The sequence below is a fragment of the Malus sylvestris genome, chromosome 17 (assembly GCF_916048215.2).
Source record: "Malus sylvestris chromosome 17, drMalSylv7.2, whole genome shotgun sequence".
Lineage (NCBI taxonomy): Eukaryota > Viridiplantae > Streptophyta > Magnoliopsida > Rosales > Rosaceae > Malus > Malus sylvestris.
In genome coordinates, this window is record NC_062276.1 from 23,740,595 (window position 1) to 23,810,931 (window position 70,337).

At 37.0% G+C, this 70,337-nt stretch overlaps 5 protein-coding genes across 10 annotated transcripts; 2 read left to right on the plus strand and 3 right to left on the minus strand.

Annotated features, from left to right (window-relative positions):
• The first annotated feature begins 20,763 nt into the window (after positions 1-20,763).
• On the plus strand, positions 20,764-22,518 carry LOC126610196 (auxin-responsive protein IAA1-like). Its single transcript, XM_050278189.1, has 4 exons — positions 20,764-21,064; positions 21,485-21,666; positions 21,925-22,036; positions 22,191-22,518. The coding sequence occupies exons 1-4, from the start codon at positions 20,841-20,843 to the stop codon at positions 22,288-22,290; spliced, it is 618 nt and encodes a 205-aa protein (XP_050134146.1). The 5' UTR covers positions 20,764-20,840; the 3' UTR covers positions 22,291-22,518.
• A 1,030-nt stretch (positions 22,519-23,548) lies between these two features.
• On the minus strand, positions 23,549-28,236 carry LOC126610194 (D-glycerate 3-kinase, chloroplastic). Of its 2 annotated transcripts, none has more exons than XM_050278187.1 (12): positions 27,899-28,236; positions 25,718-26,103; positions 25,492-25,571; positions 25,357-25,408; positions 25,238-25,279; positions 25,048-25,126; positions 24,939-24,970; positions 24,776-24,844; positions 24,411-24,485; positions 24,170-24,286; positions 24,008-24,058; positions 23,549-23,902 (listed from the first exon to the last, which is right to left on the minus strand). In XM_050278187.1, exons 1-12 carry the CDS (start codon positions 28,128-28,130, stop codon positions 23,759-23,761), a joined length of 1,359 nt encoding a protein of 452 aa, XP_050134144.1. In that variant the 5' UTR covers positions 28,131-28,236; the 3' UTR covers positions 23,549-23,758. The 2 variants fall into 2 exon arrangements, with proteins under 2 accessions (XP_050134144.1, XP_050134145.1); XM_050278188.1 differs by having other exon boundaries at positions 25,718-26,152; positions 27,899-28,200.
• A 1,610-nt stretch (positions 28,237-29,846) lies between these two features.
• LOC126610236 (cyclin-A2-4-like) lies at positions 29,847-42,794 on the minus strand. 5 transcript variants are annotated; one of them, XM_050278236.1, is made up of 11 exons: positions 42,633-42,794; positions 40,908-41,262; positions 40,365-40,620; positions 39,508-39,644; positions 38,493-38,585; positions 37,503-37,636; positions 31,474-31,549; positions 30,937-31,047; positions 30,671-30,820; positions 30,447-30,581; positions 29,847-30,323 (listed from the first exon to the last, which is right to left on the minus strand). In XM_050278236.1, the coding sequence occupies exons 2-11, from the start codon at positions 41,202-41,204 to the stop codon at positions 30,270-30,272; spliced, it is 1,443 nt and encodes a 480-aa protein (XP_050134193.1). In that variant the 5' UTR covers positions 41,205-41,262; positions 42,633-42,794; the 3' UTR covers positions 29,847-30,269. The 5 variants fall into 5 exon arrangements, with proteins under 5 accessions (XP_050134193.1, XP_050134194.1, XP_050134196.1 ...); XM_050278237.1 differs by having other exon boundaries at positions 42,607-42,780; XM_050278239.1 differs by having other exon boundaries at positions 39,508-39,641; positions 42,579-42,780.
• LOC126610239 (uncharacterized) lies at positions 32,408-35,301 on the minus strand. The gene is made up of 2 exons (XM_050278242.1): positions 34,807-35,301; positions 32,408-33,890 (listed from the first exon to the last, which is right to left on the minus strand). Exon 2 carries the CDS (start codon positions 33,173-33,175, stop codon positions 32,501-32,503), a length of 675 nt encoding a protein of 224 aa, XP_050134199.1. The 5' UTR covers positions 33,176-33,890; positions 34,807-35,301; the 3' UTR covers positions 32,408-32,500.
• Positions 42,795-61,862: 19,068 nt separating the features above from the next.
• LOC126610238 (aromatic aminotransferase ISS1) lies at positions 61,863-67,666 on the plus strand. The gene is made up of 9 exons (XM_050278241.1): positions 61,863-62,275; positions 62,444-62,491; positions 63,328-63,456; positions 64,210-64,269; positions 64,654-64,810; positions 65,271-65,377; positions 65,484-65,542; positions 66,588-66,696; positions 66,993-67,666. Exons 1-9 carry the CDS (start codon positions 62,213-62,215, stop codon positions 67,443-67,445), a joined length of 1,185 nt encoding a protein of 394 aa, XP_050134198.1. The 5' UTR covers positions 61,863-62,212; the 3' UTR covers positions 67,446-67,666.
• Positions 67,667-70,337: the final 2,671 nt, after the last annotated feature.

Sequence of the window (70,337 nt, forward strand, 5' to 3'; positions counted from 1 at the left end):
CACCTCCCTTACTATCCAAGCCAGAAGCAGCGGAGGATTTATTCATTTATTTGGCAGTTTCCGAGGTAGCAGTGAGCTCTGCTCTCATACGAGAAGAACTGGGGGCCCAACTGCCGGTATTCTACACTCCTAAAGCTCTTCTCGATGCCGAAACGAGATATCCGAAGATCAAAAAATTAATTTTGGCGTTAGTTGTTGCGGCTCGGAAGCTCAGACCATACTTTCAAGCTCATACAGTCATTGTCATGACTCAATATCCCTTACAATCAATATTACATAGTCCAGACGCTTCTCAACGAGTGATGAAATGGGCATTGGAACTTGGCCAATATGGTTTAGTTTTCCGACCTCGCACAGCGATAAAGGCCCAAGCCTTGGCAGACTTCATAGCGGAATTCACGCCTAGCCTAGGCAATGCAACAGAGCGGCCCAACGACTCCCCAGAAGCAGTCGAGAGTACCTTAGCCACATTTGCTCTATCCAATAAAGATTTCTGGAACTTGCATGTTGACGGAGCATCCAACTATAAAGGCTCGGGAGCAAGTGTAGTTCTTATTACTCTGAATGGCTCAATGGTCGAGCAGGCAATCACTCTAGGTTTCAAAGCATCCAATAACGAAGCAGAGTACGAGGCTCTACTAGCAGGTCTCCGAATGGCAAAAGACTTGGCAGTGAAGAAACTTGCAATTCATTCTGATTCCCAACTAATCACCAGCCAGGCTACTGGGGAATACACGGCAAAACACCCAAGGATGGCACAATACCTAGAGAAAGTACGCCAGCAGCTTGAGGCATTTCAGACTTACACTCTGACTCAAGTTCCGCGAGTAGACAATGCCCATGCATATGCACTAGCTGGTTTAGGCTCTGCCCTTAACCACCAATTTAAACGCTCCATTCCGGTGGAATATCTAGACAAGCCAATCATAGAGATGGAGCCGATAGCCGAAGTGTCACAGGTTAGTGTAACTCCCACTTGGCAAAGTTCAATTATAGACTACTTGGTCAACGGCACATTACCCACAGAAAGATTGGAGTCAAGGAAGCTCCAAATTAAGTCGGCACGCTACTATATGTGGAATGGCATTCTCGTCCGAAGATCTTACACCGGACCACATCTTCGCTGCCTAGCACCTCCCGATGATTTGAAGGTTCTAACCTCAATCCACGAAGGCATTTGTGGGAATCACTCTGGAGGCCGATCCTTAGCCCAAAAGGTTCTTAACGCAGGCTATTACTGGCCTACCATGCACCAAGATGCTAAGGAGTTAGTACAAAAGTGCGACCGCTGCCAACGCTACAAACCAGTACCAGCACTACCCGTCAGTGAGCTACACCCGCAAACGAGTCCTTGGCCATTCATGCAATGGGCAATCGACCTGGTAGGGCCTATGCCGCCTGCTACGAGGGGCAGATGCATGATGATCGTGGCAACCGACTACTTCACCAAATGGGTAGAAGCAGAACCCATGACGACCACGACTCAGACGAACATAAAGTACTTCATATGGAGGAACATCATTTGCCGATTTGGTATCCCTCAGTCCATCGTCACTGACAACGGCCCTTAATTTGTAGGAAAAGATTTGGCGAAGTTCTTCCAAAAATATGGCATCAAACAACACATGTCCACACCAAGATATCCTCAAGGCAATGGGCAGGCCGAAGCATCCAACAAGACGATCCTCGACTACCTCAAGAAATCCCTCACCGACAAAAAGGGAAAATGGCCAGATGAGATCCCGAGATGTTTATGGGCATATCGCACCACCAAAAGACGAGCAACCGGTGAAACTCCTTTCTCTTTGGCGTTTGGTTCGGAAGCAATCATTCCTCCTAACATCATCATGCCAAGCATCAACACTCTATTGCCAAGCGTTGAGCAGAACAATAAAGAGATGGCCACAGATTTAGATCTGGCAGAAGAGAGGCGCAAACAAACCATCACCCGCATCGCAGCCTACCAGCAGCAGCTCATTTCCAGTTACAATAAAAGGGCCAAGATCCGGCAGTTCCAACCCGAAGACCTAGTCCTAAGAAAGGCTTTCATCACTGCCCGCAGAGAAGGCTCGAAAAAAATGGACCCCATCTGGGAAGGTCCTTACAAGATTTGCAGAGTAGGCGGCAAGGGTAGTTATACTCTTGCTACCATGAATGATAAAGAGATCGAGAAGCAATGGAACGCCTACAATTTGAGGAAATATCATATGTGACTTCACACTATATCAAGACCCAAAGACTCGAGCAGCTCAACGAGCACCACCTCGTAAACCGAGGACTATCCAATCATCATGCAGTTTTTGCAACCAAGTTATTTGTTCATTTTATTCATTTTTCAATAAAGAATTCAGAAGTAATTTGTAACTTCGCTTTATTATATGTCTACAACAACTTATCTTTTTATGCATTTCAAAAGAAGACTGTACCCCCCGAGGGACCAACTGTGCTCCCCAAGGCGGGAGGATAAACTCAACACTCCGAATATCCAGACATGGATGAGCTTGGCTGCCCTAGTATAACTAGGTGCATGATGGCTTGCGCCGAGATTCCTAGAAGTAGCCACAATGGTCTGTTTCAAGGCTTAGCTAGTTGAAGGATTATGAGTCTAGCAGGCTTAATCCGCAGGGAACCGGGCCCTAGAGACGGATGGGGAATATTATGCAGCACACCCAATGGGTGGCTGCCCTGGAAACCTAAAGCTGCTACCGAGTGCACTAAGGTAGCCTACGGATTTCCAGAAGACTACCTACGGCTTGCCCTTCGAGCAGTAGAATCACGCTAGACTTATGCAACTGCACATTCTTGTGAAAGGTTAAACAAGTTAGCGTGCACACGTGAAGATTTTATCCACTGCCGACATGCTACGTAGTCGATAAGCTTCACCTCTGCCAAACGCGGAACAACCTACACCAAGTCCTAAAGTGTTGTGATACTTGTTACACAACCTACGGAATTGGAAAGAGCCAAGGTTAACAGCATAGTGGTTACGCGGAATCATCTACTTCTGTAAGTAAGGCATCCGACTGCCAACCATATGGCTAACAACTTTGAAAAAAAAAAAAAAAAGTTCTACACCAGCACCTATGACTGCGTAGGCCATGCAGGTCTGTCCGCTTATAGAAAAGTAGCACGCATGCCATTGGTCTATAAGGTCTAAAGGTTAGGGCATGGACAAAAAGAAGCGGAGATAAATAAAAGTGAAGGAAGTAAGTTTATTAAATTTTCTAGCAAAAATTGATAAACAACTAGAAAATACAGAAGGAGTTCAAGCAAAAGCAACAAAGGAAAGCAAAGAAAATCCTAAATGCTCCCTAGAAGACTATTCTTCAATAGCTTGGACATCTCACGACTACTCGGTCGTCACACCTTCAGCAGCCTTGATGTTCTCAGCAGCGGCATCATCCGGAGCTTTACCCTCAGATGTCCCAGCCTGGGCACCAACTTCTCCAACTACTTCACCGATAGAAGACTCAAAAGTAAAAGCAAGCAAGTCTTCTGGAGAAATAAAGAAGGTCTCAAAATCTTTACCGGAGAATTCAAAGTCAGACGATCGCCCATAGAGATGATCCACATAACCCAGCTTGTAGAAAACGGCTTGACTCTGAGTAAGCGATGCCTCGAACCCAGCCTTCTCAACTTTCAACTGCTCATTCTCCTCAAGCAGGCAAGCACGGACCCGCTGCAACTCCTCAATTTCCTTCTTCAGATTGTCATTGATCTTCAAAGCACTTTGAAGTTCCAACACTTGAGGCTCAAGCCTATCGACAACCTTTTTAAAATTGATCACTTGGTTGTAAACAGCAATCAATTCTTCATCCTTCGCATAAGCAGCGGAGCGGAATTCAGAGATGGAACACTCAAGATCTTGAATTTGAGGTATGTAACTCTCGATTTCCTTCTTTGCACCTTCGTACTTTACTTGGATCGCATCAAGTCTAGTCTTCAAATCCCTGATCTCTTGGCGAGCGGCCTCAAGTTGCAGAGAAGGGGGGGCAGGAATGTTAGATCCCTTCAAAACAGCAAGCTCAGATTCCAATTCCTTGATTTTTTCGACCGAGGAGTAAGCTTCGGCAGCCATGGTTTTTGCCATCTCTTTAGCAGCCTTGGTATCCTCTTGGTCAAGGAGCATAGACTCAGCTGCCAGAAGTGTTGTTTTCTGCATCATAGATAGCAAAGCAGCCTTCCTATACTCGGAGGTGTGCTTCGCGAAAAGACTCGGACCAACAATTTCCCTGACGCCATCAACAAACTTGGCACATGTATCCATGTCTTCAAGTAGATATGGTTTCAAAAGCGCGCAAACCTCAGCAAATTCTCCAAAAACAGCCTTGGTGGATTCGCCAAGCTTGCCTGAACGAACAGTTTCCTTCTTATCAGCAGACGAGTTGGGTGCAGCAACGGAAGAAGCAGGTTTTGGCACCACTTTAGCAGGCAGAGACACCTTGTCACTCTTCATAATAGCAAGCCTCTCCAAAGGTGAGCCAGACTTAGCTCCAGACGAACGCTTTGGCACAAACTTCGGTACCGGAGGCAAGGAGGAACTTTTGCGTTGGGCAATTTTTTCAGCAATCAAGCTAGCAGCCTTCGAAGCAATAGGCGTCACCGGCACAAATCTAGCAGTTCGTTCTTTCTTTCCTTTATAGGAAGTCAAGTCAATCACGATCTTGGGAATAACCGGAGAATCCCCACGAGCAGTCTTCAGTTTCTTTTCAGCGGGGGTCTCTTCGCCAGGCGGGGAATGTTTCTTTTTCCCACCTTCATTGATAGTAGGCGCCGGAAAATCCCCACGAGCAGTCTTCAGTTTCTTTTCAGCAGACGTCTCTTGAGCAGACGAGGAATGTTTCTTTTTCCCACTTTCATTGATAGTAGGTTCCATCACAGCAATGGGACGAGCCATCACGTCTGCCTTGATCCGTTTTATCTCTTATTTTGGGGGCAGCCCACCTTTTTTCCTACGAAGATGACTAAGCAGCCAACACCACTCGTGATATTCGGAAGGGATACCCAGAGCAACGTGTACTTTCTTCATGTCCGGAAAAACCTTAGGAGTTGAGCCGAATTCCGAATCTACAAAAAACAGCGGAAGACAATCAGAAAGTTGAAGAGTAACTGGACACTAAAGTAAAGCAGCCGAGAAGATTAAGCAGCCTGCTTACCAGATATGAAGACCGTAGGAACACGCAGCTCAGAGGAAGAATCAGACTCCCATTCTCCACTTATCTCCAAAGTCTCTTTGGCCCAGTCGTGATCTCATTTGCTGGAGCTATCAAAAAGCTTATGACGAGATCGCAGTTGCCCAACTCCATCAATGTGACCTATGTCAAAGAAATACCAAAATTCGTTGGTGGTTAGTCCCAAGTCAAAGAATTGGTTCAAATTGTGGAACCCCACCATCACTCGGACCGCATTCGGGGAACATTGGGCAGGCGCACATTTCATGGAACATAGCACTTCTTGGAAGAAACGCGGCATAAGGAAAGTAAACCCTAACACAAAATAGTAAGGATGGAACTTGATAGCTCTCTGAGTTCCATTGCATGGTTCCCGGCTGCTACCATCCTTAACTCGCCTCACACGCACTCTCGACGGAATGGCATGCCAATACGCTTCAAGAAAATCTCTAAACAAATCGTCGGAGCTAATCTTGAGGTAAGCAGCTTTGAAGTAGCCAATCTTGCTCAAAGACCCGCCTTGATGATACAACGGGGGCACACCATCATCATTTTTGCGGCTCGAGGAAGACACGTTTGAAAATTCTGCAAAAGTACAAGGAAGATTTGTTAGAGAATTGTTTTCCAAAAAAAAAAAAAAAAGTGTTGAAAGCCGCAGGAACCCAGCCGAATTGCCAGGCCCCACGGCTTGGCTAATCATCCACTCAGCAGCGCCCAGCAAGAAAAAATATATATTTTTTTTTTTCACAGCGTTGCCATGCCATGGTTCACCAGATCAGCCCATCACAAGTCTCTGATTCCCATCAAGCCAAGAGTCAAGATCCAAAGATTCCAGAAAATCAAGAAGACAAGAAAAATAATTTTTTCTTACCTAGAAACAACGAGAAGACGAAGCAAGCAACGAGAGACGGTCCTTTGCACGGGCAAGATGTAGAAAATTGCTAGAGGAAGGGGAACAAATATCCTCTAAGCTCTTTCTCTCTTGTAAGGTAGAATAAATTTTTCTCTAAAAGTTGATTTCATAATCCACCTAAGGTGGATTTAAATAAACTTTGAGAGGAATTTATTTCCTTTTCCTAGAAGGATCTAAATTCCTATTAAAAGAGAGAATCAACATCAAAGAGGGAAACAAATTCAAAGTTTCCTAAAGCAAGAAAATTTCTACACCTGTTGCCCTTTTTTGCGAGCAGCCCAACAGGTGTGGGGGCATTTGTGCAGCCAAAAACGATCATAAAGTGACACATGGACTTTGGGACAAAAGAAGACAAAAATACCCTTGAGGTATAACGGGATTCCTACGCGCAAGTAGTGGGTAATCATCCTCAACCAATTCAGAAATGCTCCAAAAGAGGTAACCAATTCCAAACTATCTCATTTTAGGTAATTATTTCCAAAACTTAATTTCTCTAATATATTATTTAGTTAATTAATTATCTAAATAATATATTATTCCCATATCTCCTAAAATCATCCTTTAAAATCATAAATAATTGATTAATTAGGGGATAAACTCAATTAATCTCCTAATTGTCAATAAAGTGACCCAAATTAGTAGACAAAACCGGCCACCTCCCTTTGCTCCATACCTTTTCTGATTTTCTCCACCTTATTACCCAAATAAAGCTAGTCATTCAATTTGGTAACTTACCATTTATTTTTCTAATATTTAATTAAGCCAATAAATTGGCTAATTACATCACAAACTCACCAAAAAACATACAAAGTGGCCGGCCACTTTCTTGGAAAAGTGGACCAACCTAGTCCTATAAATAGTCACCCATTTTTACCAAACACTCATTCCAATCCTCTTGCAAAAATTCCAAAACACTCTAAACACTATTTCTCTCTAAAATTCTAACTTTGGCATCGGAGGTTCTTCGGCCAAAGCCCCCCCATTCATCGTGGGCGCGTGAGGCTTTTGGCCTTAACCTAAGGTGCTAGTTGTTTTGTAGGTGCAAAATCGTCCAAGATCGAAGAGGAGAAAATTTGCATCCAAACCAAGCTTTCTGTAGTTGTGGATAGGGGTGGATTTTTTTGCCAAATTGTCGTGCCAACCGTGCCATACCGATTTTGTGCCAAATTTTTTGTACCAATCGGTAATTGTACGGTATTATACCGTACCGAAATTTCATGGTACGGTATTAGTAATGGATACCATTACCACGGTATTACCGTACCATACCGAAAATACAATATAATTTATAATTTATATAATACATAATTATATAACACATATTTATAATATTCCAATAATTTGAAAATAAAACCCTACTTATATTAGCATTGTTGTTGGTGACTTTGATCTCTTAAAATTGTGGAAATCAAACACAAAAGAGTTCCTAATTCTTTCACAAATAGCCAAAATATCTTTGTAACCCCCACTTCTTCTATTGCTAGTGAAAATGCATTTAGTCTAGGGAGGAGGGTTGTGAACCCTTTTAGGGTATTCTTGACTCCTAAAATAATTGAGGCACTAGTGTGTACTAGTGGTTGGCTTAGGGCAGGTGAAGTAAACTTCTACAAGGACCAACGGAAGATATGCTTCAATTTTACAAGGAAATAGAAGAAGAGAAAACAAGAAAGATATGCTTTAATTTTTTTAGTAAATTTGTTATTAAATGGTTTTCAACTTTAATTCTTCTTGCTACTAATTAATATGTTTTCTTTGTTTGTAATGTAAGTTTGATACAAACTCAATCTTCTACAAGTTCAATGCCTCCTCCAAAAGCTTCGACTTCTCAAACTTGAATAACTGATCAATGAGGGTGCGTTTGGTACGCAGACGGAACGGAACGGAACGGGACGGGACGGGACGGAACGGGACGGGACGGAACGAAACGGAGGTTCGTGTTATGTTTGGTACGCGTAGGACGGAACGGTTTGGATTTCGTGTTAAATGACTAACTTAGCCTTGTTTGTACAATTGCTGAGTGCGAGTATGAACTCAAACAATCAGACCCCAGTTTTCGTTTTCCTTCGTTTTCTCGGCAACCAATCCAGTTTCAGATCTCGTCACCAGCAAACCCTCCAATCAATTTCAGATCTCGTCACCAGCAAACAATTACAAGAAGAAAAAAACAGAAAAATCCCAAAATCAAACACAGAAAAATCCCAAAATTCATTTCAATCAATTTCTGCAGCTTCGTCATTGTCCTCCATGCAGCGTCGTCATCGTCTTCCCTGTAACGTCGTCATCGTCTTCCTTGCAGCGTCGTCATCATCCTCCGTGCAGCGTCGTCGTCGTCGGCGGCCTGGCTATGGTGACAGCGCCGGAGAAGAAGAGGGGTTGCTGGTGACGGCTCCATGGTGACGGCGCCGGAGAAGAAGAGGGTTTGCTGGTGACGGTGGTGACGACGCCGGAGAAGAATAGGGGTTTGCTGGTGACGGTGGTGACGTCGTCGTCGTCAGATGGGTTTGCTGGGATTGGGTTACTGGGTTTGTGGTGGATGAAGAGGGAGGTTACGGGAAAGAAGGGATTGGGTTACTGGGTTTGTGGTAGAACAGAGGGAGGTTACGGGAGAGAAGGGAGGTAGACAATGTAATTAATGAAAAATAAAAGGGGTATTGTTGTCCAAAAAAAAAATTGTGTCCCACGGGATGGAAAAACCTGTTCCAGGGGGGGGAGGGGGAACCAAAATCTGACCCTTTTTCGTTCCGTGGGACGCGCGTTCCACACAATTTTAAGGCACCAAACGTGGGACGGAACGGTTCCGTCCCACTCTGTTCCGTCTCATCCCACGTACCAAACGCACCCTGAATTCTCCTTCTTGAAGTTTACTTCCAATTTTCATTTGGTTTGAAACTTTAATTTCTATTTAGATTGTTAACTTGTATTTGTTTTGGTTCGTAACTTCTATTTGGATTGTAAGCTTAATTTTCATGATGAATCTTGATGCTTCATTTGAATTATTATGTGTGTGAATTGTGAATGATGAATAATAGATTAATTTAATCTATAATGTATGAGATAAAGGTACAAAAAAAAAAGTTTTGCCCTTGAATTGGGTTAAAAAAACAAAAACATATTTTGTCCCAAAACAAAATGGCAATTACCATTGCCATACCATGCCAACCAAACTTTTGGCAATACCGAACTTCGGTATACCGAAAGTTTGGTACGGTAATGGTAATAGATTTTACCAAACCGAAAGTTTGGTACGGTAATTGGTACAAGGGTTTTGGTACGGTAACCGTACCGAACCCACCCCTAGTTGTGGATCCTAAATGAGTTCAAATATGTTTTATAAAAGTAGTATTTTTTTTTTATAAATAATTTGCGTTTTGAAATAGGTTAGTAGCTTGTATTAAACAAATTAAACGATATGCATGTCAAACAGTGGGTATTAATTTATATTTTCTTATAAACAGTGGGTATTAAACAAATTAAACGATATGCATGCCAAAAATTGGGACAATTCAAGAATTAATTGGATTGTAGTCATGCTTTCGCATCCATGTGCAAAATCCAACTAATTTTCAAATGGGAAACTAAGTTTTCATGAAAATAATGCACAAAGTTAATACTTATCTTCGTACAAAAATGTTTGCATACAAATAAATTGTATCACATAAATGCTAAAAAACAAATAAATAAAGGGAAGTGTTATTGACACTCCAAAAATCTCATTCTACACTTCTCACAAGTGTATTTTTCTTTCTAAATATAGAAAGTTTGGAGTGTAGAATAAGGAATTTGGAGTGCCAATAACAATTCCCTAAATAAACTACATTTAATGTTAATGAAATAGTCGAAGAATATATACCTCTTAATGCGTTCATCACCGATAGTCGTTAAAAAAACACCTACACACAACAAATTTAATTTTGTTAGTTTCTTTGTGTAATTTCAAAAAAAATATATATATTGAAAGTAAATTTACTTACCAAATGATATATAGGTGATGAAGAGCAGAAGCATGAGACCGAGTGATAGAGATAAGGGAGAGAAGAAATAGTGAGTTGAGGGAGAAGAGGCAGAGCTACAATAAATTTGCAGTTTCTGCCTCTCTGCGTCTGGGAAGCTGAATTAAATTTCACTCTTGTGCGACGAAGCAATCATTCCATAAAATCTGTGCATTAGAATATATGGCGCCAAATATGTTCTCCTTTACCACCTTTTTTTACACACCATGAGTGATGAAACATTCGTTGCATTAAACATATGCATTCCATGTTCTGCCGACAACTCATGGTCAGTCCCACATTTTCTAATAACCTTTGTGCGACAATAGTGTAGCATCGCACAATTCCACTTTGAGCAACAAAATTACTTTTTTGTCGCTATTTGTTTTTTTTTTTTTTTTGGCTTTAAAATACCCTTTTTTTTCATTTATTACTTTATTCATTTTAAATTACATACACACATAATAAACAAAGTATTAAATTACACCCCAACAAATCTACAAATTTTTAAATTAATTAAATATTCATGCATATTTAATAAATATAATCGTTTATTACAATAATATTTTATTCAACAAAAACTTTAAAATTGCATATTAAAAAGTAACGTTCATAAATACAAACTTAAAACCCAAATGTTATTATTTAATTAAACATGAATAAAATTCTATTACGCTGTTGGTGGTTTTGGTATTTGATTCAGTTCTGTCTCACGTTCAACATCGAACTTCCACTCCCAAAAAGATGATTTGAAAATGTTGTCGATGCACTTCATCAAATTTGGGTCACTTTGGTCAATGTCCCAATCAGGCTCTAACACATTGACCAAGTGCGTCTTTATCTCCTCGGGGACGGCTCTCCAAGACTCCCAATCCGCATTGCATTTGTCACGCAATAATACCCGCACATCGTGCATAAACTTGTTGCGTATATCCAACTTTTGAATTCCCATCAATTCTTCATAATTGAATAGTAGCAGCTCCCTCCAAAACTATATCGGACCACAAGCACAGCTCTTTTTTTTCTTGCCTACTAAAAAAAAATTATATTAAAGAAGTTAATTTAGTGGGTATTACCTTTTCCGGAACTCTCGCCCTCCATCTTCTTCGACGAACGAGCACCTGAGTCGGCAATCGTGCTTAAATTTGAATAACAATTGGAATTGTAATCCTGAAAAAAGATTTGAGAAATATGGAAATCGAAAATGGTTATTTATAGGAACCTTGGCCACCTTGCACGACGAAGCTTCGTCGCACAAAACCCCTCAGCAAATGCCACACTAATTCTCTAATTCAATAGCATTGAATCCTCTAACTCAGAAAATTGACCGTCTGGAGTAAAAATCTTGCACAACAAAAGCTTTGTCATGCAAAACTCCGGAGTCGTCGCCCTTTGATTTCACCCTTATTCGACGAATGTTTCGTCGCTCAAAACGTATAGATTTGAAATTTGGCGGTAAATTTAACCGCGTATTTTACGGCCTTTATGCAACAAACACTTCGTTGTGGTTGGATATGTGCAGGACGAATAAGTAATTCGTCTCACATACTTATTGTGTTGAATGTTTCGTTGCGCAAAATGTTTAGTGAAGAACAAATACGTAGTTCATTATAATTATGAAATTTACGTAAACATAGATCTTTATAACCTATATTTACGCAAATTTCATAATTAGAAAGACTTATTCAATTATAATATTTATTTTAAAAATAATAGAAATTTTAAATAAAGTAAATTAAAATTTTCAATTATTTAAACAAAAAACATGAATTAAAGGTTAATTAAGTTCAAATACATAACTTAAATTAAAACCTTAAAAATAAATATTGTCCTAAAAAATATAAATTTAAAACTACTCTGTTGGTCCTCCATTCCGCTCCACATCATAACACCTCTACTTATAACCCTTGTTCAACGCCTCCTCCATCAACTTCATCTACTCTTCATTCGTATCATCAAGAGTATAGTTACACTGTTACACATATATGCAAATAATTTACAACATATAAAAAAACAATTTCACAAAATTAATTATTTTCAACATTTGTCGCACTTACGAATAGTCGATCCATCATAGCCTTCTTCACATCCTCCGACACAAATTTCCAAGAGCGCCACTCAGCAGTAGGACAATTGTTCTGCATTGCTAAACGAATCAAATTCACAAACTCCACATATTACGTCATATCATGGGGCCTGGACGGTGTGCTGTTTCTTTCCACGATTGATCCTGGACCGCCGCCCTCCTACTATCCTTATTATCAGCCATCAAATGTACAAAAAAATGTGAAGAAAATTGCAAAACAGTTTGTGCTTATAAAGAACAAGTGACACTTTACCCGACGAAACCTTCGTCGCGCATAACCTTTGAGCGACGAAACCTTCGTCACGCAAAGTACGAAAAGAATAAGCAATAAATGCCACGACTTCAATGCCATTGACCATCGCTTTGCGTGACGAAGTCTCATCCCTCAACGTTATGCACGATCAAAATTTCATCACGTAATTAAGTGGTAATGCGCTGTAAATACAATGCCTTAAACGTTAACTGACTGTTTCACAGTGTTTTTGTCGCATAAAGCCTTGCCCGATTAATTGAAAATATTTATTTTATTTCATCTCGAAAACAATTTCTCAACAAAATAATGTCAATATTATAATATTTTGGAAATATGTTCTCAAAACGAAACAAAATAAATACAGTCTATATAAATTTATTCTTCCAAATTAATAATAATTCAGTGTCATTATTTAATAAACCATAAATAGACTAATAAAAAATTTAAAAAAAAACTATTCTGATCGTCCGCTGATCCAACCACTCCATGCCGCTCTGCATCACGTTCAACATCAAACTTCAACTCCCAACAAGGATACTTGAACACAACGTTGATGCACTTCATCAGATTTGTGTCACTTTTGTCAATGTCCCAATCAGGTTGATATGCAAAAATAAATAAATTATACATATCACTATTATTTTTTATCTAAAGAACTAAATTATTATTTAACTAATTAAAAATTTACACGTACTGCTAATGCATCAATCATGACCATCTTTATCTCCTTGGGGATGTCTCTCCAAGACTCCCAATTCACTTCGCATCTGTCACACACCAATACCCCAACGTCGTCCCTAAACTTTTTCACCATATCCGACTTCTGATATCCTACTAATTCTGCATAAGTGATTCGGTAGCGGTTCTTAGTTGAAGAAGTGTATCGAACGCATGTTGCAACTTTCTTCTTTTTCTTGTCTACCAACAAAATAAAAACTTATATTAGTCTACTTAAATATTTAATTAATTGAACAACTAACAAAATTTAGTATGTATTACCTTTCTCAGAACCTTTGCCCTGAACCCTCTTTGACGAAGTACCACTAGAGTCCGCCATCGTGTACGGAAAAACAAACAAAAATTGGAATAATAATTCGGTGAAAGTAAAGAGTTTTCGGATTGAATTGTGAAGAGAGAGAGCGAAACTGGCTATTTAAAAGAATTCAGACTACTTCGCGCAAAACCATGGAGTAAATATTGCATTCAACACTTTGACCAAACAACTGACAGAACCTTTGCACGACGAAAAATTTGTCATGCTTTTTTGGCGCCACAAATACAGGCATTCGCACGTTTTTCTGCGAACCTTTACGCAACGATGAGTTTTTTTTTTTTGTTGCTTAAGCTACTTTTGTGTGACGAAACGTGATGTCGCTTAACATGTTTGTCCCATTAAATTATTTCCGACCGGTTTGAGCGACGGAATGTTACCTTCGTCGCGCTAACCTATTTTACACAACGAGTTTTATGTCTTCGCATAAAGTTTTGTCGCACAAATGGTTTTTTCTACTAGTGATGGAAGCATAACCTCCACCAACTAATGGTCACCACCATTCCCCATCATGCCATCACCTCCTAACCCAACACAAAACCACCAACTCCACCCTATAACTCAAGCCATCAATGTCGAGAAGAAGGTCATGGAGGTTGCTGAAATAGTATGGACCATCATGATGCAGCCACCACCATATTCACTGCCCACAAAGAAGAATTGAAAGCTTTACAAGCCAAGAATCGGTGAATGAGGAAATCACATGAGCATAAACAGGCTCTTGAACCCCTAACTGAATTGTTAACCCTCTTCTCTGTTAGGAGATTGCCCTCCTAATGTAATTTCAATTTGTTTCCATTTTCGATTCAATCAATACCTATTTGATCATGGGGTGCCATATTATGTAAACTACGTTTGAAATTCAGATTTTGAGCCAACTAATATTCATGTTGACAATGATATTTCTAATTGGTGGGTTCTGAATATAATCTATGTTAAAAAATTAACTGGGGCGAAACGGATGTAGCATTTTCAATTGGTTTGTTACTTTGTTTGGAATGTTTAAAAATGTTGAGATCAATTTAAAATGACACTAAAAGATTACGGCATTTTAGGTACTTAATCCTAAATTTTTAATTAAGAAAGAATGAATCTCGTTCAAATAAAAAGATTTTGACATTTATTTAAAATTTCAATAGTAGTAAATCGGTAAATACATCAACGACTAGTAATCTTCGCAATTCATTCAAATTAAAGAGTAGTTTTCCGTTGTGTTAGTAATTGTATAAAACATTACTAAGAAACATCTATTATTAGAAAGTTCTCAGCTAAACTATATCACGAGGGACTTGAATCTAAAACCTAACATTAGCATTAACGAAATCAGCAAACTTTTGCCAGCTAAATCTACCGACACATGCCATATTTTTCTTTTGACTTTAAACAGAAAGATACTAAAAAGGTCGACAACTTCCAGCAAAAACGAGAAAACATCATGTTCTCATATTCTTTCCCTATACACATTAATTCTGTTTTTCTTGTGCACGTGATTAGTGCTTAATTAGCTTAAACTCCAGGTACACAATCTTTTTTGGTCTAATTATTTGCATTTTCATATATCGTGATAGTTAGTTGGCGAATAGAATCTCTTATTTATCATATAAAATGGAAATATAATAACGTAGCGGAATGGTCACAGCATCATATAAATTCTTGTTCAGATCAGTATTATATTATCAAAGAGATCGATAACATTGTCTTGGGTCACACTGCTAGGCACGGTTTCTTCACATTTTTAGTTAGGAATGGACTAGCTTAGGAGATTAAGTTGGACTGTCTTGAATTGGGCTAAGCAGTATAAGAATATTGAAGTGCCAAGTTGGATTGGCTTGACTTGAACTAAATAGTATTAGAATAGTATTTAGTGCAGTGCCGAATTAAGAAGCAGAATTGGGAAAATTTTATTTAACCCGTGATTATTGAATGCAATTTCTGCAGACATGCATGAATGTATTGTTGTTGTTATTTCAACCCTACAAATCTGACGTCCCCGAATTTAGCCTCGGATAACTGAAAACAAAGTGTGATTTGGTTTGGGTTCCGCAGTACATTGCATGAGGTCCAGTGTTTACTACTATTTAGTGTATTATATATAGTAGGTTTGTAACAATGCATTTGTTTAATTAATTTCTAAAGTATTCAAGCAAACTCTTGAAGCTTAAGATTAAGTGTTTAATTAATTTCATAAGTTCGATACCAATTTATTTTCTCCACTCTTTAGTGTAAATATATTATCGTATAAAAAAATACCAAGTGTACATTTAGCTATTGAGTTTCAGATGGAGCCCAAAACACTTGCCGGCTAAACCCTAGTGAAAAAAAAAATGGAAACAAACAATGACCTTAGTTGTACAAAATTAGGTGACCACTAAAAGGTTTTATCGGTAACTAGTGGGGTGATTAAAGGTATAACAGTGACTAAATGAGATGTATATTAGCCAGTTAGAGACCTTTTATAATTATTTCATTCTGTAAAACTAATGTTATTATCAAGTATTTACGAAGTCATACTCAATATGAAAATCCACGTCCCCTCCTTTTGTTCTCAACTATAACAAAAATTAAACTAAAACTCAAATCACATCTTATTTTAAAAAGGATAATATCATCAATCTCTACAAATCAAGGATTAACCAATGAAATTGAAACACCACCCGACTCATCTAGTTCCATTCTTTGAACGAAATGGTCATGGATGAGAAATGGTCAATCCTTTCTTATCAAAACTAAGAAGGTGTCCATTTCACAGACACAATTCGAGTACAGATAGGTTTCTCTTTCGAAAATTAAGTTGGATATAAAGGTGTCCACTATATATTTGTGCATGCATTTTTTTTTTTTTTTTTTTTTTGATAAGAAGTGGTGGGGGAGAAACGGAAATCAAAAGGTACTTGAAGTGTTTGTTTTTTCTTTAAAAAATGGGACAACTGGTAGTAATCTACGGTTATTCACTATGTTCGGGCCCGAAGAGGTTATAGGGACTTTCATCTTGCCCGTGGCCAAGGTCAAGCAGACTCACTAGCTCGGAGCATCGAACTCGGAACCTTTCACATTTTTTTGTTTATTAAGGAGCCGCAATCTGCACCCTTACCACTAAGTCACTTAAAGTGTTTAGGCTTAACCTACATTTTTTGTCCATACTTAATTTTCGTTAAAAATCCATTCTAGATAGCTGGATGGTGTTGTTCTTAGTGTGTAACTACAATTAAGTACGGACAAACCAACAAAATTAAAGCGTTTTAATTAATAACGTACTAGCCTTCATGCACACGCTTACGCACATGCAGAAGACATTTTTTGAATCATAGCGTACTACGCACGACTTACACGTTTTAAATGTATTTATATGAGCAAATTGACAAAAGGAAAGTCAAATATTTGAAGTACATGAATAATGTTAGATCATGCTAGAAGAAACCCCGTATAAACCAATTAAAACAGCTGAATTCACATAATAAAATCGGTCTCTATAGAATTTACATTAAGAATAGAGATAATAATATTTAATAAACAATTGATTGAATCACATTATTACTAGCCCATTGTGAGGCTAAGTCCACACCACTCCCCCTTAATGTAGATAATATCGTTTGTTTAATAAAAAACAATCATTTGACAATTAATTTAATCACATTATTATCCATGTACGAAAGACTTTTTTTATAATCGACATTACACGCCTCTTAAGATGTTTTGAACATGTTTAAAAATAGAGAAAATAATATTTAATAAACAATTGATTAAATCACATTATTGCTAGCCCATTGTGAGGTTAAGTCCACCCCATCCCCCTTAGTGTAGACAATACCATTTGTTAAAAAAAAAATTCATTTGACAACTTATTTAATCACATTATTATCCGCATACGAAATACCTTTTTTATAACCTGCATTACACCCCTCTTAAGATGTTTTGAACGTGTTTAAAAATAGATAAATTGAATCACATTATTGCTAGCCCATTGTAAGTCACTAATTAAAAAAAAACTAATGAAAAGGGCTTAAAAACTTTGAGCTTTAACAATAAAGACAAAATAAAGGGTAAAGTGAATAGTACCATGATTGACTTTTTAGTGTAAAAATGTGGTTTTTCGTTAAAGTGAACAGGATCATGAGCTTTTCGTTAAAGTTCCCTTAAAAAAATAATGTACCAAAAAATTAATTATTAAAAAAAACACTATTAAAATAATGAAAATGCCCCAGGCTTATTTGATGCATTATTTTGAGATGCCTTTGAAGTTTTTGTCTTGGGGGGCATTTTTGTCCAAATATTTTTGTTGAATCTTGGTGACACCAAAATCACTATTCACCTTTTGTGTTGGCTTTATATATAGAAGATATGATTTTTTTGAAGCAAAGATGACATTATATTATTGAAAACCCATTCAGATACAATGGATGTAAAATGGAAATCAAACAAAGGGGAAGAATGAAAGGTTTAGGCAAATCAAATTAGCAAAATTACAAATAAAATTTGATCTATGATATTTTAAATATTCTATATTTTAAAAATTTTAACTGTTAAATCTTAATTATTGTATCTTTGACCAACCAGTAAGTTACAAATGTTTGAAGATTTTCTTTTCAAAATAACTACCACTCCCACATGCCAAGCTTTCTGTAGTTGTGGATCCTAAATGAGTTCAAATATGTTTTATAAAAGTAGTATTATTTTTTTTTTTATAAATAATTTGCGTTTTGAAATAGGTTAGTAGCTTGTATTAAACAAATTAAACGATATGCATGTCAAACAGTGGGTATTAATTTATATTTTCTTATAAATAATTTGTGTATTTTGAAATAGGTTAGTAGTTTGTATTAAACAAATTAAACTATGTGCAAGTCAAACTGTGGGTATTAGTTTACTTTAAGTACATCATCTCAACAGTTACTTAATATTATGATCTAGTAGTATTCTTCTTCACTTGTAAGTGAGAGGTTTTAAATTCGATTGTCACTAAGGACGATTTGACCCACATTATTGCTAACCAATTGTGAGGCTTAGCCCACTCTCTCACCATTTAATATAGATAATATCATTTGTTCGAAAAAAAAAATGTACATCATCTCGATAGTCATAAAAAATTAGATTAAATACATACAATGTTCTAAAAGACGTTAGACGTTCGACGAGACCTAGGTGGGGGCCTAGGCGAATTTATGTAAATTTATTTTATATCGTATAAATAAGTTCTTATTTTTACTTTAAAAAGATACGTAATTCTATTGAGAGATAAAAATTGTAAAATAAAACGAACTATAAATTATAAAATATTAAAACATATTGAAAACATGAGGAAAAACCATATAACGAGTGGTCATTCGAGTAGTCAACAAGTCTCTTATATTTGATTAAAAAACTAAAATGCAAAATGAAAGTTATCAATTTTTTGTATAAATGAGAGTAGCGGGCGTCTGGGCAGGCTAGGCAGACGCCAAAGCAGGTTTAGACGTATTTTCTTAATTCTCAAACTCCTAATAGCTAATTGGAACGATAGACGTTAGACGGAGATTTTTATAATAGTGAATACATATGTTCAAACAAATTATATATAAGCGTTGGATAATATTAGGAATGAGTTGTCACTGACGAAGTAGATTACTGAAAATGGAATGGAAGGCAAAGACAAGAAGTCCGGAAATCCCGGTTAATGACGAAAGGGAGTAACTGATTAGCGACTGTAATCCGCGGGCGAAGGCGACAGAAACGGACAGACAAAGAGGGTCACATTTGAGAGGGAGGTGGGTCCCATCCCCCTGAAAGCTTTTGAGTTCGAGGAATTTGGTGGCACATGGAAAACTTGCACAAAGTTTACGTGTACTCCAATACTGGAGACAAGAACCATGACATGTGGGTCCCAGGCCCTTCTTTCTGAATAAGGATCTTTTCGTGATGGTTATGGGAATTTTATATATTCACCGTATATCGTACGATCAGTTTTCGTTATGTATTATTTGTATTTAATTTTAAATAAAAAAATTAAATGATTTATAACCGTATGATGTACGATGAATGGTTAACATATAAGGATCTCTAAGATCCCCATAATTTGGATACAAATGGGGTCCAAATCCCTAGTTTTCTTGGGAATTCGTTCTTCACCTCTCTCAAAGAAGAGATGTTTTAATTGAAATATTAACAAGCACAGTGCAAAACAAGACGTTTCTTTGCATGATTGTAAGTTATTTTATACTCTTTTATTATATCATTAGTTATTTCTTTTTTTTTCTTTTTTTTTTATAAAAACGAATTAGACGAGATTATCTCTTCCTCACTGTGTTATCTTTACTTTGTGTTTCTTGTTCCAGAATATTCATTTGAACATTATCATGGAGGTTCCTTAATTATTAGTGTTGGAGACAACTTGACTCAAGACTTTGAAGACAATTTGACGATATCATGGGCTGGACGTCCTTGTTATGAATGAAGTTAGCGGAATTGGTGATGGATTGTAAATTGGATTGGAAAAGCTGTTGATTCAAGTTGATTATACTTCAGGCTGGTTTGGTATTGATGTGCTTTAAAAAAAAAACTGTTTATGTTGTACTGTGTGAATAAGCTTATTTTTGCTGTTTCATGTTTTCAGCTTTGTTTACCCAAAACTGTAAAAATAAGCTATTTTTAAATGTTTACCAAACACCTTTTTAAGCTCAACTTTTTTTATACCAACTTTTTATAAAAACACCTCAATATCAAACCACTACTTCCTCTCAAGATATAAGTTGTATGTGTGCCGCTCTTTTTTTTTTTTTAATCTTAAAGTTTTGTCCCACTTGATTTATTTTAAAAAGGTTTTTTTTTTTTTACTAAGGCTTACTTCACTTCACTAATATGCAACTTGTCGACAGAGGTATCAATATTATGGAAGGCTTTGTATTCTCGTGATAGGTTTGAAGATTTTAGCGTATTTTTTGTTTCTTTATACCATGTGATACTATTTTCATACAGCATATCTTTTTATAATATAATTTTAATTGCTGAAATTTACTTTTGATTTTATATTATTTTATGATGCCACGAATAAAACACCTTTCTTGTAAAAAATATTATATATAAATAAAATCAAAGTTAAAAATAAAAATGATGAGACGGATCCAGGGTCGGAACTGGACCGACCATGGGGGCCAAGCTTTGAGTTTCAAGCATTGAAATCACCAAACGACACTTTTCCATCCATCACAAGCTGCCACGGGGACAAATCACAGCCATTCTTTCCTACCCACGTGTCCACTGCCCACTGGCCGTATCATTTTGCCGGCCACATTCCCCCTCTCACCATTAGATATATTGTGCAGGGCAGCAACAAGCCGGCTAAAAATCTTGCTGGTCAATCCATCACATTGAAGCAAAAACCAAAAGCAAAGCAAAAGCTCACAAATGTCACCGGAAGTTAAGCAGCAGTCGCCGGCCGGACTGAACTACGACGAGACCAAGCTGACCTTAGGGTTGCCTGGTTCGGGCTCGAAACGTGGATTTTCAGAGACCGTTGATCTTAGTCTTGGGAGCTCAAGCTCATCATCGTCAGGAGCAAGGGTGGAATGTTGTGATCAAGGTTGTGTTGATGATGGTGGGATCACTACTCATAAGGCTCCAGCTGCAAAGTAAGTTTGTCCAGATTAACTTATTGTACAATTCATTTACATGAAACTTGAAATGCTTTACGATATTCTAAACTGCTCTAATATGACGGGGAAACTAACTTTGGTGAAGGGGACGGATGCACTATCCTGGCCAACTGGCCTAACCTGAATTTTCTTTAATATTTTGAGTTGTTTGAGGGGAGTTTTTTTTTTTTTTTTTTTTTTTTAATTTTTATGGCCACATGAATATTGAAATGGGTTTTAAGGATGCTCATATGAATTTACTGTACTATTTACATGAAAATTTGAAATGGTTTTTCTTTGATATTCAAACTTTTAATGTGTGATGGAAAATTTACATGAAAACTGAAAAGGGTTTTCTTTTCTTTCAATTTTATGATTACAATGTGTTTTGATGGACATTCTGTGTGAATATTTCAGGGCACAAGTGGTTGGTTGGCCACCGGTCAGAGTTTCAAGGAAGAACTTGATGAAGAGCTGCAAGTATGTGAAAGTGGCAGTTGATGGAGCTCCATATCTGCGCAAGGTTGATCTTGAGATGTACAATAGCTATCAGCAGCTTTTGGGTGCTCTTGAGGACATGTTTTCCTTCTTAACCATCCGTATGTTCTCTACTTTCTAAAATTTCTAGAATGGACCGGCGCATAGTACGTACTAGGTTTTTATCTTCATTTTTCGAAAGATCCATCGGTGCAATGTATATTCTAGAATGAACGCATGGATGTGCGGTCAAAGATCTAATACCTAAAGATTCAACAGCCATGAATCGCGACGCATACTATGCTATGGCTTTTTTTTTTTTTTTTTTTAAAACCGACTTCCTAGTTTTCGTGTCTCATGGTGTATTACTGTTACTGCAGGTAATTGCTTAAATGAGAGCAAGCTTATGGACCCTGCAAATGGAGTGGAATATGTACCAACTTATGAAGACAGAGATGGGGACTGGATGCTGGTGGGAGATGTACCATGGAAGTAAGATTTCAGTCTCTCGTCTAATGTTACCGAACTGTGAATTAAGACCGCAAGTTCAAAAAATCCTTACATTCACGTAGTAATGTTCTTGATTCATGATCTGACAATTGTACATATTTACTTAATACCGATCCCTTTTTTATTCCTTGAATAGAATGTTCGTGGAAACATGCAAGCGACTCCGATTGATGAAAAGCTCGGAGGCGATCGGATTAGCTCCGAGCACGCCTCCGCGATGCAGAAGCACAAATTGAAGGAGGCTCTCTCGTGTTGTTTGGGGAGTTTTGATTAGATTAGAAAGAAAGAAAAGATGACAAAAATAAAGTTTGCATTTTGCCAATTTTGGTATTTAATGCACTTGATGATGGAGGGGTTTTCTCCCCAATTTTGGGTTTATCACTTTTTTCGTCTTTTTTACTTGGATTGTATACTTAATTAGATACACACTAATATCTATTTAGATTTTTATTTTTGTTTCTGCATATTTTAAGCTTCGATATCGGTTTCAGAGACCATGTATTTTGTTTCTTTGTTTATTTTATTTTTTCTGAGATTAGTATTTAAATTCAATTTAAAATGAGACGAGCATGGTCAGATTCTATAGGTTTTTGCATCAAGTTCTCAATGGAATCTGAAAATATAATTCTTGGCGGGAGTTATTATTAAAACTTCGAAAAAGTCATTCACTTCAAACAACTTATAAAAACACAAAGGAAACGTTCGTATAAGGAAATGTGTAGGATGACCATTTGAGCCAAACTTGTCACTCTCAGTTTTTACCATTTTTGTGGGGATTAAGAGGAAATTTTTCTTCCTGATTTTTTCATTGGACAAAATACGCAAGTTGACACTCATATTTTCTTTAATTTATTCTTATCCAAACCAAATCAGTTGTAGACAACAAACGAGGCCTGGTTTCTTTAATTTATTCTTAGCGACACAAGATTATTTTTTATTTTTTATTTTTTGGAAGAAAGGTAAATTCATTACTAACAAAACATAATTAGAAGAAAGAAGGTCGGCACACCGCTTTCCATCCAACAGAAACCAACGTCCCCTGCAAACCTCTGAAATCCAGCCATACACAACCCCATACATGGATGAAAAGAAGACTCCAAACTCCGTAAGAGAGCACAACATCGTTTGCCATCACGCAATGAAAGAAACCAGTGGGTAGAAACGCACTAGCATCGGTGCCATCAAAGACATCCTAAAGGAAGAAGGTAGAGCCGGAGCTCTAAACAACTTCAAAGAGATCCGCCAGAAATCACGTTGTAATTGCGAAAAATCGTGATGAGAAAAAAACCGAATTGTTGGATCAATGAAAGATGAAGCCGATTGGAAACGATATGAAGTGGATTAGGGGAAATCGTGTAGGTGGAAGGGGGGGGGGGGGGGGAATGAAAATACGGACCGGGCACAGTGACAGATGCAGAAAAGAAAACGGAAGAAGAAAAGGGAGAAGAGGACGAGGGCTGGCGGCTGGAAGGAGGATAAGGTAGCGACACAAGATTTTGAACAACCAAGCAGCAAATCCTTTACAAGTTTTATTACCAATTTGCCAAATGGATATTGGCGGGAATTGTAATTACACAATATTTCTTTACATTGAAATGTTTTTCATTACATGATGCTTCTGTAATACCAGCCACCCATACCAAATGACATCTCCAATAAATCAAAATTGGGCTTCAATGGATCTCATCTGTCAAATTATTTCACCTAGTTACCAAGGATAGGGTTCCTTCCCTCATCGATTTCCACGACGATGAGGCGCTTTGAGTCCGACCCTTCTGGTCCTTCGGAGTAAAGGGTGGGAAGGTAGGCATTGTATGCTGGCAAGTATCGCGAAACAAAGTCTTTTACCTGCAAAATCGAGCTCTCAGATAGAAAACATCAGTTTCAGGTTATGGAACCGACTGCAGATTCTGAAGACTGCTTATAAGATACAAATATAGATAGACTGGCAACCTCATCGTCGGACATTCCCGGGTTCCCTGCCTCTCTCATGGCAATCTCAGCCTGCAAGTTTGGGGCAACACTTGTAAATTAAAAAATCACAGTAGAAAAAAAGAACTTAAAGAACAGGTAGACTGGAGTTTATCGCAGGATGATGTTAACATGAAAGCTAACCTGCAAACGCCACTGGTAGACACAGCTCGGGTCCTTGATCTTGATAATTATCCATGCTTTAATGAACTTGTACCATGCATCATAATACGCTTCAAGATTTTTATTTACTGTCTCTAGCTGTTTAGTGGAAATTTAAATTTAAGAACCAACTGTCTTTAGTATACTGAAAACCGCTGATGAAGTTTGTGCACAGCACAAGTAATATTAACAAAGCCAATCAAAATATTTTCTGTTTTCTAACCTGTGGATCAACTCCTTTGACAACTTCCAAGGGAAGGGGTTTGAAGCCAAGCATCCAACCTTCAAAGAGAACAACCTACATGCCCAGCCAAAACCCAAATCAATTGCAAGGTGAATAATGCTATTCTATACAAAACCGACCGATACCACCTAATGATTACCTTTGGATTGACCTATTGATTTCACATCCAAACCCTAATTATTACTTCTAAAAAAACACTTCAACATAGCATTTGTCTGCCCTTGATTCTTGATATGTTCAAACATCTATCTTCATACAATCAGGTAGCTAAATGGGTGATACAATTTGCATCAACTTAAGCCACTGACTGCGAGATATAATGAAAAATCCTCTTACAGACTTACTGTAAGTGGCCCTTCAACCTCTGGCCATGTTGAAGGATCAGCCCTGTCGCCTTTTCCACTGTAAGCAGACTGCAACAGGAAACAAGTTATAAAGAGCCACTTTGAACTAAAATCTGGTTTAGAGAAATAATGAAGAAGGAAAGCAATTTTCACGGTTGTGCACCTTATCATATCGGGGTAGCTTCATCTTCATACCTGAACAATTTTTTACGTGAATAATTATAAAACAGGCATGCTTCTGTAGCAGAGGAAAATGAATGATGGAGAATCACCTTGTTTACTTAATTTAGTTAGAGCAGACAATGCTTCAACAGAGAATGGAAGATCGTGACTGCCTGCATTTCCACGTAACTACAGAAACAGAAGAACAAGACATGTTATTGCTAAGAAAACGTTTTCAGCTCCTAGTGAGTTACAATGTCAACTATCAGTTGAATTACTTGAAAAGGAATTGATTGCTACCTCTAAAAGTGCATTTCCTGGATTTTCTTCTCTTAGTTTAGCCTACAAATAGTACAATATCCCATTAGAAAACAAAAATATAAAGAAAAATGCAACACAAATCCCCCGCTCAAACATACCTGACCCTCTGCTGTCAAATAAAAGTCATCAATGGATATTGAGGCAGACTTCCTGAGAATTGAACATACAGTAAGCAAAACAAAATTCCTTTATTTTTCATGAATAATCTGGAGTATCAGTTGTTCATAGCTAACCTGCCTGTGACTTTAAAAAGATAACCAAGAGCAAAGACAAGTGTAGTCTTTCCACAACCTTGTGGTGCACTGAAACCAATCTGCATCACAGACCCAAAATCAGCACCGCACAATGAAACAAAACGAAAATATAAGAATGGCATAAATGAAATCATTGATGTGGAGACCGATATATCTTAAAAGTACAAAAAATGACGGGGGATAATATGAATAGAAAGTGATGTACCACTAGGGGTGGAATATCATCTCCATCTTTGTACAAAGATCTGTGCTGAGAAATCTGATCCTCACACCAAAAAAATACCGGAATATAGTAGTGATACAACCTAACTTTCTGAGGCTCGTTCAGATATAATTCATTGAGCTGAAACAGCCGGCACAGGTGCAACCCATATGACAACCACTTGTCAATGGACTCCGCCACTGCTTCTGGGGTCAGACCCAATTTGTCTATCAAAGGACCTGAGCATATAAATTTAAAAAGGTCCTGCACAGAAGAAACTACTGCAGGCTTCGTAGGAAACACAGAATACAATGGACCCTCCCCACAATCACTGCCGGCAGAATTGTTGTGACGCATGGAATTGTCTTGCATCCAGGAACATCCACTGCCTGCAAGTAGAATCCCGAACATAGAAAGAGGTGAAGACCAGTCATGAGCCTGCCGACACCATTACAAATTATTTTGCAGCGACAAAATTTCAATTGCAGCATTCAGACCATTTTGCTTGACCCATTAGTAATAATTCACGTCGTAAATCTATCTGCCAACCTAAATCCATATACTATTTATTTTCAACGAACAAAAGTTTCTTTTCCTTCTAATTTTGTTAAATCAAAGGAAAATAATACTCTTCAAAACCAAAATAATAAAAAAATTATTCAGAATGTACTACTAACAAAAGATGGCACACAACCATAATTAGGACCTAGAACTAGTACTGCTGTAAGACTAGTTAACTCTACCAAATCAGCAATTCAACATACAACCGAACAATAAACTTGACAGTAGTTAGGAGATCTTTAGGTTCAATAAGAAGTGTAGTCATATCGTAGTAAGAATTAAGAAAAGCACACTAGAGTCAGTTGAATAACATGGGTAGGGATCATGAGCACATAATCCACCCCAACTAACTAACGCATACACCTCAATAATCAGTTAAATCCGAGGATGAGATGGGAACTTTTTTTAAAATTCAGGTTTCAACCAATGGAAGATATAGAATTTTTAAAGGAACGCTTGACACAAAATATGGATAAGTGAGGCGGCAATACAAAAACGCAAGTGCAACTAGTTAAACAAGCTCGTCACCCGTTAAACTCCACAAAGAGATAAGAGCAGAACTAATAAGCTCAGAAATATATAAAAGTCCATCCAAAGATACAAACTCTTCAAAAGTTGATATGAGCATATCGTGACCGAAATTGAAGGAATCCATCCACAAGGCTTTTAATAAATGATGCCTGATCAAACACATTGCAGTAAAATGCTAATATCTTAGACTTACTGTGTTGGAAATTAGCCACACTGCACTAAAATGCCAAGGGTAAGCTAGGAAGACCAAAATTTTAAACCAAATTTGCAAACCAAATGATGTGTCACCAATAAGAAATAAACACATTAATCAACGATTAAGTAATAATCCAATCATCAACAAACACATCATTTGGTTTGTAAATTTGGTTTAAAAAATTTGGTCTCCCTAGCATTATCCAAATGCCAATATCTTTAGACTTATTGTGTTGGAAACTAGACACACCTTTTCATTGGTGCTGGCTTGCATTCTAATTTTCTTCAATAAACACAGTTTTATTGCAAAAATATCCCAAGTAAGTGAGATTTGTTATTTCAAAACTTAAACTGGGCTCAAAATTATTGCGGAGACTTGGAAAGAGACTTTAAGAAAAGACACGGAGTACTTGAGCTAATGGAAGACAAGGCGCAAAACCGAGCGCAGTGGCGTTCTAGTATTCATACAACAGACCTCATTTAGTGGATAAGGCTTTGTTATTGATGTGTGTCAGGTGAAATTAACCCTTATGACATGTATGGGCTCCCTTCAGGGTACCCTGGTGTCAGGACGAACACCGGTGGAGTAACTGATTTCTGCCAATCAACCATTCAACAATCCCTTTAAATAACAATGCACTTGTTGATCAATGTTAATTATCCCATCACAAAAGCTAAATAAAACAAAACAACATTATATTGCAAGAATATTTGGTTTCAGTTCTTTATTTGAGAAATTAACAAAGGAGCATCCCATATTCAATTCCAAAAATTGGTAACTTTTCTTTCACAATCAAAAGCAGAATGATATGAAGGTTACAGGAATCAAATTCACATTGAACAGTAAAAAAAACAGAAGTGAAAAAATGAAATTACATCTGGAAACAGAAAAATTACCAGACTTGGAGAATTGGGCGGGCATTGGAGAGAGCTTGGATGGTGGGTTTGGTCCATTGAGTGAGGAGACAGCTGAGTAGCGATAAGAATGTAATTTACTGTTATTAGCGTTGGACTTATTATTATTATAATTATTTAAAATATAAAAAGAATTAATATTGGAATTGGAAGCATAGAGAGATGTTGTGGGCGGCCATGGCTGAGATAAGATGTTCACAGCTGCCATCTTCATCGCTCTCTCTCTCTCTCTCTCTCTCTCTCTCTCTCTCTCTCTCCTCCCCCTTTCTCTCTTGATTATGTTTTCTAACCAGAAACCAGTGGTTATGTGGAGTGGAAAAATCTTGATTCTGCTAAGGTACTATAAGACCCTTATTTATTAGTGTTGTCTCTTTCCTTTAAACATACATCTTCAAATTACTTCAAATTACTTCAAATTACTACAGTCTACTGTTATTCTTCTTCATTTATAAGTGAGAGATTTTATATTCAATTCCCTCTAAAAACAAATTTGATCATATTATTACTAGTCAATTGTGAGACGAAATCCAACCCCGTCCCCTTTAATGATAATATTGTTTGTTTTAAAAAATAAATTTAAAATTTAAAAAAAAAAAAAGCAGTTAGCAAATTTCTTTTTTTGGTCAGAAAACAAACTTCATTAAGATAAAGGGAGAATTACAAATGTTATAGATGGACTAAGTCCAAACAAAACAATACCCTTAAAAACCAAAGACAGATAAAACAGTAAAAAGACCCAAGTAAAAGGAGAGTTACAACCAAGATACAATGAGAGGCCCACAGAAACTTAAGCCTACCAAAGGCAAGCAACAACAGAGAAACCCTAATAAACTGAAGCCAGGGATCCGCAGCCGCTGCTGCCTCATCCCTGACCCGAACTAAAATCTAGATCCGAGAATGTTCCGCAAGATCAATCCACCAAGAATCACTTCCGCAACCACACTTGCAAAGAAAGTCACCACAAGGAACAAAAGGAGGGGAGGGCAAGGGGTGTGTAAAACACCCTTGTTCCGACGTGAATCGTTCAACAAAGTAGATGACACTTTATCGCAAATTTTTTTTATAAGTGTACTTTACTACCCATTTGGCACTTTTATGCTACTAAAAAAATTTGTCACTTCACTTCAACCAACTATTAATTTTCTCTCTCACTATAAAGTATTATCATCTTAAATTCTTTACTAAACAATATTTTTGAATCATTCAACAAAGTAGGTGACATTTTATCACAGCGTCGAAAAGCAATCATACCTATTCTCCTTGGGGTGCGGTTCGACTCCACCAATCTCCCTCCTTCCTTTACAACAAAAAATTTAACTCCCTAACACTATCGTTTATAAAATTAAAATAAATTAAAATAAAATAAAAATCTACAAAAAAGTGCTTTTAAATAAAATATATTGTGGAACCCAACTTACTAACATCGTTGGAGATGCATTTTTCTTGTGTGGCATGGCAAATGTAACTTTGCTATCTAATAGTTACCTCCCTTGGAGATACAAAGCTCAACTGTCATCTTATTTTACTTACACCTCCAAAGGTATATACTAATATTATAGATGTAAGTTAAGTCAGTAGGTTGAAACTATATACTAAACTGAAGTAGTTATCTATCGATTCTTCTCATACTTACAAAACCCCTAAAGGTCTGATTAGAGAAATAGCTTTTCTAATCCCTCTTAAACAGAACTTCCATCCTTTATTTACCCATTTAAGAATTAATACTCACGAACTTTCAACTAGAAATCAATACTCTAAGTGAGCAAAGTCCAACGACCAATGCACTTTGAATCAAACATAAGGTTTAATTTGATTTATATCCTTTTTAATGCTAGTATTGGAGAGTGGCAGTTGACCACAAATCCAAAGTCAATCTCATTAGGCTTATGTAAGACTATTAAGTTCTGATCATGCAACATGGAAACTTGCATTCAAACAAAAATATGGTTCATTAGATTAAAAGCTTTGGCTGCATAAGTTACATCTCACTAATTAATTAGGGTCCTGAAAAACTTTACAACTTAATTAAACCGAGGACAACCTGATTACGCGCTGGATTAAACTGAACTCAACATAATGACGACGACTATTAACAATTCATGTAACCAAGTTTCATACTTAAGTGGCCAGACAACCTTAGTTCACTTATAGCACAGACCCAGGTCGGAAAATCTATGAACATGAATTAAGAAATTGGATAAAATGAAGGTAAACAGCACGAAGACGGGATTAAGATGGCACGTCTAGGTCTAGCACAACCTCTTGGAGTGTGATTGAAAAAAAAAACCAAGGAAACTTCTGTCCGGAAAGTGTACATGTCACAGTCTCTGTTAGCTCTCCCTTAAAATCATCTTCAAAATAGCGTTTCAAGGAGTTTCGGGGATGACAAACCCGCCACAGATTTGTACTGCCGTAACAAAAACCACATCATTAGCAGAAAACTCACATAACATTCCAAGTCTGGTGTAATGAAAATTCATACGGAGTTTAGAAACGTTAGCAGTTGTTTCAAATTTGTGCTATTTGATACCTTTTGGTGTCTATACTTCATGCGCACGGCATTCAGAGGACAACCACTAGTGTTCAACTGTAATTCTTGCAAAGCAAGAACTGTGACCTTCAAATCCAATGGCTTGTAACGAGTATAGTATTCGAGTATTGGATTCTGTTAGAGTTGCACAACGGAAGTCACATTTCCAGTATATAATCAACACGCATGAGAAAATAATGATGCTAGAAAGAGGAAAGACAAACCCATGGGTGGCTGGACTGATCCAAGGTCCATTTGGAAAGAAAAACAGCTGATGCAGCAATGACAGACGGAAGGAAATTCAAGAAGCTATAGTCAACCAAAGTTAGTTCAGCAAGATAATTGGCCAAGTACTCCAGTTCAAGGCTAGGACTCTGCAAAAAAAATAATGATTCCATCGGTATGTCTTTCTTCAAATCAAATGTCAATAAATAAAAAAGCATGGTATCTGTAAACCAAGGCCAAAAGCAACTTTAACTAATCAGGGTACCTTATAAGAAGCTTGAGCTGCTCGAAGAAATCTCCTGAGGAACGTTTTTGTAGTTGGTGCAAATAGTTGAAAACCAAAATACTTCAGTACTTGACTCTCCATTTTCAGCACCTGCAACGTTTCTTTTTTTTAGGAATGCAATGAAAAGAATTTTAACAGGGCAGAATAAACCCGAAGCCCTAAAACCCTTAAGGATTTAACTATGAAATAAACACATGCAAGACCTGCCACAGGCTTTCGGTTTTCAGTATAAAAAGAGAGGGAGGTTCAGGGTTAAAGATTTTTCTCATAAACTTCAGACCTATGACTAAAAGGCATCTTGCCTTCTCCCAATGTGTAGCAGGGACAAAAGGATAAAGTTGCATGATCCTACAAGGTCATTTTCATTTCCTCTATTTATGTGCAGAGGTAGACATTATACTACTTTAGAGCATCCCATGGCAAGCGTTTACTCATTCAGAAGAGGTTTTCCTCATCAGTATATAAATTCCTCATAATTGAACCAGTCTTTTGGAGTAAGAATGGACAATGACATACCTCCTCTCTCGAGTAAGTGTTGTCTGTCATGAAACAAAGTTCTTCAACACGTGGTGCACAAATTTCTTCATATTTCCTGAATAAGATTAAAAAGAGAAGAACCACATCAGCAATCTCATAAACAACATTTGACAGATATCATGTCTGCAAAATGAATTTGAATGAACCCTTTGAAACTAATTATATACAATCACTTGCAAGTGATTCGTAACTAAATCAATTTATCATATTAGTCTATAAATCTTATACAGTTATAGAATAAACTTTATTGTGTCGGTACTTATTTCATCCAACATATATTTCCCTTTCCGTTGCCGCACAAAGCATTTGAATGAACCTTTTGAAACTTCGTATTAAGCAACCATCATGCAATATTTTGGTTAAGGTTTCTTGTTTCCCATTAATGGTCCTTGTTGAAATGAAAGAGGCAAATTGAGGAAACTAATCTAGAATTTAAGGTGATGGTATATTGATGATATTTTTCAAATTGCACAAGCCTCGGAATATAAAGCATATTGCATTGATAAAACACGTTGGACAAATATAAATTGCTTCCGACTTATGTGCAAAGAAGGCCTACTGACGCTCCGATTAGAAGATGCGACTATGGGACAGAGGTTCAGGGCCGAAGGGGTAGAGGAAGACCTAGGAAAACTTTGGAAGAGACTCTAAGAAAAGACTTAGAGTACTTGGATCTAACGAAGGACATGACACAGGATCGAGCACAATGGCGTTCTAAGATTCATATAGCCGATCCCACTCAGTGACTTGGATTTTCCAAGTCTCCAACCGAGAAGTTTTCCTCACTCGGGAAATTAAGGGAACACTACCCCAACCTACATGCTCCACTTAGAAAGCTTCAACATACAAGCTTCAACAAAAGAAAATTCAAAGAACTTAGCGAAGAAGGCTTTGGTGTATTTAACACAATACGTTGAAATGAAGGAAAGCTTATTTATTGATATCCCCGATAAGCTACAAATATGTACATATACATGAGTCAAAATAAACACACAAGAAGGAGCCTTCACAAAGGTTGCTTAGGAGAAGTCTCAGCAGTCGGTAGAGCCCCAGAACGAGAAGGCACCGAAGGGGGATCATTTGGAGCCTCAGTACTGGACAGAACCCTAGAAAGAGGAGGCATCAGAGGTTGATCATTCGGAGCTTCATTACGCGGTACAGCCCCAGAAGACGAAGGCAATAAATGTCTTTGGAACAAACCCACAAATCTCTGATGATCAAGTAAAACTTGACCATCAGTTTCCTTCATCTGGTCAAGCTTCCTCTTCATGTTTGTAGCATAGTCATGTGCGAGCCGGTGCAACTGTTTATTCTCATGCTTGAGCCCTCTAATCTCCTGTTTGAGACTCATCACTTCAGCCGCCAATGATTCAACTTGGCGGGTTCGAGCAAATAGGCGTTGGGCCATATTAGACACAGAACCTGCACACTGAACACTGAAAGCCAGCGAATCCTTAACAGCTAACTCATCAGACCGTTTGGAAAGTAGTCTGTTATCTTTGGGAGTGAGAAGGTTCCTGGCCACCACCGCAGCGGTCATATCATTCTTCATCACGGAATCCCCAACGGTAAGAGGACCAGTAGGGGAGACGAAGGATGGGCGCCATATGTTGTCTGGAGAAGGCGGGGCTGCCTCTTCAACAAGGTTCAAGTCAAAACGACGGTCGGAGGGGCCAGACATTTTCAAAGGTGTTGAAGAGAGAAGAGGTCGGACAAATCAAGATCTTAGAAGTGCAAGAATGAAGCTTCTACTGGTGGAGATTCAAGTGTGCTTTGGAACTTAATGCCAGCCTCTATAAAAATCTGCACTCGACGGAGCTTCAGAAATCGAAGAGGCGCCTGCTCAGAAATCGAAGAGGCGTTTGCTTTCTCAAAAGCTGGGCTGCTTAGAGATCACGAGGGTTGATCTCAGAAATCGAAGAGGCGTTTGCTTTCTCAAAAGTTGGGATGCTCAAAGACCACGAAGGCCGATCTCAGAAATCGAAGAGGCGCTCGCTTTCTCAAAAGCTGGGCTCCCCAGAGACCACGAGGGCCGATCTCAGAAATCGAAGAAGCACCTACTTTTCCAGTCTTGTCAGCACCTGTCACACGCACACTCAGCTTTGCGGAAATTATGGGCATTCTGTCGAAGACTTCTGGGGAAGTAGAAAACACATGAATCTTACTATCCAATCACCCACTTCCCACACGCAACAATAGCTCATGGGGTACCACAGATAACTTTGCCAAAGTTCTCTGCCAAAGTTGAGCACGTGAAGCTTGCAGCTCCCACTACATCGCTCTGACCAAGAAGGGTAAAAGAATAGCAAATAAACAGCACTAACAAAGTTTAGACCCATAAATTTTGAAGGTCTAGCTACCATATTATTACCCACAAGGGTAAAGGAACAGTACCACTGCTGGATAATTGGAAAGTCCCTGTGTGTCAACCTCTGTGCTTCGTGGCAAGGTAGACTAGCAAACATGCCCAACCTTTACTCACATTCGAGAAAACACTCCCAATAAGATTGCTTGCTCCAAAATCGACGAGGCACCGTCCTCCGAATCTCGAGAGCCAGACTCCCAACATGACTACTTTCTTAAAAATCGAAGAGAGGGTAAAGGAACAGTACCATTGCTGGATAATTGGAAAGTCCCTGTGTGTCAACCTCTGTGCTTCGTGGCAAGGTAGACTAGCAAACATGCCCAACCTTTACTCACATTCGAGAAAACACTCCCAACAAGATTGCTTGCTCCAAAATCGAAGAGGCACCGCCCTCCGAATCACGAGAGCCAGACTCCCAACATGATTACTTTCTCAAAAATCGAAGAGACACTGCTCCCCGAATCTTCGAGAGCCAGACCCCCAGCATGATTGCTTTCTAAAAAATCGATGAGGCATCGTTCTCCGAATCAATCGAAGAGGCGCTCGCTTTCTCAAAAGCTGGGCTGCTCAGAGACCACGAGGGCCGATCTCAGAAATCGAAGAGGCACCTACTTTTCTAGCCTTGTCAGCACCTGTCACACGCACACTCAGCTTTGCAGAAATTATGGGCATTCTGTCGAAGACTTCTGGTGAAGTAGAAAGCACATGAATCTTACTGTTCAATCACCCACTTCCCACACGCAACAATAGCTCATGGGTACCACAGATAACTTTGCCAAAGTTCTCTGCCAAAGTTGAGCACGTGAAGCTTGCAGCTCCCACTACATCGCTCTGACCAAGAAAGGTAAAAGAATAGCAAAGAAACAGCACTAACAAAGTTTAGACACATAAATTTTGAAGGTCTAGCTACCATATTATTACCCACAAGGGTAAAGGAACAGTACCACTGCTGGATAATTGGAAAGTCCCTGTGTGTCAACCTCTGTGCTTCGTGGCAAGGTAGACTAGCAAACATGCCCAACCTTTACTCACATTCGAGAAAACACTCCCAACAAGATTGCTTGCTCCAAAATCGAAGAGGCACCGTTCTCCGAATCTCGAGAGCCAGACTCCCAACATGACTACTTTCTCAAAAGCGAAGAGAGGGTAAAGGAACAGTACCATTGCTGGATAATTGGAAAGTCCCTGTGTGTCAACCTTTGTGCTTCGTGGCAAGGTAGACTAGCAAACATGCCCAACCTTTACTCACATTCGAGACAACACTCCCAACAGGATTGCTTGCTCCAAAATCGAAGAGGCACCGCCCTCCGAATCTCGAGAGCCAGACTCCCAACATGATTACTTCCTCAAAAATCGAAGAGACACTGCTCTCCGAATCTCGAGAGCCAGACCCCCAGCATGATTGCTTTCTCAAAAATCGAAGAGGCATCGTTCTCGAGAGCCAGATACCATAGACCACTTTTTCAAAGTGCTCTGACAGAGTTAAAACATGTGAAACTGGCAGCTCCCACTACCGTGCTATGACCAAGCAGGGTAAAGGAATAGCATTACTACTTGTTGTTAGGGAGACTCCTATATATGTCGACCTCCATCCCCAACGGACAGGCAGACCTGCAAAAATGCTCAACCCTTCATCATATCTGAGAGGGCACTCCCAACGAAGCCTTTCGAAATATTCAGCTTTCTTTCCCCCCGATAATACCTCTGCAAACAAGCTATACTAGAGCAAGAATATCTCATATCATCAGGGTTAAAAGCAAGAGTATCCCATATCATGCTTTTTCCCTGTCTTTTCCTTTGGCCTTGTTTTTACCTGCAAGACAAGGAGAAAGAGAGCAATCAGTCAGCACTTGGAATCAAGCTTCCAGCCAGGAACTGACTGCCTGGAACCCCTTACCTGATTACTTACCTGGCATTGCTCTCGAGTACTCATCTTCAACATCTTATGTTTCCAGGGAAGATTCCGCATCTGCTTGAGGAACAGATAGGGCAAGTGCGAAGGATACAAGGAAGCATGTGGAGACAAGCGTAACAGCACACGTGCCGATACATCCATTACTCTGTCAAAAGCAAAAGTATCCCATATCAGCAGGGTGGAACGTACTCTAGATTTGATGGACTTGTTTTGACCCTCAAATTCTTCAGTCGGCCTTATACTCTGGAGGAAACCAGAAAACCCTCCAGCTCAGTTCAAGAATAAGCCTGTGGAAAGTTACTTCTTCAAAAGCAAAAGTATCTCATATCATCTCTTCTCATTTTTCTTCTCTTTATCCTTCATGCTGCTGCAAGATGGGGAGAAGGTGAACAATCAGTCGGAGCTCTGATTGCTTACCTTGTCTGTCACCTCTTTCAGCAGACCCCCTAGCTCGGCGACTTGGGGGACTCCTACTACATGGTTTGTATCGCGCTTGACCAAGCCTGAAACTACAAGTAAGCTTCAAGTGAAATTGATACATTACCTTGTGCATCTCCACCAGTTAAAGATACCACCCCTGGATGGAGGAAGAGTACTTCCAGAGAAGATGCCACATCTACCTATGAGACAAATAAGGCAAGTCAAGACGACACCACACTCCGATACTTAGAAGTTTCGTGATTACGAGATCATTCTCCCACAATATTTCCTAATGTCATTTGTACTAAATCATTCACTTGTACTCACTAAAGGAGAGCTTGAACCTATGTACTTGTGTAAACCCTTCACAATTAATGAGAACTCTTCTATTCCGTGGACGTAGCCAATCTGGGTGAACCACGTACATCTTGTGTTTGCTTTCCTATCTCTATCCATTTATATACTTATCCACACTAATGACCGGAGCAATCTAGCGAAGATCACAAAAAGCGACCGTTTTCGCTACCTAGGATCTATCTTGCAAGAGAACGGAGAATTAGATGGAGATCTCAACCATAGAATACGAGCTGGATGGATGAAGTGTAAGAGTGCATCCGGCGTGTTGTGTGACCGTCGTAGGCCACTGAAGCTCAAGGGAAAATTTTATAGGACGGCAATAAGGCCAGCGATGTTGTATGGCACAGAATGTTGGGCGGTGAAGCATCAACACGTACACAAAATGGGTGTAGCGGAGATGAGGATGCCTCGTGGGATGTGTGGGCACAAGAGAAAGGATAAGATTGGGAATGAGGATATCCGAGGTAAAGTAGGAGTAGCCGAAATTGTAGGAAAGATGAGAGAAAATCGGCTCCGGTGATTTGGACATGTGCAAAGAAGGCCGACTGACGCTCCGGTTCGAAGATGTGACTACGGGACAGAGGTTCAAGGCCGAAGGGGTAGAGGAAGACCTAGGAAAACTTTGGAAGAGACTCTAAGAAAAGACTTAGAGTACTTGGATCTAACGGAGGACATGACACAAAACCGAGCACAATGGCGTTCTAGGATTCATATAGCCGACCCCACTTAGTGGGAAAAGGCTTTGTTGTTGTTGTTGTTGTATTGTTCATTCACTTGTCAATACAACCAGTTGAGAGACAATTTTGGAAAATTTAGGTTTCCATATTTTTGACTGCTAAGATTAGGACTTATAGATAACAGTGATTGCATAAAATAAAATCACAATTTATAAAGAATCGTAAGTTGTAACAAGATATTGCAGTTAACTCTGCTATAGGTATGAACACTTACGAGGCGATCAGCAAGCAAGTGATGCCAAGCAATTGAAGTCTATTCCTTTCAATATAATTGTGACAGAGAAACCAATCGATGAGATAAACTGTGAGGTAAAGCGTATCTGGCACCACCTTATATTCCTCTGACACCTGAAACCATTATCGTTTTGTCAAATTAACTCTATTAGTATTCACACGCTTTATATAAAGCATAATACATCATTATAGCATTGAATAAAAACTAAGATGCATTAATGTTCACGGCTATGTTCTGTAATGGAATAGGAGCTTCATGTAAGACTTATTCTGCAAGATGTATGCAAATGTTACTAAACAAGTCATGAGTAAACAAAAATTACAGTACAAAATGCAAAAGACATAACAATCTTATAAGCAGGATAGCAATATCAGGTAAACGCAAATGCAATCTCCTTTACTAATAGTGAGCATTTCATAACATGAAAGTGAAATCACGGGCATTGTAAGGAAGTGTTTACTTTAGAGGACAAAAATAAGGCACCAAGCTATAAATAGATAACAGATTTTTTAATTTAAATTCCTCAGTTACCTTCCAGTAATACATAAGGCAATTACCGAGTCAAAAACTTGCACTGTATGGACCAGGAAACTGGTTATTGTTGATCAATCGGGAGTAAGGGTTATATAAATGCCATTGATATACTACTCAACTCTATACATACCATTTGGTAAGGGCACAATGTGGGACAAAGTTCAGAGCAAGATACAAACATTTTACCTACAATAACTTGCGTTCGTGAAGATTGAAAATTCAAGTTCAGTCCACCAAAGATAAATTTGAAAATATCCAAAATGAATTATTTCTATTTAAGTACAAAATGACAGTAATATCTTCACAATATAACTCGAAATTAGCTATACAAGGTAGCATCAACTAGCTCCCTAAACTGCAACCACTATTCATATCAGATAAATGAGCTATGTAGACTATCAATAAAAAAATACAAGATAAAAGAACCATGCGAACCTCTACAAGCCAATCGATTAAAATCCCCCTCATAGTTTTGGTGATATCTTGCTGTATTGTTTCCATAAAACCAGCATATGGCCTTCTTTCAAGCTGTCAAAAATAAAATTTAGTTTTCCTGATAGAAAGATGGAAGCTCAAAGGAACCAGCACTGAGTGCTATGTTGGAAACAAAATGAGAGCAAAAGATCACATGCATTTTAATAGGTTTGTGACCTTTGCTTGTGCCAAGAATTGCACGAAGTCAAAGAGCACTGTAGCTTAGCACAGCACTGCATTATCATTCGTAAATCAACCAATTATTTATGTTTCTAATTTGTTAAAGCTTATGAAAGACTAGTATCTATACCAGAACACACCATCATATGACAAAAGGCTTAGACAATCTAAAAAATAATAGCTTCAAAATGGTTTATTTTCTTAAGTGCCACCTCCTTTAACAGAATCTTTTGTTCCTTTAAAAATATGTGACATATACAACTTCACTTCATGATACAGCTTAATGCAGTTTGTTTTACATGTTTCGTACTAAAGATGAAATTGTAACCTGTGCCACTTGAATACATCATGTTCTCTTCCAACAACATCTATAAATAGTTTTCATTTTGTTATCAAAAGATTCTATCTCAAAGGAAAATTTCCGGTTATTTTCATTGCACAGTATGGAAAGGAACCATCTTTAATATCCTTTATGGCTGATCTATTAACCTGTACGAGGCGATCAACAAAACAATGTTCTAATGAAGATAGGAGGCTAAATAATACAGTTTGCCGGAAATCATGTATCAGATTTTCAGATGAGTCTTAAGTACCACTACATCATTGTGGTTTGAGGCCATTATGCTTGTTAAGCTAGATAATTTAATGCGTCTTAAGTATCACTACTTCTTGTCCATAAATGTGTAGCTTTGGTATCCAATTGATAAATTAATCACTGTAATGCATACATATTTAAAATACTGGTGCTCCTAGAAAGGGACTGCCGTACATATAAAAAAGCTTCAACAGCACAAACCTCTGCAACAGATAAATGGTTATAGATGTCAGGGGCATAGAGGCTACACAATAGAGGGTCCTTGTAATCTGCATCAATGTTAACAATATGCTGGTTGCCTGATGTAACCGTGTCCGCTGAAAGACTACCATTGTCTGCTGCAACAATACAATACTAAAGGTCACAAACTACTGCATACTAAAGCCATAGAAGATCCTAAAAGAAACATTATCATCTGGCATCTAGCACTCAAGTAGCTCAGAAAATCATTGTATTGCATTGACATGGATCAACTGTCTTCAGAAGTACAAAGGGTCATATATTGTCACGACACAATGAAGCAAACTATTGGAAGAGGAAGATTTATATAGTAATTTGTGAATCATGTTGAACCACAACTTCTTTCTCGTCATTATCCAATAACTAGTTTAATGTAATTCTCAAGGACAACAACTCTCATGAACATAAGCAGTACACCATCAAACCTTCCAGTGTGTATTTGTTCAAGCTTTTGGAGTTGGATTGAGTTTACAGAAAACATATGATTATGTTCTATTTTAGTGGTTAATGCATATGACCTCATTGCTAATAGGAGAAATGAATGAAACCTCCTCAGATAAAACCTTCCAAGCTCATATAGCCCTTGAGCGCTCTGCAGTATATAACAACTACTGAATTATGGTAATTACAACTAATCAGCAAAGTGATGTCTAATCATGCTATTTATCAGCCTCTTATCCTTTGTACATTATGAGTAAGTGAAATGGAAATACATTGATATATAAACTCCTATGTAGTGTTACTCTTTTTTCGCATTTCAACTCAAACTTGCATTGATTTGTCATGTTTGGGGGAGAGAAAATTAAAGAAATGCAAACCTTTATACGCAGGGCTTTGGAACTTTGGATTCACTCCAGAACTACGATTTTCCAACGGACGAACATCTTTCACATCCTTAGTTGACCGCATAAGTATGTTGCCATCTTCCACATTGATTGAGCGGCAAAATTCGTCTGATTTAATTTCTGGTTTTACTGTTCCCTGCACAACATTGGTTTTTGAATCTACAGCAACAGAAGGGGCCATTTCCGTCAGCTTTGCCTGACCCTTTTTAGCTGGCTTACTGTTTTTAGCCTGCATTAATTAGAGGCAGTTTTTGAGGGATAAAAAATAGTAAAGTTCATGATGTGAATATATGGACATATATGCATACAAAACTTTGCTACAAGGAAGATACTGGGAAATGGAAATTATAATCTGGAAATGGTCTTTCAAGCGTATTAATACCATGAATAATCTAAAGAATTGCAACTAAAATTAGCAGTACACTAATATAGACCAAGCGTTTCTGTATTTACTCAACATTTATGAGGAAACCTGACTACTTATTATGGAGAAAATCTAACTAGCAGGCTATTGACCTGAATTTTAGTTGCATTGATGCAGTTTCCATATGAAGGTTTACAGAGAGCGTTGGTCACATCTTGAAGTACTGCCCTCCTCTTGCGTTGGATACATGCATTACCAGTAGCTTTTGTATTGTTCTCATCCGTGGAAGCTCTCTTTGAATTTGTTCGCAAAGCCTGCTTCTGATTCTGTTGTGTGGGTGGTTTTGGTGGGGGAATATGTCCAGATGTATGAAGTGCAGCAGCTCGAGCACGTGTTATTCTACCAGGAAGCTCCCTAACATTTGCGGTGACCATATTTTCTCTCTTCATGTTAGCAGAGTTTAGAGAGAAACAGCTCAGCACATCAAATGGAACCAATCAATGTGATCTGCAATAAAACCAGGGCCAAGTAAATTCAAGAACAAGCGGAATAATTAGCATGAAACTACCACAGATTAACAATTCAAGCAGGAAGTATGACATTTGTAAGGTGATATTCAGGGCTACTGTTATGCAATGCATCTCATGAAATTCAAAACCACGATAAGCACGAAAATACGTAAATCAAGAGTCTTTTTTATTTTAGTGCGGTAGAACAGTACAATATGTTGGTGGAAAAAAAGTTATTCATACAAAGGTGCACAAAATTTGAATCTGATACAAACATGAAATAAAGTTATTCATACAGTACACAAGATCACGTCCGTATCAGGATATAAGAAATATGTGAATGATGATCAATGATCATAAAAGTCAAAGTCCCAAATGATCTTTCTAAGTAAACTCCCAAAGTGCCAAATTACATGGATAATTATTAAATTAACCATTTTTGTCACAAAGTACAGATCAATGGAAAATATTGATTCAGCTTATACCCAAATGTATATATATATTCAAATTTCAAATGATAGGCATGTCGAGAAAACTTTGGAAAACCATCATGCCAAGATTTTTTTTTCTGAAAAAACGGAAAATTTGATGTTCAATGGATTTCATTCAGACTAGTACATTGGCCATAATAATCAAAAGTATGAATGAAATGTAAGGAAAATCCAGAGAAAAGCATGAATATATAGCTAAAAATCATTCAGCCCGTAAATTCGTTTTCAAGGAAACAAACTACAATCTGGAATTTTCAAATTTCAGCTACTCAGATCAGACAGAAGTGGGATCAAAAACATGTAAAAGGACTGAAAAACTGAGCTCGTTTGCTTTTACCTACAAATTCTCAGCAATCAAGCAAAAGCATTGAGCTGAGTTCTTCCAGTTGCAGATAAAATCATTTTTTGCTATGAACCCAATTTTTTAAATTTCAGGATCTCTAAAGTTTACACCTTGACCCGTTTGATCCCCAAGAAAATGGGAGAATACAAAAGAAAATGTGAGCCAAGTTGGAAATTTCTTGGAAATTTCTTCTTTTTTTATATAAAAAACCAAATAGAAGAAGTAAAACCCAGCTTCTGTTAAGTGGAAATTTTCATCAAAAATGAAAAATTAAAGAAAGAAAGAGTCTTGAAACATTGATTTATTTCCTTTTTCTTTCCCCACATTTTCTCACTAGCCAAACATACATTGGTCGCCCAGAACAATGTCAAGCGACCCAAAACTCGAAGAATTTCAAAAAATGGAAACAAACCCAGAAACCCTAATCGATTCGTCTCCAGAACAAAACAAAAAAATTGAGGAAACCCCTGAATTACATACATAGATTTTGACATGTATAGACACACACATTGCATTGTTGGGCTGAAGATTGACCTGAAGGAATGAATCTCTCTCCCCCCTAAAAGCTCCAAAGGCCTCCAAGGAGAGGTGGAGTGAGAAAGCTCTGAGCTTTAGAGAGAGAGAGAGTGGAAGAGTGAGCGGGATTGGGCACAATTTGAAAATCTGACACAGAAGCAAAGTGGAGGTAGTTGTTGCTGCTGGTTAATAATGTTTAATGGAAAAATTAAATTGGAAAATGAAAACTGATTTAATAGTAAATAAATATATTTAAAAATTAATAATATTGTCTGCAAAGGGTTTTGACCGGTTTGACTGCAAAAGGTTAAAACACTGTTCGTTGAGTGTGTGGTTTAGCTTTGTTTAATTTTTTTATTTTATTTTGATTTAGTTGAGATTTACGCCTTGTATGGTTGAGGATCATCTGGTAGTTTTTGTGGTGAGATTTCAAATTTTAATTGCTGTTAGAAATTATTCAATTTCAATTTACCATTAAGCTGTTGGAACTTGGAAGATAGATTTTCACTTGGTAAAAGTTGACTTGTTCAAAACTTCAAAATTTGTATTTGGATTTGAAGGGATTTTTAGAGTGAGGAGGAGATCAAACTTTCTCCATCCAAAATAAGGTATCTCTTTGGTCTCGTTTGTCAGCTCGGACTGTACTGACTATTTCAATCGGATAGGATAATTTGTCATCGGATAGTACTGACTATTTAGTCAAGCGTACTGACTATTTAATCGGCCGTTTGGTACAGTACCGGATTAAAAACTCAATTCATCAAAGATTACCATGCTCATTTACTTCTTCAAAAGGAGATTGAAGAACATTTATGGCACTGAGTTTCACAATTTAAAACTAGCAAAAGAGATGGAAAAAGAGTCAGCTTGATTTTGTTTTCAGCGACACGACTAATTAATACCGACGATTTGGAGTCTATAAGTTATCCGGCATACGTCGTATAAAATGGGCCGAACCGCATAAATAATATGGTGCTAATTTAATACGGAATGACACCAAACACCAGATAGTATTAAATAGTATTATCCGGTGTATTATCTGGCATGCCAAACACGCCCTTTGTGTTTTTGCTAGTCGTCGACCTCTGGTCATAGCTAGAGTTGACAACTATGAGATGGACGAATCCGAAAAACCCTCACACACGAGAAAACTTTTTTTTTTTTGTTGGGAATAAAATAGGGTTAAGTAAATTGTAGCAATGGTCCCTCAACTTTAATCAAATTGGAGCAATAATTCCTCAACTAAAAATCCATTACCATTGGTCCCTCAACTTATCAAAATGTGTAGCTATAGTTCTTTTCATCAATTTCTTCAAAATTTTGTCAAAATAAGTTATGTTGGAATAACCATTTATATAATTAGGGTCCCTTAACTCATCAAAGTGTGTAATTATGGTCATTTTCGTCAACTATATCAAAAATTTTGTCAAAACGAGTTATGTTTGAATGATCATTTCTACAATTGGGTTAGAGTTAAGGGACTATTTCTCAAGTTGAATTAAAGTTAAGGGACTAATGATAATAAATTTTTGGTTGAAGAACAATAGCTACAATTTACTCAAATAGCTTTCAGGCTAAAATGGTAAACTCACTATCACTATCGACAAATGCAGGTCAAACTTAGAGAAGAGGGTAACTCTCACTCATAGGTATCCTCTCTTCTCTAGGTTTCGTGATTCTTCAAGACTTGTTTTCTTCCTATTTTTTAGTTTAATCACTCACTCATTCCCCCTTAAGTATCCAAATTTTGGTTTAATTTATTTTCATTTTGTTTGACGTATTCAAATTTGGTGTATCCACCTTATACTGATAGTATATTTACCGTATGATACCCGTATATTGTTGATATATTCAGTGTAGTCCATAGATAGGCAGTAGGAAACCTTTTTTTATATTTAAAATAGAGACCGGTTGATGGCTTCGTCACAACAGTCTATCATTCCGTGAGCAGGGAAGACTCACTGAGGCTCTTTTACAATCCATAATCAAAATGAGAAGAATTGAATTGAGGAATAGTTGGAATGAGAAGATGTTAGAATATCATATTGTAATTGTTTACTAAAGTGTAACATGGGTTAGGTTTGACTTATAATTAATAATAAATTTTTCATTTTATTATTTTCAATGCAATTAAATGTCAATTAACCTATTATTTGATTAGGCTTTTTTTCTCAAATTTTTTTACCAAAAATTGTTTTATCATGAAACTAGCTTACCTTATTAGCATGCAATATATAATATAAAAAAAAATTATGGTGTTTTACGTTGAGACATGGACAAAAATAATTTCTGTCAAAAAAATTATACAAAATAATGGTTGTTTTTTTTTTCTTTCCATAGAAAATAATTTACCTATCTATATGTTAGTACCCACTTAGAATAGAAATTCTGTAAAAATAATTTACCTACCCCATAGGTGTGATATTGTAAAGAAAAATTGTATATGATTATTTTGGATATTATAAGTAATAATATGACAGAATTATTTGTATAGGTAAATTAATAAGTAGATTGGTAAATTAGTATTTACTAAAAAAAATGCAAATAAATTAGCTTGTAACAAAAGAATGTATGTAAATTAGTGATTTTTTTTTAAATATAGGTAAATAGTTTGTATCAAAAGAATGTAGGTAAATTAGTGAATTTTTAAAATATAGGTAAATAGTTTGTAATACGTGGTTTTAAAACAGGAGCTCAATTGCTCATTGCTAGTATAATTGAAGGTGAGTAATAATAATATTTATTGACATATTTAGGTCATTGTGGCATATGTTGTAAATATTTTATAAGGATATGTCATTTATTTGCCAACATGGCAGACTATTTGAATTTTGGATTTTATTTGGATGTTTAATATGAGATGGGTTTTTGTCTGGACAATATTAGTTACAAGGGCCTATATCTAAACAACCCTAAAAAACAATTTAATTAATAGAATACCCTTGTCCTAAATTAATTATTTTATCTACTAATTAATAAAAAACAATCAAATGCATTTTTTACCAATATTAAACATACTACCATGTACATTAAGGCCTCGTTTAGCAGCTCAAACTGTACTACCTATTTGAGTCAGATAGGATAAATAATCACCAAATAGTACTGACTAAATTAATCTGGCGTATGATGCAGTATCGGACTAACGACCGTATTATTTATATTGTGTTTAGTACTATACAAAATAAAAGGAATTCAAATATTATTTTTTTTAAGATAAAAATGGATGATTAATGGAAAAAAGGGATTTTTTTTGCACTTAATAAAATTCACAACCACCAAATGGATCAAATTAAAAAAGAACAAAATCTTCCTTTATTTAAATCAAGTTACTTAAAATACAACTAAAAAAATTGAAATCATCTCTTCAACTTCCCCATATCTCTCTGCCGCACTATCCCCCAACAACCTCAATTCTCCTTACAATTCTTGGCCTAAAGAGGCATTGCTTGAAATGCACCGTCAAGCAGATCTTCCCCCCCCCCCCTCTAAACATTTGAAACTAATCCAAAAAATACCCAGAAACTAAGGAAATTAAATCACAATCAGAAAACAAAGAAAGGGGAAACAGGCAAAATCGTAAAACCCAGATGAAATCTTTCCGAATTTTCAAATCCTACAATCGATTCCAAGTCAAGGTTCAAAAACCCAGATGAAATCTTTCTGAATTTGTGCGGTGGTGGTGCGATTGGTCTCTCTGTGGGTGTCTGAATTAAACCAAAAAAATGGCAACGGGAAGAACAGAGCCGGAGAGATCAGCACCGGCCAAAGAGGACAGAGCCGATGAGAGGAGACGAGGAGAACAGAGCTGGCCAGAGGAGAACAGAGCTGGCCAAGGGAGACGACGAGAACATAGCCAGCCAAAGGAGACGGGGAGAATGTAGTCAGCGAGAGAATGAGACGGCGAAGGAAGCAAGAGAGAAAGCCCAGTTCGCGCGAAACACCCAACTCTGTATTAATAATTCTATCCGGTGCAATATACGGTGTATCAAACAAGACCTAAAATCTTTTTCCATAATTTTAATTATTCCAATAGTAAACAAATTACAATGCATTTGTTCTAAATTAAATGACAATTGATAAAAAGATAATGCTAGACAAATTAAATTTTAAATTAAATTTATAAATTAAATGATGTATCATCAATTGAAAATAAACACTTTAACGTAACAATGAAGTAAATAATCAAATCATCAACAACCATATATCATATGATTCACTATCTTCGCCAACCCTTCTACTGTTGGTGGTTGTGCTATCTGCGTGAGTCTCGACGTAAAGTCGATTGTCCTCGTCGCCGATTATGAGATGTCTCTCGACCGTCATAACTCACAACGTCGTTCAAGCCAAGCGTATGCGAAATCCAATGAGTAGGTGAAGTTCAAAGATCTTAGATCTGGTTTTTGAGCAGGTCGCCTACTACCAGTGGGGATGATGTCTGGGGTAGAGGGGGTCTTGGCTGATAGGTTGTCGGTTTCTTTTTTTTTATTTGAATTTTTTTTTTAATTTTGAATTTTTTTTTGTTGAAGTTGGAGGATGGGTGCAATGATTCTATATACGGTGGCTGCTACATTTGTTGTGGTTTTAGGAGGGGTGATAGGCGTGGTGGGTATGATTGTTATATGTGCCCGTTCATGGTGTTTGACTTTTAAATACACTTTGACTTTGATAAACTCAATTAAAATTCTTAGTGAATACTTCTAAATTTATATGGACTTTTATAAACCCCCTAAAATGATACTTAGTACTATGATCTAAATGTATTCATCATCACTTATAAATGAGAATTCTTAGATTTGAATCTCGTGAATTTCAAGTTCGATACCATTTTATTCCTTCATATATTAATGTAAATATATCGTTTGTGAAAGAAATCCTTTAAAATCCTAATTAAATGTTATTAAACTTCATTAACTCATTTAAAATTTTAACTGAATACCATAGAGTCTTTTAAAATCCTTAAAATTTACAAAGACCCCCCCAAAAAAAAAAAAAAACAGGAAAACAGGAATGGGGGAGTGCATGAAAGAGAATTGCACAAATTACAAGTGGTTCTAATGTTTACCAACATTATAAGCTGTGAGAATGGAGTATTGGGGTCTGGACCCGAGAGAGACTTTTAAGGATGAAACGTTACGAAATTGTGTTAATTTTGATAGAGAAAAATTAAAATAATTTTGAGCGCGTCAAGTTTCGAACTCGAAACACATAGATAGAAACCTAACTCCTTCTTTAAAGTATTAAAAAAATAATTCAATCATCAACATCCACATCATTCAGCCTACACATAGTTTAAAAATATGATCCCTGATATTTTCATTAACATAATTTTTTTTATTTAAAAAGTAGGTGTAAATTCACCTACAAACGAATATGTATGACTCTTTATACATGGTTGTATCACAAAATGAAAAGAGTTGATGTGCAGCGTTTTTATCATGTCTTATTGAAGAAAGTTTAGGTTCCACTAGAAAATTAATTGACAATATGGAGAGAGTAGTCTAATTACTTATAAGCACATGCAAGAACCATTATTTCTTCCTGTGAGATTAATGTGGCGCTTTTCAAACTTAGCACATGGACAACACAAATCAGGTGACGTGAAGCATATGTGGCTCTTGAGCTTCACGCATGGGACAACCTAAATTGATACCATGAAAAAAGTTGAAGTTGCACCATAAAATCAATTGGCAATATAAGGAGTAAGCAATTACTTATAAGCATATGCAAAATCTAAGGACTGTATTTTTGTTGGTTTGTAATTTCCTATAACTAACATAATTCTTAGGGACTATGATTTTAGACCTGCATTTTTGAAAAGTAGGTGTTAATGAAAATTAATTTCCTCTGATTTTTTGAACAAACGATATTATCTACATTAAAAGGGAGAGGAAGTGGGTTTACCCTCACAATGGGCTAGCAATATTGATAATGTAATTTAAATTTGCTTTTAGCGATAATTGAACCTAAGACTTATTCACTTACAAACTTACAAGTGAAAAATAATATAAGTAGACTGTAGTATTAAGTGGCATAATTTCATGTGACTTCACACCTACTTCTTATGAACATGATATGTAGATGGGTATGTCCCTAACATTTTGTGTAGGCGGGTATGTCCCTAACATTTCCATTAACAAAATTCTGTATTCATACGAGAGTTGGATTAACACTCTCAACACTTGTCACTACACTTATTATAAAAATAAACAAATAAATTTGTCACTATATTTATGAAGCCTCGTCGAACATACTGTTACGATGAACATATTTGAACCTCGAAATTATTTTGTACGATGTAAGGGTAGCCGGTTGGTAGAGAAAACCTCAAAATGAAGTATTATTATAGATCGTGCAAGAGTATGACTAATTAATTTACTGTTTAAAATGGCAACCAAGAACAATAAAAATATTAGATATGAGTGTGTAAGGAGTTCAATACACCACATCATTAACTTACCATCATTGTGAGCTACTTGTGCGATTAAACAAAAATATTCAAATGGAGTTACATTGTTTAGGTCATGTTTGAGTGAAATTTCTCTAGAATTTTATGCGGAATGGGGATTGTTATTCTTCCACTTCTCAAGGTGTAGTGACAGACTGAAAGTCTATGGGATTGATGTCAAGGTAGTAAAGAATTAACTACAAAATGTTACATAAGAGAAATTAAAAACGCATACACGTCATGAAGATTACAAATGTATTTGGGAAATATTTGCAAATCATTTTGGGGAAGTAGTGAATTAATAATTCCTTTCATATTTTGTAGTTTATTTTTCGATGGTTTGATCTCAACCTTTTAAAAGAACTTCGATGGTATGAGAGATGTTTTATTCATGAATTAACTAGAATTAAGGGACCTCGCCCAAATACATTTGTCTTCCAAGAACACATAATAAACAGAATCATGTAGCTCTACGGCCATTAAAAAAAACGCTTCCTATACAAAGAAAATTAAGTCAAATGGTAAGTTACACATTTGGCCTCCCGAGAGACATACCCGCCTGCATTTTTGGTTTGTAATTTCCTCTAACTAAGAGTCTTCACTGGCATGCATTTTCTATTAATCCAAATTCAAATCGAGTCTGTGGGATGCGGAGTGGAAGCATTGCGATGGAAATGGAGGGGAGATTAACTTTTGAATTTTGAAACGAAAGCAAGATTTTGAAGCAATTATTTACATCATTGGATTTGGATGGGGAAGTTGATTACTATTAACATGTGATGTTGCAGCTTTTTATGACAGTCTTATGATTTATCATTTACCTTCAACAGTTGAAGCTGATCTGGACTCTGGACCCCCACATGAAAGGAACTAAGCAATAAGCGTGCATGTTATGTGCCAGCCAATGTAACTGAAAACAAAGAAAAATAATTGAAGGGTTGGCTTTTCCAATCCAAATCTCACTTGAACAAAGTTGAAAAACCTCAACAACATGACCTTTCAACTGCATTGCTTTGCTGTTACCAATTAGCAATGTATCAAATATAATATGTCTATAATTAAAATATACAAACTAGAATAGGCTTAGGTTTAGCTTTGTTTCAAGATATTGTGATTTCATTGACAAATATGAACAAATACGAAGGTTGTCCACATGCGTGCATTCTTCAATAATCAATTCATTGGTTTGAAGATAATTCGATCGAACAAGCATAAAAATAATCCCCTAATTGGCTACCACAAACACTATTGTAGTCACACAAGCGCACAAGTTTAGATTAGCCACAAATACGGCAGACGCAATGAACCTAAACTGGGCACACCTAATGTCGTTGCCAACAGGCAAGACCACATCAAATTGTCCTTGACAAACAAGGCCACATCACTCGCTAGGCGAGACATTACCCGCTAGACGTGATACAAACAAAACCTACACTAATCCAAGAATGGAATCCACCCATCAGCTCATCTTCACGGGTTGGCTCGTCTTCACTGGAGACTTTACCGCTTATGTGAGATCCATCACTATCGCTAGCCAAGCAAGGGGAACCGCCATGATCCGTCTAGGTAAGGCGGCATTGTCACAATTCTATCAAGAAGAGTAGTTCTAACCTAAACATCAAAAAACCAAGAAACCTAAAAACCAACCCAAGTTCATAGATTTAGCCCCAAACCAAGGGAAAGGCCTTGGAAGGGAAAATCAAGAAATTGGGTGGAGCTTCCAACATAGCCATGAAAAAAGGCTACCAAAATTTTTTTTTGGGGGGGGGGGGCGGTGAGGGGGGGATGTTATACTACAAGTGTTGGGCAACACCCATAGACAGAGAGAAAAATGGAGAAAAAAGAGGGTGGGTCACTGGGGAAGTGGTCGGGGAGAAGGGGAGGAGAAAAGAGGAGGAGAGGGGGAGGGGTGTAAGGATGAACATGTGTGGATGGGGTTTGATAGGGGTGGGAGAGGCTAGGAGGATGTGGGGAGAGGCTACCATTGACCCTAAGCCGGAACAAGGGCCCCGACGGCTGTGTTTGGTTGCACATCTGGGGTTTTCTTTTGGATTTATAAGGGGGGTGTATTCAATTGGGATTTTGAGGGATTTTAATTCTTTTAATGAATCTAGGGGTATCCAATCAGGAATTTAAGTGATTCTCTGAAATTCAATGTGTATTCAATCAGGATTTTAAGATAGTTTATGAAAATCCTTAGAAATCTGGGTGTATTCAATTAGGATTTTAAAGAAGTTTATCACATTACAGGTGTATTCAATTAGAATTTGATTTTAAAGAATTTGAGAAAGTTGAGGAATTAGAGGGAATTGGAGAGATTTCGTAGTGTATTTTGAGCATCCACAAATCTCACCTCTCCCCAAGAGATTTCGAGGGAATTGAATCAAAATTTTACATGGAATCTCTACAAATCAATTAAACTCCATAAAAATCAATGGATTTATAAGTCCATTAAAATCTCTCAAATTCTCAATTGAATACACCCTCCTAAATTTATGGATTTTTATGGAGCTTAATTGATTTGTAGAGATTCCATGTAAATTTTTGATTCAATTCTCTTGAAATCTCATGGGGAAAAGGGAGATTTATGGATGTTTAAAATACACAACAAAATCTCTCCAAATCCCTCTAATTCCTCAACTTTTCCAAATTCTTTAAATTCTAATTCTAATTGAATACACCTAGAATGTTATAAACTTCTTTAAAATTCTAATTGAATACACCTGGATTTATAAGGATTTTAATGATTCAGAGAATCACTTAAAATCCAGTTTGAATACTCCTGGATTCATTAAAAGAATTAAAATCCCTCAAAACCCCAATTGAATACACCCCCCCTTACATTTATCTTAGTTAAATATACCTCTCTTGCCATTTAGTACTACGGTCTACTGGCATTCATTTTCACTTGTAAGTGAGAGGTCTTAGGTTCAATCATTGTCAAAGGCAAATTTGAACCACATTATTTTTAGTCCATTGTGAGGGTAAGCCTAACTCCCTCTCCTTAGTGGATACTATTGTTTGTTCAAAAAAAAAAAAAAAAATATATATATATATATATATACCTCTCTTTGCATTCAAGTTGGAATTTCTCTTTCTATAGTTTAGATTAAGGGTAAATTACATTTTACACCCTCATGTTTGGGTACAATTGAGATGTCATACAACATCTTTAAAACATTTCAATTTCATATGTTACTTATCATTTCACTTCAATATCATACCTCCGTTAAAAACTTTGTTTAACCGTTAAGTGATGATGTGCCAAATATAAAAATTCATATTTTTGTTGATGTGGTTGCCACCTTGGCATCATGTAAATAAAAACAAATAAAGAAAGATTAATTAACAAAAAAAATTTAAAATGATAAAAAAAAATTGGAAGTTCATCTCTTTCCTCTCCCCTCCCCCGTTTCTTCCTCCTCCGTCCCATCAATACCTTCATCCTTTTCCTCTGTGCTCCTTCACACTCTCCTTCCATCCATGGAGCCTCGCCGCGGTGCTGAGGCTTCACTCTATGTGGCATCCCTCATTTATGGGGCAAATTTAGCACATGATTTCCCTCAGGTTAGTGGGGGCTAACCCACTATATATGTGTATTTTTTTTTAGTTTTAAATTTATAAATTCATTGAATCCAACTGTAAAAAAGAAGATCCAACGGTCCAAATTTAAATCTAACGGCTAAAGAAATTTGAAAAAAAATTATTTTATGTGTTTCATATTCTTTCATAGTGTTTCACGAGTTTTATGGTATCAGTTTAGTGATTTTTCAATATTTACCAGAATCTAAATATTTTAAGGTTAAAATATTCATAAAACTAAATTAGGATAGTCTACATAATATTTTTTTAAAGTTACTTTAAGAAAAAAATTATCCTAAATTCATTTTTTAATAATCTCGGGCTAAAAATTTAATCCAGAAAGGTTGGAGGAGAAAAACTGTTTCCGGGTTAAATTTTTAGTCTAAAATTATTAAAGAATGAATATAAGATAATTTTTTCTCAAAGTAAGTTAAAAAAAAAAAAATTATGTAGACTATCCTAGTTTAATTTAATGTACATTTTAACGTAAATATATATATATATTTATTTTTTTTTCAAAACCTCAAAATATTTAGGTTATAAATATTGAAAAATCATTAAACTGACACCATGAAACTCATGGTGTCACATCTCGGCTCGGGCCCCCACCATATCCCGGGCCTGACTCCACCGTAGCACGAGATTGTTCGCTTTGGGCCCCGACCACACCCTTATGGTTTTGTTTCTAGAAACTCATATGAGAACTTCCTAGTGGGTCACCCATCTTGGAATTGCTCTCGCGCGAACTCGCTTAACTACGGAGTTCCAATGGAACACGAAGTTAGTGGGCTCCTAAAAAGTCTCGTGCTAGGTAGAGATGAGAATATACATATAAGACTTACAGGATCCACTCCCCTAGACGATGTGAGATCTTACAATCCACCCCCTTAGTGGCCCGACGTCCTCGTCGGCACACATCCGGCCATGGATTGGCTCTGATACCAAATTGTCACATCCCTGCCCAGGCCCCACCACATCCCGGGCCTGACTTCACTTTAGCACGATATTGTCCGTTTTGGGCCTTGACCACGCCCTCACGGTTTTGTTTCTAGGAACTCACACAATAACTTTCCAATGGGTCACCCATCTTGGGATTGCTCTCACGCGAACTCACTTAACTTCGGAGTTTCGAACCAGTGAGCTCCCAAAATGCCTCGTGCTAGATAGAAATGGAAATATACATATAAGGCTTACATGATCCACTCCCCTGGGTGATGTGGGATGTTACACTTGGAACACTATGAAAGAATATAAAACACATAAAATAATATTTTTTTAATTACTGAAGCAATTAGATTTAAATTTTGACCGTTAGATCTCTTTTTTTACAGCTAGATTTGATCATATTAGATCTTGGCTTGGCCGTTGGATTCAATAAATTTATAAATATAAAACTAAAAAAATACATATTTATGGTGGACCAACCCCACTAATCCAAGGGAAATGCTAGGTTACATTTGCCATAGAAATGAGCTTTGGTTTAAAACTCATATTTATCCCAAGGGTTAGAGCAAGTTGGGATAAGTTTAGAACTTAAAATTTGAGTTTTACTCCAACGGTTGGAGTAGGTCTTAGTGTTTATATCGTTTATTAAAATAAAAAAAATCTTCCTCTTTCTCTACTATAAATTAAAAAAACATACCGCTGATATAAAAAATTAATACTATATTTCTGTATGCTTTTGTTTTTGTTTTTGTTTTTTTTCTTTTCATATTCTCTTTGTGCTTTATGATGTTCCCGTTTCTTCTTTCCTTTTGAATGGTTGGGCCCTGGATTCACTATTTGTTAACCCAGTAAGTGTGAATCCGGGTTTTTCTTTGGTCCACTTAACTTTCCTTTCAAATTTCAGTTCTTGCTTTGGGCCTTTATGTATAAACTAGACGTTCTGCAAGTTCGGTTCTCAGTCGAAAGCCTACACCTTCCAAGAAAACAAAAGTAGTTAATCAATATTGTGTAAGCTCTCACTTACAAAAAAAAAAAAAAAAAAGTATGGAAGCTCTTATGTTTATGGGACCCTTCACTTGTCTGCTAGGGACCATGAGTGTTTATCAAGTGTTCGTTGAAATGCTTGCTTGACAAATCTAGATAGCATGCTTTGACATCACTCAATGACAAGGATCGACATCTATATTAATATGCTCGCTCAGAAGTTGTTAATATCTATAAACGTACAACATGACTCGACATATACTATAAGCCCACTAAGTGTCAGATGAAATGCCTCACTTAAAAATTGACTCTTCAAAGGTTGTTTCCATCTAATAAAAACTTGAATCTTTTACAAAACACGCAGAAGTTAGAATCCTAAATCCGTCTAATAATTTATGCATAGGATGTTTTATGTACATATTTCTTGGTACATCTTTCATAAGGTTAAATACGTATAACCAACCTTTAGGGGTGATTCTATATCGGCTTTACCATTTAAAACATTTCAAATAACTACATAATGTTTTGAATATTAGACAATCACTAGGTCATCAACGTTAAGTGACGATATTATCGGCATTAAGTGAGGATGTCATTATGTTAAGTGACAATGTGGACAAAAATTGAAGCTAGTTTTCACTAATCGTCTTGGAGCTCTAAAGCTCTAATAGCCAACTTAAACTCCAAATTTGCTTGACTAAAAGGGGTCGATGTAGGGATTCAAAGCTCCACAGATGACTTGAGAGTTCATATTTGTTTCAATATTTGTTCATGTCATCACTTAATGCTAGTGACCTAAACAAATATTTATATTTCAAAACGTTGGGTAGTTATTTAAAATGTTTCTAAAGTTTGGATCAATTTGAAATCTCTGTTAAAGATTAGCTAGTTATATTATCTTTACTAATTAATAAAACCCTCTTTGTCAACCAAAAGAGGGTGAAAAGACAAATTAGTCTTCTATCACACAAAAAAATGATGGGCAATAATGTAATTTCACATGTCCAAATTTTACTGTTTTTTATTGAAGCCTCATCTACAGGTGATATTAAAATACCTCCAATATTTATAAAAATAAAAAAACCAAAAACAAAAACCTCCCACTCTGACACTCTCTCTCTCCCTCTCTACTTCTCATTTTCTAAAAAAATGTGTTCATACACATATAGTGTGTAGGCAAATGCTAGTATGTACTTAAGAGGATCTCCAAATGAGATGTCAAAACTGCCACATAGACATACAACAGAAAAAAAATGCCAAAAAACTCTCTCCAACTGAGCTTTTAGTTTCTTACATGGTGCTGAGTCAATTGAAGACAATGCCTTATCCTGTCAAACTCATGTAATAATTCTTTTAATAGATGTGATGCAATTTATAATATATAGTTTTATGTGATGCATTTTATAATATATAGCTGTTTGTTTCAAGTATTGATTGATTGTCTCTAATTTCACCCTCCAAAGAGAGAAAATTATAGAATAATATATGGAGTGAAACAAAAAATTGTACAAAATGTCAAATTGCCACATAAGCCATCAAATATCATTTTGTTGTTTTAAACTTGACATCTCATTTGGAGATGCTCAAACCTTTTTTCTATTATTCTCAAATTTAGTCTTATTTCCAAAAAAATTCTAAGGTGCTCCAGAGTACCCGATGCTCTGGGGTGTTTTAACTGTTAGATCTTAGTTTTGTATTTTTATATAAAAACTAATGGTTAAAGCACTCAGAGTACAATCACTTAGTACTACGTTCTGACGGTATTCCTCTTCACTTGTAAGTGAGAGATTTTAGGTTCGGTTCTCGTCAAAAGCGAAGTTTAACCACATTATTATGGTCAGCCTATTGTAAGACTTAACCCACTTGCCCACCTTTTTAATGTAGATTCTATCATTTGTTAAAAAAAAAATAATACTTAGAATATCGAATACTTCAAAGCACCCAAGAAGAAAATAGAACCCGACAAGTTCCTAGTCTTCTAGATCCCCCGTTTCTGCTACTCTATTCTCTACCGTTCACCCAACTGCATTCAACCAAAAACACAACATAAAAAAATTGGAACCTGTAAGCGTAATCCTCGGAGATTCCGATTAATAAAATTAAGGGTAAATTACATAGTAGCCCCTCAGGTTTGAGGTCTATTACAACCCCATACAACATCTTTAAAACATTTCACTTGCATACCTCACGTACTATTTTATTTCAAAATAATACCTCAACTACATTTTCCATCCATTGATCCGTTAAGTGCTGACGTGAGGGGGAAGAAAGGGGTGGGTTGCAAGGAAGGGGGTCGGGCAAGATGAAGATGGGCTTTTTTTTTTTTTTTCCTCTCCTCTTCTTCTTCTTCTTTTTCTGGGTTGGAGGTTGGGTGGGTGGGGGTTGCGGGTTCAGCTTTTGTTTTTGGTTTTTATTTTTTTATTTTTAATTTAGAAGATTTAGGTTTAAAAAAAATTTAATTTTTTTTGCCAAGTGGCACAAATGTGGCAGCCACGTCATCACTTAACGGATCAATGGATGGAAAATGTAACAGATATATTATTTTGAAATAAAATAGTACGTGAGGTATGAAAGTGAAATATTTTAAAGATATTGTATGGGGTTGTAATAGACCTCAAACCTGAGAGGCTACTATGTAATTTACCCTAAAATTAAATCACATAAACATAATTTAATTTATTTTTGCCAAAAGTATAAAAAAATTGAAATTCACCAAGAAGGACTAGGAGACAATAGCAAGTCAAAGAAAAGATACCCAAAAGAGAGCAGCCACTACCTGAATTCTGAATGTTGACAAACAAAAAAAAAAGGAAATTTTATTTGAACTTAATTTTTATTTAATTCGGGGAATCCAACCGTATTGTCGGCAACCCTTCTCAGAACTCGTCGACACCCATCATCCGTTTCTAATAACTATATAATGTTTTGAATATTAGACAATCACTAGGCCATCAATGTTAAGTGACGAAATTATCGGCATTAAGTGAGGATGTCATTATGTTAAGTGACAACGTGGACAAAAATTGAAGCTAGTTTTCACTAATCGTCTTGGAGCTCTAAAGCTCTAATAGTCAACTTAAACTCTAAATTTGCTTGATTAAAAGGGGTCGATGTAGGGATTCAAAGCTCCACAGATGACTTGAGAGTTCATATTTGCTTCAAAATTTTTTCATGTCATCACTTAATGCTAGTGACCTAAACAAATATTTATATTTCAAAACTTTGGGTAGTTATTTAAAATGTTTCTAAAGTTTGGATCAATTTGAAATCACCGTTAAAGATTAGGTAGTTATATTATTTGTACTTAAGAGAATCTTTAAATGAGATGTCAAAACTGCCACATAGACATACAACACTAAAAAATGGCAAAAAAACTCTTTCCAACTGAGCTTTCAGTTTCTTACATGGCGCTGAGTCAATTGAAGGCAAAGCCTTATGCTGTCAAACTCATGTAATAATTTTTTTTAATAGATGTGATGCAATTTATAATATATAGTTGTCTGTTTCAAGTATTGATTGGTTTTCTCTAATTTGACCCCGCAAAGAGAGAAAAAAAAATTATAGAATAATATATAGGGTGAAACAAAAAATTGTACAAAATGTTAAATTACCACATTAGCCATCAAATATCATTTTGTTGTTTTAAACTTGTCATATCTTTTAGAGATGCTCAAACTCTTTTTCTATTATTCTCAAATTCAGTCTTATTTCCACAAAAATTCTACGGTGCTCTAGTGACACACCTTGACCGAGATTAAGGCATGATGGCCGTCACGTGATGGTGATGTAGCCATGTGCACAGTGCGGAAGTATTAAGGATAAGAAATATACGAATATTTAGAACCGAATCTACTAGAGTGCACTAATAAACAAGAAGTGATAGGAGTAAGATACAAAAGTAAGTACTCTTAATCAGAGCATAAAAAGTCTAGGTGCAGTCCAGTAAGACAAGTACTAATTATACAGTACCATAAGATGTCCTACAATTATTTTGATAAGTTAGAACCGCCGAAATCCTCAAGGCCACCGACAGCAAGCTTACCTGGAGGGGCGCAAAGCAGAAAGCGTGAGTGGGCAAAAACAAATGTTTTACAAAACCATTTCATTTATCAACATTTCTAACTCCTCGCTGTAAAACATGTATAATTTTTCCCAGAATCAGAATATAAACATATACATAAATATATATGTAAATATATTAATTCAAATCATGCTTCCCAATATCATATTCATATGTATGGCATGCCAAGATATAACAGAGTAAGCAATTCAGGTGAGAATAATTTCATATAAATACAACATGTTAGCCGGAACCCCTGTGGTAGTCTGTACGGCTGAATTCATAGCTCAAAAGTCAATCTAGCCGGAGTCACTACAATGACCTATACGACATTATACTGCACAAGAGTCGGAACCAAATGAAAAGGTTTGTACGACAATAATGGGTGTAATAATATAATCATGCTCAATACTATCCACACATAATAGCTGGACGATAAGTCGCTAGTCACCTACGAGTTAGAACCATAATAAAGGTCTGTACGACAAGACTGTGCATCTAAATTGGATCCAATGTGAGCATATGGTGCGGGATGTGACATTATATACAGGCCTGTGCCATATCTCTGGCTAAATCACAATCACCCTAGGTGCAGTTTTATGAGCTCAACGTTATTCAATCACATATCACATCATCGATGATTCACATAACCAAACATAACTTACCTGAGCTTACCTGAGCGTCCACATCACCATAATTATATATAATGCATCATATACCAATTCATATACGAAATATAAATTCATATGCATGGCATTTAAGGCATACTTTCATTTAAACACATATTTCTGGGAAAATATCAAGTATATAAATATTTACTGAAAACCAAAAGCCCACTCACTGGTATGTCTAGCCCCCGAGTCGCCCTTGAACACGCTTGTCCTCGGGATAAGTCTCACCTATATGCGAATTAACTATAAAAATGTTATTTAAAGCACATAGACAAAACTTTCTAATAACTTCTCATACATAGCTCAATTTGGGTATATGAATATACTACAGTGACCTACACAACCTCAGGATCATCCCAAAATTTTTAGAATAATTTTTGGACCACCCACGCGCTGCCACGCGCGGGCCAAGGCACGGCCAGACGTTTCACCCATGCGCGGGCACATGCCAGGCACGCTGACGGCGTCAGTTAACACCGTCAGGAATATTCCGTTAACTCCCAGCATATTCCGTTAGATTCTTAACGGCATCAGCTAACGCCGTTAGCATATTCTGTCAAAACTGACGAAATATGCCACCTTCTTCTCCAACGAGTCACCGGACGTCGGTGACTTCATCGGTTTCTGAGTAAATCTTTAAAACGCTTATTCTTCTTCGTTTCTTCACCATTTTTCATGAAACTTGAACCATTGGAAAGCTGGAGATGAGAGGAACGACGTTATACCTATTTGAAGCCTCAAAAACCACTGAATCACGCTTGAGCAAGCTCAATAATTTTGGCCAAACTTGTAGTGCTTCGATCTCAGTCCTCCGACGTCCAATTCACTCCATTTTTTTCTCCGAGCCTCACAAGGATGTCCTAAAGCTTCCTATGTCCTTAAAATCCCCTGAAACACAAGATTTTACATCCACATGAACAGTGACCAAAATCGGAGCTAGGGTTTCCACGTGAAATCGAAGGTTTCCTTACCTAAAAATGGTACCAATTGATTTGTCTGTGCTTCACGAACACAATGGTGTGCTTAAGTCCCTCAATTTGTCACGTTTTAAAGGGTTTTGGGTGTTGTCCGTACAAGAGAGAAGAGAGAGAGAGAGAGTTTGAAAGAGAGAGAGAGCACGGGAGGAAAGAGAGAGGGATAATGTGTGTGTGTGTGTGGTCCACGTGGGTCACCAATCCAAAACCACAAAAATTAACATCTAAGTCTCCAAAATAAGTCACACACACACACTACAAGGTTCAACATCCAAGGTTAAAACCATCATTTTACATCACCGATAATAGAAATTCGGGACGGGTTGTGACATTTAGAGTACCCGATGCTCCGGGGTGTTTTAACTGTTAGATCTTATTTTTGTATTTTTATATAAAAATTAACAATTAAAACACTCATAGTACAATCACTTAGTGTTACGTTCTGATAGTATTCCTCTTCACTTGTAAGAGATATTTTAGGTTCGGTTCTTACTAAAGGCGAAATTTAACCACATTATTATGGTCAGCCCATTGTAAGGGTTAACCCATTCACTCACCCTCTTAGTATAAATTTTATTGTTTGTTCAAAAAAAAAAGAAAAATACTTAGAATATCGAATACTCCAGACTCCAGAGCACTCAAGAAGAAAATAGAATCCGACAAGTTCCCAATCTTCTAGATCCCTCGTTTCTGCCACTCTGTTCTCTACAGTTCACCCAACTGCATTAAACCAAAAACACAACATAAAAAATTGGAACCTGTAAGCGTAATCCTCGGAGATTCCGATTAATAGAATTAAATCACAGAAACAAAATTTAATTTATTTTTGCCAAAAGTATAAAAAAATTGAAATTCACCAAGAAGGACTAGGAGACAATAGCAAGTCATAAAAGAAAAGATACCCAAAAGAGAGCAGCCACTACCTGAATTCTTAATGTTGACAAACAAAAAAATAAAAGGAAATTTTATTTGAACTTAATTTTTATTTAATCCGGTGAATCCAATAGTATTGTTGGCAACCCTTCTCCGAACTCGTCGACACCCATCATCCGTTTCTATTATATGATGAAGAAAGTATCTTTTTTTTTTCTTCATTTGATTGAGTTACTTTCACAAGCATATGTTTGATACAACGTTCCAGTTGTATTCCTCCTTAGGAGTCTTAAGTTCGATTCTCGTCAAAAACGAATTTGAATCACATTATTGCTAGCCCATCCCCTCCTGCTTAGTGCAAATAAAATTGTTTTATTTTTATTTTTAAATTCTGTCTTTTAATTTGGTTAAATATTCCGCAAGATGGGTGTTGGAGTGAAAATGCACAGAAGCTTTGCGGTTGTAGGGTTTGGTTGCTTTTTTTATTCACAAAACACATTGTGTATGATTTACCAAAAGGTTAGTGGAAATCGAATTCGCTTCAAATGCATTATTGCTGTTTGCTATTTTTTTTTTTTGAAAGAGACTTTTTGTCGCTACTGTAAAGCACCAGAGTGGAATACTTTTTATAGTTGAGTGTAAAGAAGCTGGGTTGAAAAAAAAATTTCTAAAAATATATTAAACCAAAAGTGCTTGGGATTTTCTCCTTATCTTTTGATTGTTATTTTGGAGAGGAGAGAGAGAAGAGAGAGGAGAGAGAACATGATCTTTTTAGCTGAAAAACGTTACTACCTACTTTGTTAATCTTTATGTGGAGTGTCGAACGTTGTGGGGGTGTTAGCTGATAAACGTTACTACCTACTTTGTTATTGTTTTGGATTGGTGAATTGTCAAACGTTGCGTGGGGGTGAAAGCTTATTGGTTAGGTGGGGACATTCTATCCTTGAAGCTAAAGAACAAAACCTTTTGGGGTTTCTTGTTCTTTCTCTTGGACTGGATTTCTGGGAAAGTTTCAGAATTTGTATTGGAGATCATTTTTTTGGGCGTTTGGTTTGGTTGGTGAGATGGGTTCCTATGGACAACTTGCAAGGAGGGCCGTGGAGACTGATATGCCGATCATGGTTCAGGTGTTTAGGCCAAAACCCCAACTGGGGTTTTCTTTAACTCATTGAATTTTGTATCTTCGAATTCCACCCTTCGTAGTTTAGATTAATTTAGTGTAGATTATTGCTCGAATATGTTTGATCATTTTGGGTGTTTCAATGTTTATGGTGGGATTGTGTTTCCTTTTGCAGATACAGCAGTTGGTCCGAGGAGCCAAAAATGCTGTGTCATTGGCTCAGGTTTGCTTCTCTGATTCCAATGACTTGAAATCTAATTTTGATTGATATTTTTTGTTTTGCTACAACCATGGAGCCACTGAGAATGGTTTTTTTTTTTTAATTTGGGTGTTCCAATGCCAAACTGTCATTTGGTTTTGGGCTGAGGTAATTGTAAACATTAACCTATTGGACGATGAGAACCGTATGATTTGTTCTTCGAGTGTGAGTTGCGTGTTTGGTGCTGCTTTCTATTGCTGGAAACGATTGTATTGCAAAAGAAGCATTTGATTATTCATTCATATTAGAATAGCTTTTAACTTGGAAACTATGCACTCAAGAAGCTGTTTTTGTGCGTGCCTTATCTTCTGGGTGACACACAAGTGAGAGAGAAGTGCAAATTTTTGCAACCTTCAAGTTGAAAACTATTAACAAGGGAAACTGCTAGGGAGCAAGGTGAGCGAGTCCGTCCCAATTCCCAAATAACAAACCTCTGAAATCATGACCAACGGGAGCGGAGTCCGTCCTAATTTTTAAACATGAGTTTGTTTTTTTCCACTTGCTCAACTTTTAGGCCTTTTTAGAGAAACAACATACTTTGTATTGTTATATGTCCAAGTTAAGTTCGCCAAAGTTTAGACCTTTTTTATCTATATTTTGCTCAAACTGCTAGATAGTTTGTGCTATTTAATTTAATATTTTTCTCAACAGAGGATTGCATTATGCATTATATGAATTTTTTTCATCAGATACAAATTTTCTCGTCACTGCTTTTGCATTCGGATATTTTATGCTGTCTCTATCACTTAGTTACATTTGGAAAATAGCCTTTAATGTTCTTTGGTTGGAACGCGCTGCAGGGAGTAGTTCACTGGCAACCACCCAAAGAGGCATTGGATAAGGTGAAAGAACTTGTTTGGGAGCCTTCAATTAGTCGTTACGGTGCTGATGAAGGTTTACCTGAACTCAGGGAGGCATTAGTACAAAAGGTATCATTAGAATTAGTTCAATGTTTCTTCTAATTATGATCCGTTTTAATCTCTTGATGCATTCAGATACTTGGGTTGTGTTCAATGTTATATTCTGATAATGCATGGCTACTGGCTAGTCATATATATTTAATTGTTTTACTGCCTACCCTTTCGTAAACTGAAGCTTTATACGATTGAAAAGGTCAGTTTTAGGAACAAGATATGGGGTACCTTTAGATTACTATTGGTTAGAATTCATGAAAGTGGGTGTGAGTTTGAAGAAGCTACTTTAAGATTAATCATGGTAAAGTTAGGAAAGATACGTGGATTTACATCTTCCGTAGTGAGCTCAGAATGCCGTGACCGTAGGCTACGGAATCAACACCAAGGTCAAATTCCAAAATTCTGGTGTTTTCTTTTTTTATGAAGGAGTCTGTCCACATGCGTGGATTTGTCCTTATGATTGGAGTCAGAACTGACATTTTATGAGTTTCGCGTTCCATTCTTCTATAGCTCAAGAATCATTTTCTACTCATTTTCTTTCATGGATGGCAGATTCAACGCCACTCCCATTCATTTGATCCTGTACACTAATTGTGTACAGGTTATGCCCCCTTGGTACCCTTTTAATGAATTTTCTGATTACAAGGAAAAAGAATTCGCCTTCTCTTGTGCACAATGTTTCAGTCTATGACAAAGTATGATTATCCAACTACAGCTTTATAATTGGCAACCATATTTGTCATTCTTTTTTCATTATTTGTTTTGTAGTTGCATCGTGAAAATAAGTTGTACAAATCTTCAGTGATGGTTACTGCAGGCGCGAATCAGGTGATTATTAATGCATTTATATTTGAGTTTTGTGGTTCCATGGAAGGTCTATAAAAAATAACAGATGTCTAGACTATTAAACGATACAAAAGTTGTTAGGAGATGCAAACAGTTTACTTTATAGTTGTGTGTAGCTTAGCAGCCCAAATAAGAAGAAATTGACTTCCCCGTTAAATCATGGAGTGATTAGCACTATTAAGATAAGCATGCTATCTGCTACCAGAAAATTGTTACACCCTGTGAATATCATGTTATCTCAAATATTGCATCAGCATCATCTGATTCAGACACAGAATCTGAGACAAATCAAACATGATGGTCGTCTGTGCAACTTATTTTGATCGTTAGGTTCTCAGCCATTTGAATATAATGATTTCAATGCAGGCATTTGTGAACCTTGCTCTTACATTGTGTGATGCCGGGGACTCTGTGGTTATGTTTGCACCATACTACTTCAATGCCTACATGTCCTTCCAAATGACGGGAGTCACTAATATACTCGTGGGTCCTGGTCACCCAAAGACACTTCACCCAGATGCAGGTGAGAAGCTTCATGAACTTCTTGTTGCAGAGGGACATAAAAGAATGAAATTTTTCTTGAACTTCCATTGAATGATTTCTACTCCTTAGATCTTGATATGAAATTAACCATGTCAAAAGCCTTGTTATCTTCAGTTGTAATGTTTGTTGTCGGTCAAATCATGTCAAAATTCTTGTTGTCTTAAGTTATCAATTTATGACTGTAACTGCTACATGTTTAGTTACCCTGTTTAATTTCACATTTTGAGCCTGCTAAAGTATTATAACACATCATATAATGTTTTCCATAGTTGATTGGTGCATTCCGACACCCTAACTTGGACATGTTGTGGTAAGCAGGATAATTCTGAGAACTTGGATCATTGGCCATGCATCTATATTTGTTTGTAGAAATTAACATAAAGCAATGCGATAGCCATTATTCTTTCTTATCATCATATATACTACTTTGTTGATTCCAGACTGGTTGGAGAAAACATTATCAGAAACCAAACCAACCCCAAAACTTGTTACAGTTGTTAATCCTGGTAACCCAAGTGGAACCTACATTCCGGATTCTCTTCTTAAGGTTTCTCTCTATCTCGCTCTCTTAAAAGAGTATGTAGCCGTTGATTGTATGCACAATAAAATCTTGTATATGCTGTTCTTACTTTCTTTCCTCTCTTTGTGAGTAGAGGATTTCCAATTTATGCAGAGATGCTGGATCATGGCTAGTTGTGGATAATACGTATGAGTAAGTCTATCAATTTTTTTCTTATTAGCAATGTTGCAATAATATGTGCTGATGTCATTATTTTGCTGACTTGATGACATGGTTCTGTATGATACTCGTCTGTATGTTTCGTTCATATAAATCTCAGGGCACGCACATAAACTGTATGTGGGATCCCATTTAGGAAGAATGGAAGTTACTCTGGTCCTCAAAATCTTAGTCAATTTCTTGGCAACAATGATGCTGATCTTTGCATCTGCCTACTACGTCCATGAAAAATGATGAGTATTAAGAGAGTTCAAAACTGTGAACTGCATTAAACATTTAAATTTTTCTAATACGATTAGTATGTAATAATACAGAGTTTCATGTTAATCTGACTGGAGTTCCGTTTGAGAATTATGAATAGATATATGAAGACTGGGGTTGAGGTGGCATGACAGTAGAGAAGGAAAGCCAAAGGTGAACACAAAATAGAATAAGAAAAGAACGAGAAGACTGTAGCTTGGTTTCATTGCTCCATACTATCGAAAAGAATAATAACCTGAAGCTTTTGGCTTTCTACCCAGACTTCAGTTGAATATATGCAATTAAAGATGCTGAGCGTTGCTGAAGTTCAAGTGCTTACTCGGATGAATTATTGCCTATAATTGGGTTGAGTGTTGAGATGTTTGGTTGCCAGGGAAATCGGTATACAAAAAGTGATAGGAATGTTCTTTAGAAAACTTCAATTCGTGCAAAGTCCAGTCGAGCACATTTGAAATAATACAGGAGTAGATTTTGAAGCTTTAAAAAGGAGACTAAACCTACAGATTTGTCGGTCCTCAGGAATAGTCTTTGAAGATGAGCCTTTTTGATCTTTCTATATTGTGGAGCTTCAATAGTGTTGGGTAATTCTTGAGTAGTAGTTGTTATGTTGGTGTTTACCTGAGTACTCTTGAGTGAGATTTTTCTTTTCCTGTTCTCCATTTCAGTTGTGTCCGAGTTTTAACTGCTTTCGGTTGAAGAATAATTGTCAAATGTTTGCTTCTGAAGCATACGCAAGTCATAACGTTTGATCTTGCAGGTATTTTATGTATGATGATTTGAAACACACATGTGTGGAGGGAAATCACATAGTCAACATTTTTTCCTTCTCGAAAGCTTATGGAATGATGGGATGGCGTGTTGGATATGTAAGAAATACCCTTTATCTTAGATGCTTGTTAAGTAGATAGATCTGGAAAACTATTGTGACAGTTTTACTTCAGTAGTATGTATATTTTGCATCTTGAATCTTGATAGACACGGTATCAAATAGCCATTACGACTGCACGTGTCTGTCTAGAAATTTTCTTGCATGGTAAACACGAGTCATAGAAGTTTTGATTGATCTCAAAATTGTATCTTCAAACTTGATAATCTATTAGAATCGATACATGGACGTATGAGTTAGCATTGCTGATTCAACTTAATTGATGAATTTATGCAGATAGCTTACCCATCAGAAGTAGAGGGCTTTGGTACCCAACTCCTCAAAGTTCAGGACAACATTCCTATCTGTGCTTCAATAATTTCACAGCACCTTGCCCTCTACTCATTGGAAATGGGACCCGAATGGGTCATTGAACGAGTGAAAGGTCTAGTGAAGAACAGAGACATCGTTATAGAAGCGCTCTCTCCCCTTGGGGACAGTGCTGTTAAAGGCGGAGAGGGAGCTATATACTTGTGGGCAAAGCTTCCGGACAAATATGCAGATGATGATAAATTTGTTCACTGGCTTGCTCACAGGCATGGTGTGGTGGTGATCCCCGGAAGTGCTTGTGGGTGCCCGGGGAATGTGAGAATCTCCTTTGGTGGCTTGGTAGAGGATGACTGCAAAGCTGCTGCAGAGAGGCTGAGGAGAGGGTTAGAAGAGTTAATCAGAGATGGATTGGTTGAGTAAGGATTGGTTGAGTAACTTCGATTATTACATTGAATTCGACATTAAAAACGGAAGTTCATTTTCCGGTTTATACTAAGTTTGAAACTAGAATAATGGAGGGTCTCTTTTCTGCCAGCAGAAGAATTAGAGTAATTTCAGTGATGTATATTCCAAGCTCTAACATGTGCCTGTATTATTGTACACATTGATTTTCAAAATATATGCAAAGATATTATTCCAAATGTTCACATATGCTTGATACAACATATCTTTCCCTTTTGTTCTGACTTGCTGTGCTGCATTTGCGTAGACTCTTCATGCCGACAGTTTTATGTTACGTCGTCGGACTTTCTGCAAGGGGAGTCATTTTGCATTGACCTTTTGACCCTTCGACCTTACACACTTTTCTCTTTATTTTTGATCATCAGATGTAGCAGATCAAAAGAAAATCAAAAGCAGAGTGTGCAAAGACAATATCGAGTTTCGGTTGTAGAGATTCCACCACTTTAGTAGTTGTTGTTTCAATTGTCCATGATTTTAAGCTGGTAGTTGCAATTCAAGATCTAATTTACCATCATGTATGCAAGGTTCAAAAAAGCGCTAGGCTCTAGGAAACTATCCATCTGCTCGAATTCACCCCATCTACTCACCTCTCCATCCATTATCGAATTAAGCTCAACTTCTTCATTACCACCGTCAACAATCCATCCTTGCACCGTGCTAGCTTCACTAGCAAGTAGCACATCCACTCCATCCTCCTCTCTTTCCTTCTTGTTGATGATCTTGGCATTGAATTGGACATATACTAAATTGCTAAACCTTGCTGCATTTAGTATGTTCCTTTTCTTTGTATGCAATCCTTCAAAAGTGCTCCAATTTCTCCCACACCTAAATGAACATGTAGTCAATGAGAGAATCTTTATAGCTATTCTTTGCAAATTAGGTACACAATTTTCATAAGTGGACCATCATCCAACAAAAGAAGCCCAAATTACACAATTAGTAAAGACACATTAATTTATTATTTCTTTTTTTGTCAAATGATAGATTTGTTAGAATAGATGTTAGATTAGAGGGCTGACGTGGTTCAAACTCAGGCCGTGGTGCAAATGCAACACTCCTCTCCACCACTGTGGTAGAATGCTACTTGTATTTATTAAAGTATTATTAAATAAATTAGAATTGTGAATACTCATATCCAGATGATAGTTGTCACAATTTTCAATGAATCATACCTCACAGCCAAATGTCTCCCAAACCCACCTTCTTTTTCCTTATACTTCAACCAATTTTGGAGAATGTGTGGTAGGACATCATAATGGACTTTATTGATGGTTTGCCACCATCACATGGAAAACTCAATCTAGTGGTGGTCAATCGTTTGTCATGGTATGGTCATTTTGTGCCTATTACCCACCCTTACACGCCATCAAAGGTGGCAAATATATTCATTAAAGAGATATTCTGCCTCCATGGCCTTCCCAAAAGCATCGCCAGTGACCGGAATTCCATATTCATGATCGATTCTGAATAACATTCTTCAAAGCGTGGTGTACACAACTCTGTTTTTCTACTGCCTATCATCCACAGTCGGACCGGCAATCGGAATTACTGAACATGACCTTGGAGCATTATCTGAGATGCTTTATCAGTGATAAACCTTCTAGTTGGAGTTCTTGGTTGCCCTGGACCAAGTGGTGGTATAACACCACTTATCAAGCTGCCATTCGAGTGGTGGTATATCCTACACTAGTGTCATTTTCTATGTTACGGGTCCAAAAGCGGTTCACACTGTCGATTCAACCCTCCAAGAGTCGGATTCTCTTCTCAAACAACTTCACTACTGTAGGATTTATCTTATGGGACAAATAAATATCAAAGGATATTCCACCCACATGAGGATATTAATCTCCTAATTACCTATGTGATAATTAGATGAAAATCAAGAGATATTCATATTAGAATATACTTGGGATGTTCATGGGCATTTCAGTCATTTTACGCTCTTTCCAACCACTATGTAAGGAGGCTTTGGGGAAGAGAAGAAACACAAGCTTTTCCACAGTTTAAATATTCTAGTTAGGTCTTTAGAGCTATCACTTTTGGCTCTAGGTCTTGGGAGGCGAAAACCAAGGGGCAACTCGACATACCGTAGCCAACCCAACGACCTGCGAGGTACTAGACGTGCACGAAGGGTCAGAGTAGTTGTTCGTGTTTGTATTGGCGTGTCGAGATTCAAGCTTTTGCATAAAAGATACACACGTTCTTCCAAATTTATTCATAGTCTTCCAACAACTACTATGACAGATGAGGAATTATGTGAACAACAATCGCACTAAGCGCGATTTCAAGTCGAAGACTTTGTCTATATGTGTCACCAGCATCTGAAACGTGGCTTACAAGATGGATTTGCCTCCATTTGCTCCTGTCTGAATCAAAAATCATCATGTATGTTCGTTATGGTAGTGCTGTGTGTCTATATCTCCTTGTTGTTTGGAATATCTCTCCATGTAAGCTCCTGTCTGAATGTATTTAGAAACCCTAGCCTTGGCATTTGAGGATATGAATGAACAATTGCTTTTTGATTTCCTTCTTGTTCTCTGCTTTATCAGTATGTCAGTCACGTACAAATTTAAATAGACTTGTAAAAAGATCAAATTAGTGTCAGATCAGCTTTGATCCATATATTCAAAGTCATTTGTAATTAAATTATCAAATTGAAAGTACCATTATGCATGGACAAATTCATGATTCGAAAATGGGGTGGATTGAATTTTAAACCGAATTTTCATAAGTTCAACTATCGAAGATTCTGCATGGTTTCGATGTTTTTATAGCATCTCCTAAATTCTATAAATATAGTAAAACACTTCTATTATCTATTTCTACATCTCCAATTACCTTCCTAACTAG

Bases quoted from the DNA above. Each gene is read 5' to 3' on its own strand.
- LOC126610196 (XM_050278189.1), top strand. From the start codon at position 20,841: ATGTCACCGGAAGTTAAGCAGCAGTCGCCGGCCGGACTGAACTACGAC. The intron at 21,065-21,484 runs GTAAGTTTGTCC...TGAATATTTCAG, and splicing joins CATAAGGCTCCAGCTGCAAA to GGCACAAGTGGTTGGTTGGC. The intron at 22,037-22,190 runs GTAAGATTTCAG...TTCCTTGAATAG, and splicing joins GTGGGAGATGTACCATGGAA to AATGTTCGTGGAAACATGCA.
- LOC126610194 (XM_050278187.1), bottom strand. From the start codon at position 28,130: ATGAAGATGGCAGCTGTGAACATCTTATCTCAGCCATGGCCGCCCACA. The intron at 25,409-25,491 runs GTTAGCTATGAA...TTCAATTCTCAG, and splicing joins CTTTTTAAAGTCACAGGCAG to GAAGTCTGCCTCAATATCCA. The intron at 25,127-25,237 runs GTAGCAATCAAT...CTGTTTCTGTAG, and splicing joins CAGGAAATGCACTTTTAGAG to TTACGTGGAAATGCAGGCAG.
- LOC126610239 (XM_050278242.1), bottom strand. From the start codon at position 33,175: ATGTCTGGCCCCTCCGACCGTCGTTTTGACTTGAACCTTGTTGAAGAG.
- LOC126610236 (XM_050278236.1), bottom strand. From the start codon at position 41,204: ATGAAGAGAGAAAATATGGTCACCGCAAATGTTAGGGAGCTTCCTGGT. The intron at 39,645-40,364 runs GTTTGCATTTCT...GTATTGTTGCAG, and splicing joins CCAAAGCCCTGCGTATAAAG to CAGACAATGGTAGTCTTTCA. The intron at 30,821-30,936 runs GTACCCTGATTA...TTTTTTTTGCAG, and splicing joins CAGCTCAAGCTTCTTATAAG to AGTCCTAGCCTTGAACTGGA.
- LOC126610238 (XM_050278241.1), top strand. From the start codon at position 62,213: ATGGGTTCCTATGGACAACTTGCAAGGAGGGCCGTGGAGACTGATATG. The intron at 62,276-62,443 runs GTGTTTAGGCCA...TTCCTTTTGCAG, and splicing joins ATATGCCGATCATGGTTCAG to ATACAGCAGTTGGTCCGAGG. The intron at 66,697-66,992 runs GTAAGAAATACC...GAATTTATGCAG, and splicing joins TGGGATGGCGTGTTGGATAT to ATAGCTTACCCATCAGAAGT.